The sequence below is a fragment of the Drosophila busckii genome, chromosome 3L, assembly GCF_011750605.1.
Source record: "Drosophila busckii strain San Diego stock center, stock number 13000-0081.31 chromosome 3L, ASM1175060v1, whole genome shotgun sequence".
In the NCBI taxonomy this organism is placed as follows: Eukaryota; Metazoa; Arthropoda; class Insecta; order Diptera; family Drosophilidae; genus Drosophila; species Drosophila busckii.
This window is the reverse complement of record NC_046606.1, coordinates 19,033,374-19,105,462: the sequence shown is the minus strand read 5'-3', so window position 1 is coordinate 19,105,462 and position 72,089 is coordinate 19,033,374. Positions and strand designations below refer to the sequence as shown.

The 72,089-nt window shown below is 38.6% G+C and overlaps 4 protein-coding genes and 1 long non-coding RNA gene across 6 annotated transcripts; all 5 read left to right on the top strand.

The window, feature by feature from the left end:
- The first annotated feature begins 4,192 nt into the window (after positions 1 to 4,192).
- LOC108599115 lies at positions 4,193 to 5,713 on the top strand. Its single transcript, XR_001915118.1, has 3 exons — positions 4,193 to 4,281; positions 4,343 to 5,004; positions 5,060 to 5,713. It is a non-coding gene; the product is annotated as an uncharacterized LOC108599115 (long non-coding RNA).
- Positions 5,714 to 7,840: 2,127 nt separating this feature from the next.
- LOC108598737 (L-lactate dehydrogenase) lies at positions 7,841 to 11,092 on the top strand. Its single transcript, XM_017985470.2, has 4 exons — positions 7,841 to 7,987; positions 9,773 to 10,152; positions 10,218 to 10,673; positions 10,730 to 11,092. The coding sequence occupies exons 2-4, from the start codon at positions 9,775 to 9,777 to the stop codon at positions 10,892 to 10,894; spliced, it is 999 nt and encodes a 332-aa protein (XP_017840959.1). The 5' UTR covers positions 7,841 to 7,987; positions 9,773 to 9,774; the 3' UTR covers positions 10,895 to 11,092.
- A 611-nt stretch (positions 11,093 to 11,703) lies between these two features.
- On the top strand, positions 11,704 to 12,885 carry LOC108598338 (lipase member H). The gene is made up of 2 exons (XM_017984956.1): positions 11,704 to 11,869; positions 11,927 to 12,885. The coding sequence occupies exons 1-2, from the start codon at positions 11,704 to 11,706 to the stop codon at positions 12,883 to 12,885; spliced, it is 1,125 nt and encodes a 374-aa protein (XP_017840445.1).
- A 9,612-nt stretch (positions 12,886 to 22,497) lies between these two features.
- LOC108600911 (prolactin-releasing peptide receptor) lies at positions 22,498 to 50,915 on the top strand. Of its 2 annotated transcripts, none has more exons than XM_017988744.2 (3): positions 22,498 to 22,919; positions 33,460 to 35,551; positions 49,823 to 50,915. In XM_017988744.2, the coding sequence occupies exon 2, from the start codon at positions 33,758 to 33,760 to the stop codon at positions 35,543 to 35,545; it is 1,788 nt and encodes a 595-aa protein (XP_017844233.1). In that variant the 5' UTR covers positions 22,498 to 22,919; positions 33,460 to 33,757; the 3' UTR covers positions 35,546 to 35,551; positions 49,823 to 50,915. The 2 variants fall into 2 exon arrangements, with proteins under 2 accessions (XP_017844233.1, XP_017844232.1); XM_017988743.2 differs by lacking the exon at positions 22,498 to 22,919 and adding an exon at positions 31,699 to 31,877.
- Positions 50,916 to 68,404: 17,489 nt separating this feature from the next.
- Positions 68,405 to 71,223, top strand: LOC117134803 (uncharacterized protein K02A2.6-like). Its single transcript, XM_033293750.1, has 2 exons — positions 68,405 to 70,761; positions 70,835 to 71,223. The coding sequence occupies exons 1-2, from the start codon at positions 69,073 to 69,075 to the stop codon at positions 70,913 to 70,915; spliced, it is 1,770 nt and encodes a 589-aa protein (XP_033149641.1). The 5' UTR covers positions 68,405 to 69,072; the 3' UTR covers positions 70,916 to 71,223.
- Positions 71,224 to 72,089: the final 866 nt, after the last annotated feature.

Below are 72,089 nucleotides of genomic sequence, written 5' to 3'. Positions count from 1 at the left end.
TTACAACTGAATAAACATTTTATTTTTAAATTTTTTAAAGAGATATCTTCATTTAAATTAATGAATGTGCCATCAGAATTATTCGACACTATTTGTTGTACTTCTTTCTGACAACAAAAGAGTTTACATTTAAAACTAAAAGCAGACCAACTCTATCCCTGCCAAAACTACATTTTCCTATAGGTAAACCTACCTATTTTTGAATAATAATAACTTTTAATAACTTTTTCGAACAATGCATTCCTCTATGGTTAGCTGGCTTAAAGAATATAAAATCGCGAAGTCTAATTTTAATTTACTAAACTTGCAACTTTACAACGATCAGTTTGCTCAGGATCCTAAACAGTTCTATAATTTTGTAAATTCCAAACATAAATCATCTTTAATATCTAATTCAGTTCCATATGAAAATACGACGTCAAATAATGATCAGGCATCTATTTGCTGACTTTTTTCAAACAACTTATTCTGTTACTAGCGACTCTTTAATTATACCCTACCCTTATAACGTACAAAAATTTAATTTTATTGCGGACCCTGTGATTACCGAAGATTCGATATTGCGTGAACTAAGTTTAATGAAACCTCTATTCACTCCAGGACCAGATGGCGTCCCAGGTTGCTTATTTAGATTTTGCGCCGGTTCCATATATTTAATTTGACATAAACTTTTTGCATTGTCCGTTAAATGTTGCTCATTGCCTTTAGTCTGGAAGGAATCATTCATTATTCCGTTACATAAGAATGGCTCTAAAAGTCACGTAAACAACTATAGAGGTATTTCAAAAGTGTCTGCTACATCTGAACTCTTTGAAAAATGCATTTCTGTAGTTCAGTTATTTCACCTTACCAGCACGGTTTTGTTAAACAAAAGTGTACCACCACCAATTTACTTGAGTTTTCTTCAAGGGTGGTTAAAGCTTTTCAAAACAAAATGTAGACTGATGTTATTTATACTGATTTTAGTAAAGCACTCGATTCCGTTAATCATCGTCTTTTAATAAATAAATTAAATACGATTGAATTTCCAAAGAATTTTTTGAAGTGGGTATCTAATTAACTAACTAACAGAATTCAAAAGGTAGTTTTAAGTCAGCGGTCTGTGACGTCTGGAAAATGCATAGATGTTGATTTCTCAAAGTTACTAGAAGTTTTCCAAAAAAATATAAAAAAAAACTAAGAAGTCAGTTTTAAAGAAAACGAAAAGTTCAGATTGGCAAAATTTTGCGTTTATTGATCATGGTAACCTTAAAAAGTAGCGGAATGGATGGAAATAAAACATAACAAAACATTGCGTGTATTTTGCGCCAGAATTTGTTATTTTATTGTTATTGTTGCGAATACACATTGGCTATGATACGATATTTTATATATATCGATATCATATATAAATGGTATTCATATATGTTGCAAAAATACTATATTAATTGTAGTAGCGATTGACAATATGTACACACTGATCTAATGTACGCACTGATCCTTTACTATTTTCGCCTCTTTGTTTCTAACCTTTGAAGTGAGTGGACGTGTTAATTAATAAGAAGACAAATCGGTGCATCGAAAAGTAATCAAATTGTAAAATAGAATATAAACATATTCTGATAAAACAACAGAAAACGCCTTATTAAGTGTGATAAATATTACTGGTTATAATCCTATAGTTATGTTTGAAATTTTTAAATGTTTGTGCGTGCCAAGGGCTGTGACCCGAACATTAGCATGTCCATGCCGGATTCCGACATAGCTACACTGTGTTCTGTCAACGTGGCGCCGAGACCGCCTGCACTTCGCTGGCTTACAACACGGAGATCACCCAGGCCAACTTTGATCTCGATGAAATGCTGCGGGGGAAAAACAATACGACGGAGAACGATACGGACTTCATGCGCGAGTATCTTGGTTCGCGAATGTCGCGACTCTCAATTTACTTAAAGCAAAGTCAGTTCATTACCTCCAAGCGCTCCGAAATTTATGGCATAACCGACTTTCTGGTCAACTGCGGTGGCATCTTTGGTCTCTTCAATGGCTTCTCCATACTCAGCCTGGTGGAGATCTTATATCACTTTACCTTGCGTTTTATTGCCAATCTGAAATAAGTGACTAAAGTTGATAATTAAAGCCACTAGCTCTTCTCATGTAAATTTCAAGTTACGTGGCCAAGCAGAAACTACGTTAGTCCTTATGCTTATTTTGTATGATAGCTGTATCTTATTGTTTGAATTGTGATTTAAATTTTGCATTTTTAAATTATTGATTTATATTCTAAGTTTATTTTAGCTTGAGCTATTGATTCATTTTTGTTATTTATGAACTGCTATGTTTTTTTACAGCGGCAATTATTTGTAAATAATTTTATTACAACACTCATGTGTGCTTATTTATAGTTTTGCATTATTGTTTCACTTAAAAGTCTAGTTTAACATTTAAATATAAATCAATTTTATTATATTGTAACGAAATCAGCTGGACCCACAGATCAGCTGGGCCGCTAAGCTGAGCTTTCGGTGGGATCAGCCTACCTACGAAAGCTCTGTATCGATCGGGCAATTAGGGACCTAGCCCTGGTTCTCCTTCGTCCCTGGGCGCTTTAAGCATCTATCGTACATGCTATTCATATGCACATTTTGCAAAGTGTTGCGTGATGGAAGCGTGTACAGCGGATCCAAACATTTTACGAATTTTTTAAATCCAACATCGTTTACAATGGAAAATGGTTGAACATCGGTTGCAATTAAGGCATTATCTAACTGTTGCTTCCGTGCACAATTTGTGGTATACTCACTAGAAGGCGTTTTAAAAAGCTTTACTGGAGGAGTATTCGTTTTTGACGATAGGGTGTGCAGTGTATGGACGCGTTTTAAATGATCGAAGAGATTTGACGTGTTGCCGCTCGTTTTTAAACAAAGACGACACTTAGCCAAATCTCCACCCACCTTCTCAAATTGATCCCATACTGAGCTTTTTAGTCCCCGTTTTCTAGATATATTGTCAGCTTTGTTTTCTGCGTTTTCCTTTGATTCTGAAATGGCACGTGTATAATAAGGCTCGTGGGTAAGTGTTCGTCTCTTTTAATTTTTCATGTTTTACTTACTTTTGGAGCTTTGCACGTATTTGTCCATCAACACGAACCACCAAAGCCTTTATTAAGTACTTATATTCTAAAAATAAAAGCTATTACTATAAAATTCTGCTTGAAAATATTCATACATACCTCTTTTCAACAAATAATACAGCAAAGTTATTATGTTAGTGAGTGATGTTTATGGTAGTTTCACAAAATTCAACGATACTATCGCGATTGTTAAATGACCATCGATGGTGTAGGGTGAATAAAACCATCGATGCTATCGAAAGTGCCATCGATGGTTTGACAGCTCTAGTACATTGTGTAATTTATCTGGACAATACTGTGTAATATACCTGCAAGTACAGAAACAGTTTGGCAACTAAGAATTTCTGAACTTGAAACTTTAATCTCTTGTTTTTACTTTTATTTCTAATTTTTTTTTGTTTAATTAATTCTCTTTAATTTAATTAAACAAATTTTGCTCTAATTTTAATGATGCATAAAGAACAGCCTAAAAAATAACTTCCGGGCATCTCCGAAAATAAAATACAAATTCATATTCGACATTCGACAGGGTTTTTTTGGATTTAGCTCGCTCTAATTGGATAAAGCGCCATCTCTTGTGTGCAGCTTTCATCATGAATAAATAGCAGCATACTTTTGTGGTGCGAAAGCGGAATTTTGTTTAGCCTTTAAGCCGCCAGATGGCAAGAGAACTTTATCCAAGACACAACCCTGAAAATTTCGCAGAATATGCCTACCGAGGAGAATATTAAAAAAAAATGCCTTTTTGCTTGGGTGTCTCGATGTGTTTTATGTTTTATTGCGAAAAAAGGACTGTTTTTGAGGAGGTGTGCGATAGGCTAACAGGCAATTCAACATAGATCGCTGGTTATAATCGCGTTTATTCTACAGACTTTTTAATTACAGGCTGATTTAATTTCAGGCCTCAAGATATTCTTAATATTCCCAGTGACGAAGAGCGAGACGCAACAAGCCAGGGCTATCTTCTATTTGGTAGACCGAGAAAAGGAGAGCTTTTTGTGGCGGTCGGGTGATCTCACCGAAAGCTTAGTTTGTCTGCTCAGCTGTAGATTTCGATATATTATTATTGCAACATTTAAACTAACGCTATTGGTTTTGTTTCTTTGTAGATGGACTTTGGTATTGTCACGAGCAGCCACCGTCTCTGAGCTTGAATTTTATGCACACAAGTAAGTTTCAGTTTGAATTTGTTTTTGAGCTTTTTTCACTCACTATTTTGTTTATACGCAGAGACGAGCTGCTACATCTCAACCCAAGCAGTTTATAATGGATCTGTTTCAGTACTTAAAGCATGCCTGTCAATATCTGCAACTCAGGTCAGGCAAACCAATTGCAGCGACGTCCAAAATGAGCACCGAAGCCGCTTCCTCTGACGCCGCCTAATCGTCCACAGCTGCAGAAACAACAGCAACGGCGGGGAAGCACCTCTGATGAAGTTCTCAACGTCTACAATCGCTCAAAAAGCCGCAAAAAGCTCCAGACAGATACACAGGCCGAACAGCAGCAGATAATATAACTTTTCCACCGATTTCTGGCCAACAATATTTTCCTGGATGAAAGAGCAACTTTTACATTTTGTCTATCTATTTTGTTGGAATTCCAGTGTTAAGGCTGTGGCTTTTGAAGTTGTCGCGTTGGTGTCCTTGCCGCCTGTGAAAATGAATGCTGTTCTGAGCCCTCGTCCACCATCATAGATTCACGCCCATCTAACCATGTCGTAAACAGCAAAGCCAGGCGCTCCAAAATGAGCATCAATACCTTGAGCACATCCAAATGCGAAGAGCCAAATTTGTCAAAAATTGAGCCGCAAGTATAGGACGGAGCACTAGTTCGATACCGATGAGTTTATATATGCTTGCTATGTCACAATCAAAGATTACATGATATTATTGGTGAGTAGTTAAACTTACAAGCAGTAGTTGTTAATAATTTCTTACGCTTTCATAGCTGATTGTCTGCATTGATTTTCTGCTGAAGCTGACAACATTCTTGGCACATATTTTAATCCACGCTAACGGGCAAAGGTATTAAATAGGCGTATACAATCATCTCAGGCAGTGTTCGGCTAATAAGCAGAGCACCTTCATACCCCTCTAAATAGTGCGCAACAAGTGCAGCTTTAACATAGAGTTGCAGGAGCATATGCGTCCTGGCTGCTGTTTGATCTGCAGCAGTGCGAGTCGCTTTGGCCCAAGTACGACTCATGGCACAAGTAGGTGGTGCGTGTGGATGAGAAGATACCCAACCATTTATGCCATGGCGGCGTTAATATAGATGTAGACTACTAATTATGACGTTTTATTGCGATCACCGATGTTCAGGCCACAGATGCGAAAAGATATTATTTAACATGAGAAGCACACAAGCACGAGCACATGCTGAAGCTCAAACAGCGTGACTTATTAGCCTGGAGCTATCCATCGGGCTCTAGAATCTTAGTCTTTGGCAAGGCAAGGAAACTGATTTAAGACGCAAGATGGCAAAATCTTCCCGTATTGTCTAGCGCTATGTTTGCTAATTGTTTGACATGACACAAAATTCAATCAATACATGGGAATTAACCGCTAAGAGACCACGTTTGTATTCTTGCTTGTTTTCATTTGCCAAAAATCTTGCTTTCTTGTTTTTCAATTATGGTTAAATTTAGATTAAAATTCATTAAAAATTATAAAAAATAGAAATATCAATAAACTTTAGTATTAAGATTAAAATCTTTAAAAAAAATTTGAAAAATATGAATATCAAATCTTAATACTGTAATAACTATATTAAATTTAATTTAAGTAACTTTTTAAATTTATATAAAAATTTTTTATATAAAGGGGTATCATCAAGTTGTGCAAATGTATGTAACAGGGAGAAGGAGGCTTGGCAGACCTAAAGTATATATATTCTTGATCAGAAAGACAACTTTGAGTGATTATGCCAGTCGTTGTTTGAGTGCGTGTTCTCAGAAACTATAAACTGAGACAACAAATTTGGTATGTAGGTGCTCCTATATCCAGGACATATCGCTTTTATTTTATTTTTTTATTTCCTCCCCCCTCCCCAGCAAAACGAAAAAAAAACGAGCCATTAAAAAATATTTTAAATTCTAAAATAAATCCCAAAAACGCCTGATCACGTTTTCGACCGATGCCGAAAATTTCTGAAAATTCGGATAAATAAATTAGGAATTGTTCACATTTTAATTTTCAATATAGACAGAGGGGTGCGCTTGCTGACGCACTGTATAAACGTCGCTGCCGACGCACGCGGCGGCTTCGCTGCTGACGCTACAGCGAAAACGAGCTGTGACGCGTTGGGTGTATGTGTGTATGTGTTTGTGAATGCATACGTGCATTTTCTGCGATGATCTAGTCAAAGTGTATTTGAAAGTTGGTTGCGCACAACTTTAATGCTTCCACTTGTTTTTCTTATGTGTGTATGGGTTTGTGAGTGTGCTTGTAGTAATACCCTAGAAAAAAAGTATCAAAAAAGTTGTCTGTGTTATGCGGAGAATTCACTTATTTTTATTATTATAAGCGTTATTTTTTACTTAAAAGTAAATATGAATAATACAAATATTTAAATTCATTATTATTAGTTATGTATTAAAATTACAAATTATTGATTGATATGAGTAACATTATAGCATGTATGTATATATCTTAAACAGATCTATACTAAGTATGGTGTCATAGTATTTAAATACTCTTCATGAATTGAAAAGATTTTCTAAGCATCAGCGCTTTTCAAATAATTACAAAAAAACAATTTAAGAAGTGTTTACTGATCACAGCTCCAATATATTTGTAGATAAACATATTATTATTTCCGTAATAACAAAACAAACAAATAAGTTTATTAACCTGAGCTATAAACAAGTTTCTACAATTACACCAGACAACGTCTAGATTTCATCAACAAAAACAACATTTCACGGGGTACAGCAGTGTGTCGTCATAGCCTCGTCTCGAGATAACTGAGAGATGTGAGAATGTTGGTCAAACACTTTCACAAGATGCGCTTCAATTGCGTTATGTTTGCCGGCAACGGATTCCCCGCACACAGTCGCACGTGCACACATGCATACAAACATAAATATGTAGACTCACACACGTGCGTTCTCTCGCTCAATAAATGCCTATTGTACAGTTGCAATTGTGAAATTCGAGAGCGAGAGCGGCAACGCCTCTGCTCTCTCCATACTTTGTTAACCAAGTGAGCTTGAATATAAAAGCAATAGTTGTTTACGAATATTGCTAATTTTGAGTTTCGAATGCCAAACATGTTTAAGGGGAGTGTGATCAAATGCACGTGTGCCCTGGCTGGTCCAGATATGTACAACCGATTCACTGAATATATGCTAGAATACCAAATCCAACTTTGAATTGTAAATAGTTGAATGCACCTCCCTCGTAACATGGGCGCACGCATTTATCAAATCATCGAGTAAACATGGCTAAAAATAGCAAAGCCCAAGAAGTAACACAGAGGTCACCTTGAGTGAAGCACAAAGTGGATAACCCAGTAAACGGGAAGTGGAGTCCAAAAAAACACTAAAGAGCCAGAGAACCGGCCTGAGCACTGAGCTCTCTTTCACAACGTTGTTTGGGCCATTTCATCATCCTTCCCATCGCTCCCGCTGTGCTTGCCGCTGCTGCTGCTGCTGCTGCCTATGCCAGCGGCGGCAGAGAGCGTGCTGCGTTAACTACAAAATCCAGCGGCAACGGAGAAATTCATATGAGTCTCTCAGGCACAAACAGTTCGTAAAGAGCGCGCAAACAGAACGGAACGTCGACGACCTCAACATACGAATAGAAGCGCCCAAAATTATATATCCAGTGAATTATATACATATAGTCCGCCAGCAAGTGAATATCATATAAAAAAGTAAGCAAACATTAAAAAAGTACAACTTACAACAAAAGCTGCCAATTATTAGTTAGGAGATGCTTTAAAGTGCATTCAACTTTACACACAGCTTAAGTGCTTGGTGGTGTTGGTGTATAAGTGTGAATAGCTCGCCCTTGGCCTTGCCCAAGTCGCTGCCGGGGTGAGGCGTGAGCTTAGGAAAATGCTTTCGCTTTCGTTTAAATTGGCGCATGCGTTGTATTTCCAGCTGTTCACAAATTTTGTACAATATTTGACTTTGAGAAAGGTCGTTCGCATTGAATGCTCTTTGCATTGCTTTTGGTTATACACTTGGCATACATTTTGGGCTAAAGCTGTATGCCGGCAACAAGTGGAATTGAGGTCATCGATTTGGGCTTGAAACGTTTATACAAATAGTTTACAATATATTAGTTATCATTCATACATTCAATTGTATAAGTTTACATCTAATTGCTTAATTGCTTCCACGCAACAACTCAACAGCTAACTAAATGAATAATCACAAAAAATATGAGCAAATACACTATATTTACAGTACAGTGAACAGTACAGATATGTATGACTTACATATATATTTTTAACTACAGCAAATCACAAAATTACAAACACACTTGTATTGAAAATGAATCCTAATTTCGCTTAACTTATTACGACTTATAAAGAATCTATACTGTATTTCTCATTTCTAAAGAATAGTCAGTTGTATTTGTATTATTAACCGCAGCTTTAGTTGAAATAACTCTTTTTAAAACTATTCACGCAAGCTCAACTGAGTAGTTGATTAACAGCTGTTGTACTGTTTTAATTAAAGCCAAGCGCATAATCAAATCCATAGTAAAAAGTCTAACTTTTGTCGAAACATAAATCAGAGCAGTGCGTCATTGAAAATAATATAAATAAAACAAATGGGTGATAAATTCAACAATACAAAATATTAACTCATTTCTTTTCAACCAAAGAATTAATATTATACATATTTTTAAAGCATGTTTGCATTTCCCATTGCATAATCTTATTATTTAATATAGCGTTTTATACAAATTGAGTCACTACACTGAGTTTACCAAAATGCATTAACCCGCAATGGAGTATAAACATTTCAATTCATAAATATTGACAGTCAACAATTTGCTATTTTGTTGATAAGATAGAAGAATAAACATTAAATTGCGAATTGTTTTACTTTATCTATATTCAACACGCAGATAAAAATTAATGTTTACTGTATGTAATATAGTTATATATATTTATCTTTTTCGCCAAACTGGAAAGCAAAAAGACCATAAATTTTTGTCGAAGGTTTAACTGATAAAAACGCTCATCAGAGGTTAATTAGGCTTGGAAGAACTGAAAACAGTGCCAAATTGAATTTGAATGACATGTGTAAATTGCGTGTAAATTACCTCACTCGGGGTCCGCTCATATAAATATATGGGACCAGTACTGCAAATGAAAACTATTTCCATTTTTTTCGGCAATGTTGCGTAGAAGTGTTTTTTCAGCATGCTGTGTGCTAAGCAGTAGTTGTGAGATTTTTATAAATATGACCTTCGTGAAGGTTAAGCAACGGCGGTCTATAGGTACACAGGGTCTGTGTATGTGAGTGTCCCACACAATTTCATCACTTCAGTTGACATTAAGTAATTAAGTCCCACTGTGCACAGCTGTTAGGCATTAATTAGCTTAGCACGTGCTACAACGATCAGCTCTTTACGTTTGTATTTATGTGTGTCACAGCTGATGATTAATTCAAAATCTCTCCCCATTTTCTTGCTCTTTTAGCAATGGCCACCATAAAAGACTCTCTATTGGCTCCAGTTGCCGAGGTGCTGCCAAGCTCTGGCAATAAGGTCACCATTGTGGGCATTGGTATGGTCGGCATGGCCAGCGCCTTCAGTATTCTGGCCCAGGGCATCACCAAAGAGGTATGCCTCATCGATGTCTGCGCCGACAAGCTGCAGGGCGAGCTCATGGATCTGCAGCATGGCTCCAGTTTCCTCAGGAATCCCCATATCACGGCCAGTACTGACTACGCCATCTCGGCCAATTCGCGCCTCTGCATTGTCACCGCCGGAGTGCGCCAGAAGGAGGGCGAGTCCCGCCTCTCGTTGGTGCAGCGCAACACTGACATTCTCAAGCACATCATCCCCAAGCTGGTGGAGGTAAGTTCAGATAATGGAGCTCTGCTTAGAAGAAAACTTTACATGCGAATTGTTTTGGAACACAGTACAGTCCCGATACCATTTTGATGATGGTCTCTAATCCAGTGGATATTATGACCTATGTGGCCTGGAAGCTGTCGGGCCTGCCCAAGAACCGCGTCATTGGCAGCGGCACCAACTTGGACTCCTCCCGCTTCCGCTTTGTCATGTCGCAGCGTCTTGGAGTTGCACCCACTTCCTGTCACGGCTGGATCATTGGCGAGCACGGCGACAGTTCGGTGCCCGTCTGGTCCGGCGTCAACATTGCCGGCGTGCGTCTGCGTGAGCTGAACCCCAAGCTGGGCACCAGCGAAGATCCCGAGAAGTGGAACGAGCTGCACAAGCAGGTCGTCGACTCGGCCTACGAAGTCATTAAGCTAAAGGGCTACACCTCCTGGGCTATTGGCCTCAGCACAGCCTCCTTGGCCGCTTCCATCTTGCGCAACACAAGCAGCGTAGCCGCCGTCTCCACATCCGTCATGGTAAGTTCACTACGATGCAAGCTTCTAAGGCGGCTAACGAGACATTTGATTTGCAGGGTGAACATGGAATTGATAAGGATGTGTTCTTGTCCCTGCCGTGTGTGCTGAACGCCAACGGCGTCACCTCGGTGGTCAAGCAGATTCTTACCGACACCGAAATCGAGCAGCTGCAGAAGTCTGCCAACATCATGGCCGAGGTACAGGAGGGCTTGAAGTTCTAAACACTAATTTGTTAGAGCAAAGCGAGCTAATCTTATTGTTAGTCCAATTGTAAGAGCAACAGGGGTGCATCAATATGCAGTGAGAGTATTTATCACAGATCCCAACGTTTTTATTAATAGTGCATTTCTCACAAGATTTTTATTTTAAAATATTTGTGTTCGTAAATAAATTGAAAGTGCTTAAGTTTTATTTTTAAACCAGAAGTTTTTGATTTATTTTCGTTTCAAGAAACTATTGTTAAAATTAAAGGAAACTCTGGATCCATAAACAAGAGTTCAAAAACAACGCTAGCTACCTCAGAGCGTAATTTATGAAATAATAAGGAAAGCACAGTAGTCGCTCGCTAAGCAGTTTCGAATCGAAGCAGTTTAGCAAATCGAGTGTCCACTGTACGTGTATGCTTAAGTAGTAGAATTTTGAGCATTTATTATATTACTAATGAACGAATATTCAATGCACACAGCTAAACATATGGCACACACAATTACCTGTATCGATATGTAATCAAATCACGAGTAAAAGAGACAAAAATCTTTACTGGCTTTTCTTATCATTGAGTGAGGCAAAAACGTCTGTAGATAGAGATGCTCTATCGTTAATTTCGGCGAAACGTGCAGTGCAGACGGCGAGCAGACTGACCAGACTGAGCTGCTGTAATCAAACCCCACTCGCATTGAGCCAAGACTCGAACGTGCTGTGGTCAAGCCAAGATAAGCGCTGGCGTTGGGGCTGCTATTGATAAGCAGCGCTGGCTTGGCCATAAAAGACACTCGACGCTGGCCAAAGATTGTCAAATAGTCAAGTAACCATGAAACGCGTAGGCGCCACAATCAGAATCAGCAGCTGGCCAAGCAATCTACTATTGCTGCTATGCCTGGCAGCTCCAACACTCGCAGCAACGGGCATCGATCGCATACAAGAGCACAATCTGCAGCTCTTGTCAGAGCAACTGAATCGCGGCTGGCGCGCCTTTTGTGAGTCGTTCCCTCAGCTAATTTTGATTCAGTCCTGATATTGGAATTTTCCTTTAGGCGATGCACCCGTTGATGAGGGCGTCATGTGTCTCTTTGAGGGCATCAGTCCGAGCGATGCGCGCTTGCATGTGATGACCATCACCAATCAGAGCGTGGAGCTGCCCATCAAGTCCATACCAGAGCTGCGCGACTTTGACATCGATCCTCTGCGCAAGACATTGCTCTATGTAAACGCCTTCCATTCAGCGGACAGCATCTTTAGTGTGCAGGAGCACCTGACGCTGTTGCGCACCACACGGCGCGATCTCAACATCATTGTCGTTGACTTTGCCAGCAATGTGGCGCAGCTCTACTATGCGGTGCGCCATCACCTCTCCGTGCATGGCTACTCCATCTACAAGTTGCTGAGCGCACTCACGGACGCCGGCATTGAAGCTGGAGATATTACGCTGGCGGGACACTCGGTGGGAGCCAATATAGCTGCCCTGGGCGCCGATTTGTTCTCCAAAAGCAGCAGACGACTGGTGGGTCAACTGATTGCCATTGATCCGGCCACTATGTGTCGCACCACAGATATTCTGGTCAGGCAGAGCGTCGCGGCTCGTGTTGTGGTGGTGCATGGCGAGGGTGATGTGTTTGGCGTGCGCGTGCCTTTGGGCCATGTCGACATCTATCCGAATGGGATTGGTTACTTCCCACGCAAGAAACTGCAACCGGGCTGTGAGACTAAGATCTGCAGTCACATGTATCCGTTTGTGCTGTTTATGGAAGCGCTTATCGAGGGAGTCATGATACCCGCCACCAAGTGTGAGAGCTGGGCCAAGTTCCGCCAGGGCGACTGCAGTTACCAGAACACCTTAAACATTGGTCTCATCTACCCGCCCGATGCCAAGGGATTGTACTTCTGCATGACTCAATCAAATCCACCATTTACATACATGGAGCACGGTCTCAGGTACAAGGCGAAGCGGCCTGAGCCCTCCAATTCGCTGGCGGAGCAACCGGCGAGAGATTAGTACAAATATTGTTTAGTTAGGAATATTGTTTAATTCTTGTTATTAGTTTTATTTAAATCAAATATAAATCAAAGTTATTTAATTGTAACCGCTTAACAATTAACGCTTAACGAAATTTAAAAAGAAATGCGGCAGTAAAAATCATTTTAGTATCATTGTTTTGGATATACATATGTATGTATGTATATATATTTATATATTATATTATACACAGAACACAGTATAAAAAAATGTTACTACATTCAGTCAAGAAAAAAAAAAAACAATTTAACATCACAAATACGAAACTGAATAAATTCTTCTCCGATTTAATTGCAAGGATCGCATTATATTTAATATTAGTTCTAAAGGCTCTTAATATTATATTCTTTATGTTTGCATGTTTTATGCTACTTTGCTGTTTTAGCAGTAAGTAGGATGTCCTGTTACTGCTGCTGCTGCTGCCCGCCCGCCCTCAGCTTGTCCTGCTCTCTGGCTTTTGTTTTTGCCTAAGTCGTTTGCATGTCCTGCAGATTGTGTCATACTCAGCTTAGACGATCTCTGTACATTGCGTTGCATTTCTCACGCCTTATACTTGTTTCTGATTTCATCTAACGATAGCTTAAATCTTACACCCAGAGCAACGTGTTTGGATTTTCACTTGCGATTGAAATCTAGTCCAAACAGCTTTCCAGCTAAAAGTGTTGTCAATGTTTAGTTTATGTTTGTCACACTCAGATCCTTTTTGCAGTTTGCAATTGATAATTATCAGTTGTATTTACAGCGGTAACTTGCTTTGATTAGATTAGCACTTCAGACCTGTTGAGCCGGAAGCAGCAGGAAGTCGGTAAAATGCATTGATAATTGACTAGCCAAGAATATAAAATTACAACCAACAGCAAATGAAGGCTGCTTAGTGTTAACTTAAATATTCAAAGGTAATGAATATAACACCTAATATAACATAAAATACCCAACACAAAAAAATTAAAATCTCTGAATTTATATTATTCATGTTTGGTTATTACCATTTTGAATTTGTCATTTAGACTCCAAGTATTAATAACAATTTTAGAAAATCCTTAATTGTAAGTGATTTTAATTTAGCAATTTTAATATTATCAAACAGGTTTTTTTTTTTAATTTTCAACCAGAGTTCAATAACCGATCCCCCCATCAATTGCTGATCACATCAAAAGGCTCTTTTAGCGTGGGAAGTGATAGGGAAAGGCAAGTACTTGTAGTTAGAGTTTCAAGGATACATGGCTGGTTGAAATTGAATACTCAATCCAAAAGCAATTCTAAGCATATTATATATGCTGTGACGGCACCTGATGCGCCAAGTCCACATAACAATTGATGCCACACTTGAACCTGTGCAAAATAGCAGTTATGAGGGCGCTAGACAAATGATTATACACTCTATCTAATCATGCGGGAAACTCTGAGGCTGAGGTTGAATAAATAGCAAAATATATTGAATTAACTTCCACGAAATGTTCTTTTCAGTGAAAAGAGAATTTAATGAACCGTTGGCAAATAGAAAGGGGTTTCGATTGAAACGAACAAGTGAAAGAGTTTTGCTATCAAGCCAAATCAACTAAATCTGGAATTTGTCTATGCAATACGCAATATGTTTTGTATTTCTATTTTTTTTTTTTTTAAACAGACCCTCATCAAGTGCTTTAAATGCCTGCTAAATGAATGAAAGCAGCTTGTCTTATCAATTTTTAGCATCAGGCGTAGGACACAATAGACAAAGATTCGGTCGAGCGACTACCAAAGAAGCGATCCAACTTGTCAACATTTATAAAATAGAAATGCTAACTCAATAAAGATTGCATTTGATAAGCAATTTATTCTAGCAGTGCTATGTGCTATGAATTAATTTAAGCTTTAACTTATAATTAATGCATAGCCATGACTTTGGCTGCACTTAACTGTTGAAAGAAACATTGATTGACGGCATTTTGATTTCAATTTCAATTTCAGTTTATTCGAATAAATGTATGTGCGGATCATATGACAGAAGATGAAAGATATGCGAGATCAACATGTAATCTTTGGCATAAATACGTATGAAACGCTTAACAAAATGACAACAGCGACATCAGCACAATAGACGCTGATGTAGATGAAGGCGAAGGAGCAGCAATGAACGCACGTTGAATGCACGCTATACAAAATTTCATGCTAATTGCTCTCTGCACAATTAGTTCTGCTCCATATATGAGCATAACTCTCTCTTTTACACTCATTGCAGTTGGATTTAGGTCTCTTTAGGGGCTTGACATGCAATGATTTGCATTTCCTTTTGTCGTCCTGTACGTCGAAGAATATAAAATGAATTAAACTCTGCAATTGGACTTCATTTGGCGCCATCTATTGTCTGGCAGCGTAAGTACAGCTTTTCTGTCGCTAACAGATTTCGAGCATGTAAACAGCAAAATAATAACATTTTCTGTTAAGACTGTGGTGCCACAGCGAAACACATTGTCTAACACTGTTATTGGGCGGCGGCATATTTTGAAATGAGATAACAGAGAATATATTTATTTCGTATACGTATGAGATTTTCGATTATAAATTGATTTGATAGTTGCATTGCCGCTAATTTAAATATGTTAAATGAAATATATCAAATGACAGCTGTGCGCGCTAAATTTAAGTTCGAAAAAGGTTTTTTTGTGTAAAGAAAGGCAATAAATTTATCAAAGATATAGTAAAATAAAATCTCATTACAAAACATAATTATTATAAGACACAATTTTAGAATGGCAACAACTACATGTTATTATGATATTGCAGATTATTTAAACATTATTAAATACATAATACTTAAGGTTAAGCCAAAAATGTTTCGTTTACGTTAAACAAAAACCCAGTTCGTTACCTTTAGATATGTAATTATATAATTTATGTAATGTAATTTTTGAAGTAAAGATTAGCCAATAAAATTAAATGACCGAATTACCAATCAACAACATTGCAATACCTTCAATAATAAAACAGGTAAGTGCGTGTCTGATCTTTACATATTACATTCTTGCACTGAGGAGCAAATAAACAAGCTTACACACACCCACACACAATTTTCCATTGTCCTTAGCAGCCATAAAAAGTTTTAATGAGGCGTTAAATGGCTGTGAAACAACAAACAAAGCAGTCAAAATGAGAAATACTCCACTCCGAGGTAAACGCATGTACTTTGTGTAAAAAAAAACGTATTTCCCAATTTAAAATTAAAAACAGTACTTAAGGTAATTTGAAATTCATTGGTTTTTTTTTTGTCGCTCTGAGCTATACATATCTCTCGGCATGCCGAACGTATACGCAATCTTTTGATGTGCAAATATGTCAAAAGAAAATAATATTAATTAGAAAAAAAATGTTACCACAATCTAATAATTCATATGCCTTCTAAATTTACATAAGTGTCTTGAAAGCAGTTTATTGTTTGTCCTTTTAACAGTTTCTGGGGCTTTTGAGCTGCGAAGGTGAAAGTTGTGCTCGGCATAACTTTTTAAGCTTTGTAAGTTAAATACTAAGCTGCATATCAGCAGGTAAACAACTAAGAAAGTAAAATTGGGCTTTTATAATCAGCAGATGTAAGTATTGTAAGTCATAAGTTAGAAACAGAAACTTTAAAATTGTAATTAGGAAATGAGTTCTCATTAAAAAAATAAAATATGTAGATTCCTAGTAAAACAATTGGATTGTTTCTGCGGAAAATGCAAATTGCGTTGTATAATTGCATAACATAATTCCCAAGTTTTTTCTTTAGCTTCATTAAGCGAGTCTGTCATCTTTATACAATTAAACATCCTAATGATGTTAAATCTAGACAACGTTAAGTCTTTCGCCACACGAGCAGCAATTAGAGGTTAAAAGTCAGCATCATCGTTGTTTTAGAAACTGTAACTAAAGTTGAAGCTCATGGTGAAGCTACTAAAAGCATTATCATTATCAACATTGAGGCACTTGCTGCAATTATGGCGCTAATTGAATTTCTAAATGAATATAATGAGTCAACAGAAACAACAACAAGAGCACTGGATGAAAGATGCCCTAGCGCACAACGTTGAGCGTTATAACAAATAAACAAAATGAGCTCCAATAGACGACTTTACATTGCTCTTTAATTCCAGTTCAGATCTTAGTTGCTTTTAAGATAAATCTGCAGTTGACAGCTTTTTTTTAGCTTATTTACAAATGTTGCTGAACTTCATATGAAAGCTAATATGCTCAACAAATCATATTCAGATTAAGGAATGCTCTGCAGTACGCTCATGAGGTAAAGCCGCGAATGAGAAGGACATAGTCTTGTGTAATTAGGTTAAACACACACGTGGCTCTTAACGTGCAGCTGTATGTGTGTATATGGCCAGACTCGAGATAAAACTGCGAAAGTGAGGTGAGAAAATGAAATAAAACATCCAGTGGTTGGCGGCTAAAATAAAAACGACACGTAATTTGCACATTTAGCCACACGACAGCGAGAAAAATTACACAACACAACTAAGTTACGTAGCCATATTCAGGCCCAGTGGTAGTCCCATACCCGTATCTACACTAAGCACTCAAGAGTCATACGCTGGCAACCGTTTGGCTGCTGTTTTTGCTCTAACCGGACATTCCAGCATATGGTCAGGATAATTATCCTGCTGCCTCACACACACATACACACACACACACACACACACATACACAAGTGGCTCAGCTTACACTCGCCCTCAATGTTTTACTAGAAGCTGATGTTTATCGATGTGCTTATGACGCCAGTTGCCAGAAACAGATGAACTCTTTATTTTCGCAGTTGCTTAATGGCCACAGGCAAAGTTGATTAAATAATAAAAGTCGTCGGGCTCATTAGCTCATTACTGAAATGTGAAATGTCAAGTTGATAAGCTAAACTTGTGCTGTGCAAATTCCTATTTGAGTATAAAACATAAATGTTAATCCTTTGCTATAGGGCATACAACTGCGAGCGCGAATAAAATATAAGCTGAAACTTTTAATTAAGAGAAGAGTTTTTGTGTGCTGTTCTAGCGCCCCGAGTGCGTACAAAATGAACAAATAAGCGTATAAATTATGCGACACACCAGTGACAAACAACAGCAGCAGAAGCAGCAGGAATAAGAGCGGACATATTGAGACTCTGGGGCAAGCAGCGCCAGTCAGTCAGTCAGTCAGCCAGCTAGCTAGCGGTAACGGCGGGCACCAAAGAAATATGAGCGCCAAACTACAACAATGTGCCACAATGGGAGCTCAGCAGCGAACGGCACCATTGCAGCTGCTGTCATTGTCATTGATGTTCCCGGCCAAGCCTCGAACACTAAGCGCGCTCCATACTCCGGAGACCGCAGACCGCAGTTCGTTGTCCACAATTCCTATGCTGTAGTCTGAGCTGAGCTGTGTTCAAATGGCTAGCTTCGGGTTACATTGCCTTTAAACTGCAGTGAGTGTTGTGAGGCAGTCGTTGGTCAAACACGACACTTGACAAAGGCACAGAAATCAGTGGCGCCAGCCTCTGTGGCGTACGCGTCGTATGCTTAATACTAAGAAGCCGGGCGGTCATTAGCCCAGTTACCTGTCTTGCCATAAAAGCCATTACGTTTGGGCCATGACTATCGGTGCGATAAGACGGCACTTTATGCTCGATACTCCCGTATTCCGCGAGAGTTTAACGAGAAGCGTTAATAAATGTGCAGACAGCTTCAGCTCTAGAAGCAGCTTTAGGTTGTTCTCGCTTTGCTTGCAGTAAGTGCAAAAGCTTTCTTGTTGCCTGCCCATAAAACTGTCTAAAGTATAAGGCAAGACCACAAGCACAGAAACCGCTGTCTAAAGACCAAATGCTATTGTTATTGTTGGCTTGGCTAATAAAAACAGCCACTTGCTTTACTGCAAATTGTTGGTCAAAAGAGCTGCACTTGCCACAAGGTATTTTATTATGATTTCCCTATTCGTTGCCCGAACTGCGCCCAACCATTTTTCAAGACTTTAAAACAATTCGTTCACCAAGTGCTCAGGGCTCACGTACCTTGTTAGAAACATTAATATCCGATTTGGCAGTATTGCGTATGGCCGTCAATAGTTTGCAGACTTTTCTCCATTTTTGGCAATTACGTGAGCTGTCGCACTCTAAGTTTATGCCACCGAGCCATTGCCATCCAATGCCTATGAACAAAAATACCAACGGACACATATGGAAAAAATAGCTAAAAAGTATTTCAGGAGAGTTCCTAAACACTAAGAGAATCAGAAGGGGTATCGCAGCTAACAGCTTACGTGTAACATAAGTATTGGCAAATTGGGATATTTCAGGCTAGGTTAACATATTTGGTATTGGAAGAGCTTATAACCATAAATCTAACATAAAGTTAAAGTTCATATACCATATTCTACCAATAAATGCATTCAAACAATAATATAATAATATTATAAAAATTTTTATTTATATATATACTTTGACTCGAGTCAACCAATCAATCGAGCTAAGATTTTAAGATATGTATACATTTTTGTCAGTAAAAAAAAGGAGAAAATTAAAATAAGTTGAAATTAAAATTAGCTTTTTTAATAATAACTCTAACATTTTAAAATTGATAACAAACTTTAATGAAAATATTAAAAAGTTGTTTGCCGTCATACTTGGAATGATTGCAAAGCTGTGTGACAAAGTCAAATTATTATTAATATACCACAGACTCCATACACCTAGCATCCAGAACACCGTGTTCCTTTTTATAAAGGGAATATGCATATTGTGTGCGTGGACCATGCTTTGCATATAAATGACCCACATATGTATGTATGAATGGTTGACGTTACCTTGGCCCACATCTACATATGCACCCACGCCTAGACACACACATACGAGCATATATATTTAGATATAGAGCAGCTGTCTTATTGCAAATTATTTTTTGTTCGCTGCTTTTGAGAATTTCAATTTGAGCGTTCCCTGATGTTGGGCCACTTTAAGTGTCATTTTTTCAGGTTTTAGTTACATTGAAAATTTAGCTGTCGCTGCTGAGATCCGCTTTGTATATGCCACACTTTGCTGCAGGCCCAGCCCTTGCCCCAGAGCGATATCGGGCACAGCTGCACTCTATCTTCATAAACGTCGTGGCAAATTTACATAAATTCGCTAAGATCCAGCAATCAATAAACGCACATAAATTCACCGCTATCCATTTTGTCAGGACCCAAACGAATTTCGCAAGGAAGTTTTCTTTGTTTGCACTTACCCCGTAGTCCTTTTGTCGTTCAACTTGTCGAGCATAATTTATTTGTCATTAAACAAGAAATGAAACATTTGGACTCGTAAATTATGAAAGAGCCGGGCCTGAAAGCACCGAAGCAGCTTATGCTTATTTGTATGTGGTATTCGTCTGAGTTTCGGGCAACAGTTGTGGTATTTTTTTCCAATTAACCAAGCTCCGTAACTCTCCGACCCCAAACGTCAGAAATGTCAGGCACAAGTTAAAATCAGCATTGCCTTTGTAACAAATCAAATCTGAGTGAATGCGAATGAGAATCAAAAGACTTGTGTGGCACACATGTCTATATATATATATATTCATGTATACGTCTGTCTGAACGGGACAAATGGGAGAGAGGAAGGTCGTCTGTATAGGCTTGGGCGTGAGCACAGCAAGATCAAGTAAAATTAAATGTTTCAATGAATAAATTAAGTACTAAAAATAAATCTCAGCACATCAGTGGAAAAATATGCGCCAAAGGTCAGTGTCGAGCTCATCAAAAATTTGAAATCTGAGAAATTAATTTTCATCAGTTTTTACATTTTTCAAAGCGAAGATGCCAATAATTTGGAATGCAAAACAACTTTACGAAATTCATTCATCTAATCATAAATCAATACGCTAACTTTCATATTAAAGCAGATATCTCATCAGCCAAAGTAAGAAAAAGTCGAAGTCATATTTCAGCCGCTTTAACTGCTTGAAACGTTGTGCAAATAGTCTTGGCTAAACAGTAACACATGTAAATTAGCGTTGATTTACCAGCAGCTACAAGCCAAAGCAATGAGTTTCTCCTAACTTGCCTTGCCTTTTTTGACGAAAGCCTCGCAGGCTCATGCGGCGTATGCGCAACTTGGATTTACTTTACAATGTCAACAGTGTTAGCGGCTGTACGCGTGGTTTGATTGGCTGCTCCTCATATGAAGCACTCACACTCACGCTCACCACATAACACAGAGACAACAATTCAGTCGCCATGAAACCGAGTTATGCCTGCAGAGTAAATAAAAACACGCAACAGCAGCATCGAGACGATGGTTAAACATTTTTTACACAATTCGTTGAAAGCTTGCTTTAAGGATGAACAGGTTCACTCAACCTAACAGCTACAGCCCAGGTGGCAAACGGCCTTTGTTTATGGCCGTATAAGAATATGCATACACGAATATGTAGCATACATATGCGTGAGTAAGAATCGCAAGCAGCCACTATTCACTTTACCTTGCGCCCCCCATAAAATGTGTCATGTGCTTAAAAAGTGAGGAAACGTGCGCACTTAAGCGGAGGACTACCAACGGCAACAGTACCAGGATCCGCCTGATAGCCTGACAAGAAGTTGGAAATGAGCTCAAGTGCCCTGGAGTAGAGTGGTGGAGTTAGGTAAAAGTGAGTGGGAAGAGTGTTGTGTCAACGAGCCTTAATAAATAAATCGCAGCTGCATCGCTTGAGAAAGTCGTTGCCGTTGGCCTTGTTGACAATGGCCCCCATCGTCATCTGATTTCCTATGGAGCCCAAAAATGTACATATAATAAAATCGGATAAGTTGCCAGAAAGTATAAGACATTCGACTAGCATATACCTTATGAACGGATATAGTTATAATCATATGACGAGCACATACCTTATTATCTCGAGGCAAGAAGTACAATTAAGTGGCAGCATTGCGAATGCCCGCGGCATGAAGCACATGTAAAGTGACAAGTGAATACATGAGAATCTTATTGTATTTTAAGCAGAACTAAACATTCATTTAAAGTCACAAATTAATTAAGCACTGCTAGTGGACAGGGTATATATTTTGACAACAAGAGTGACAGGGATTAACTCGAGTCGTTTGGCTAAAATAAAAACATGCTGAAAGCACTCAGATCGGAAAAACACTCAATTCAGTTGCTCAAAGTACTCAACTCAACTCAAATGGCGATGTTTTTGAAAGCGACTGAGTATGTGCTCATAGTATCTACGAAATATTTAATTCAATGTGTATTTAACAATATTGTCAAAGTTAACGAATGTTATTAAGTTGGTTGTCATAGTCATAAAGCAAACAATTGTATAAACTATTCTAATTGAATTACCAAATTATTAAGGATCTTAGCTGGCGGCAATAGCGCTGAGAGAGTAAAAGTAAGCATAGATTGCACATACTCTGCAATAGCAACAAGCGTATTTGTTAGGCACGAGCGCTTATCAGCAACTAACCTGTTGGTTGACGTTGATGTCGACGTCGTCGCGTTGATGGCACTTTCTCTGTCGCTGTCGCTGTTGCTGCCGCTGTCGTGTTAGCCGTGCCTTTCTTCGTTGCAGACAGCGCCTAAATCGTGAGCGAAGACGACGTGCCGATTCAGTTGCTTGTGTTCTTTCGTTGGCGCTGGACGTGTGGGCGGCTATATGAAAATCAAGTGAAAAGATATTCAAACATCTGTTTCATATTTTTAAATAAACAGCTAAATTAGACGCATTGCGTTCTCGCAACGTTTATAGCAGCGCATGATTTGTGCTAGTGGCAGTGACAGTGACAATAGAGACCGTGAACCGGCGCAAGAAAAAAAAAATATAAATATAAATAAAAACAAGCAAGTGCCGGAGCGTGCTCGAGTGGCGTCCATTACGCGCTCTGTCTGCGTTTCGGTCTACGGCTTCTTTGCGTTTCCGTCTTCATCTGTGCTGACAAACTTTTTGGCTTTTGGCAACAATAAAACGACAATTTTAAAAGTCAAAACTTTGAGTGCACGGTTAGCAGCCGGCAGCTTAAGTATAAACTGGAAATTAAATCAATTGTTAAAAAAGGTACGTAAGTTATGCTTGCTCAGCGAACGAATACTTGTTAATAAGTTCGAAGAATCGGAATACCGCTCCGACATATATTTATTACAAGTGCACAAATTGAATTTTCCAACAACTTTCGGCACAACCCGTAAAGCATAAAAACTTTTCGGGAGTCGCATTCACTCAAAGTAGCCCCAACAACAAGAAAAGGACTCTGCTTTTCGCTCTTCCTTTTAACTCACTTGTTTTGCGACATAACAAGTAAGTTAGAAGTCAGCACAACGATCAAATTATAATAAAAGCAGCCCAAACACATGCCGCCTACCCAAGCTAAATATTGTATACTTCAAACTGCATTTGTAAGAAATATTTATTTCTTGTCTGTTGCTTTTCTTGCCAAGTGAAAACAAAAAGGTTTTCCCAACACATGACAAGTGCGTGACTTTTGCTTAATTAAAATGCAAATGGAAATATCAAATTCTGAAGCTGGTTACTTATACAGTGACAGTTCGTTGGGCAAATTAATTTCGCTATTATATAGTGGACTTACTATCGATTTGCTTGACTGTTAAATCATTTGTTGGATTTTATTGGCCTTATCTGACAGGCGTTGACTTGTCATCAATTACGAGTTTGATAATTTGTCAAGAACATAGACACACACACACTGAGACAAAGCAAAGACACAGCTGCATTGATTGCTTTGTCTTTGGCTGAGTCTTAATGCCACACAGCTGGGCATCGGCTTGCCACAAATATATAAGCGCATGAGCTTAATTGCTCTTAATTCTCTAGCCACTCGAAGAGTTCAGTGAAATAACAAATTGAAAATAGTTTCTCAGAATTAAAATTGGAAGTTAGGTTAACCAATTATTACAGTGAAGTTCGCATGCTGCATGCAAAGCACTTCTTAGAATAATTTATATTTATTTTGCACTTAAGCTCATATGCAAGCACTGAAGTGCAGCTTATGCAATGCAAAGCGTTTAATGAAACTGTTCTGACTGCTTTGGGTGCATGCCAAGTGCCAATATAAGCGTAGCGTAAAGATGTTGCCAAAAACGCATTTCAATTTGCATATCAATACGCAGCAGGAAAATTGCAAATCGTCGCGCGTTTGCAAGCAAAAGACGCTAAGCGAATGACAGCGTTGATGCTTTGCTTAAAGCGAGACTGTACAGTGAACACGCAACTGTCCACTTGCAGATCCCACCTGACGTATATTTGCATTTCATTTATATTGACAGTCATCAAGGGGGCACGATAGCGACAATTTGCAAAAACTCTGTGGGTTGAAATTTAAGCAAGCTAACTTTAATGAAAGCTGTTTTGGATATTCGCTGGAGAGGACATTGCTTTTTAAAAATAATTTTAATGTGAAACCCATAAATTGGATTGAAATCTGCATAGTTATGTGTTTCTGAAGCGCACGCTTACTTTCTTATCTTTGACTTTATGGACCCTTAAAATGCTTCATAGTAAATGATTTATTGCCTGTCGGCCAGCACTACAGAGTTGGCTGGCGAGCACGTGTGCCCTTTGTTTGTTTGTAAGGCTTGCTCTTGGTCTTGCTCTTGTAGTGTATTTTTATAGCGCATTGTGTTTGCCTTCACATTTTATTGGCCACAGGGCTTTGCATAAATTATGCATAGCGTTCGCTTGCGTGCAACTGGATGGGATAAAGAAGCTGTTCGAATTCATTTAAGTTCTCGGCAGTCGGTCTGTCGGTTGGCAAGTCACAGGTGACATTTTTATAGCCAATCTGTGCTGGCCAAAGCAAAAGCTCCGCGAGCAGTTAAAGCAATAAAACGATTGCCACTTCCAAGGACAAGGCACTGGCCAACAGTCGCAACAATTTAATCTACTCGCCAGCAACATCTTTTGCCCGTCAGTCATACAAAACATACGCCCACAAACCGCCTGGCAGGATTCAAAAATTTCTCTAGAGACGCGCACATACGGAATGAGGCATGGGGATAGAAGTGTAGTCTATGTGTATTTCATACAAAGTGAACCATGACATTTGAAGGCTTATGTTGTTGCTGCCTTCTCCATTAACTTTGGTAAATAATTCATGCCCTTCATAGAGACAGCACGGAAGAGAGAAAGAAAGAGATAGAGAAACAGAGAGAGAGAGAGAGAGGGGTTGTAAGTTTAGCCTCAAATGCATCAAAAAATTAATTACATTTCAATTAAACCTCAGGTTGACGCCGGGCCGATGGCTGAAAAATTTCACGTAACCGAAATAATCACAAAACCGCGTCGAATATCCCAACAGAGCTTGTAACGACTAGTTGGATGCCCTACGCTTTAGATCAGATTTAAAATAACTATTGCTAAATTCCAAAGACTTAAAAAACTTTTTCTTATAACAATGCGATATTGTAGTTATATTAAATTAAAATATTTTAATGCAGCAACAGATTGTATTGTTGTCTGGTTTTTAGAGTACATTGAATTCGTTTGCTATTCAATATATCTCTCTTAGTTGAATATTTTGGTGTGCCTTAATTATCCTGCGCCACCCCGCTGTCGATAGCGTCCTGCTGGTTGTCGCATCGCGGCTCAAATATCATTAAAATGCAGAAATTGATGAGCGAGCAACTGATGTACGGACTACAACAACCATTACCACTACCGGAAAGCGGAGTAGCCATGGCTGGGTTTTTGCTGCGTCGAGTTAGGTCTGGGCGCTTGGAGCCAAGAGCACTTGGTTGGACCATGCTTGAAGTGAACATTTAATTAATTTCGCTTGTTGGCGTGGCTTGTTGCTGATTAAAACGCCATTTACAATATTTTGTGTGCATTCAAGTCAAGAAGGAGTCGGCTGCTCATTAGTTTGCCCGAACTAAGCCGGAAGGCAGCTCAGATGAATCCTGCCTGAATGATGAAGTCTCAGTAAATTATTCCCTGCAGTTATATCATGTCACTCCCACTTGTGCCTTGATTAGTGCACCAACTAGTATTCAAATTGCAGTCAGCTGCTGTTGCATAAAGATAAATCATTATGGAGCGCAGACAGTAGGACCAGCTGCGATCAGGGTCAGCCCGGCAGTAATTTGAAATTCAAAATAATCTGTATCAGTGACAATTTGTTCAACACACAAGAAATTTGTACTCAAGAGTAAAACGACACCGTTTATCTTAAGCTCTCAATTAAAGCTCATGCTTGTTGTTGTTGCTGTAACTATTTATGTTGCTGCTTGATTGCGCAAGCCCAAACCGTAGAGCGTCGCATTAGGTTAACCCAACCCAACCAAGAAAGCTGATGCTTGATTAAATTTAAACGCTTGACTGCCCAGCGGACACGAAGCTGTGACGCGACACGACATTTGCCGTCAAATAGCTGCTCATTATGACGGTCTCTTATCGCTCAACTCGTTCCCAAGAACATCTTTTTCTTTGATGATAAGCTAAAAGCGCAAAAAAAGGTTGCTGCACATACGACAAACACTTGCTTGATCAAGCTTTCACATAAATGTCTGCGTGTGGGTGCGCAAAAAATTTATGTTAGTCATTGTCTCATACTTAACCGCAGAATAGTTGCAATGTCTGCCAAGGCTGCTGCAGCAAATGGTCAATTAATAATGGTCACTGGCCCTTGAACCGCTGGCCATTGGCCAGGCAGGCAGACGACTGCAGCTTGCAGCGGAAAGTTGCTACAAGCCAGCACACAAAAGTAGGCAACACTAAAGCAGTTGCTATAAAATTCATTGATTTTCAGTCAGTAGCGACTGTATAAACTTTAGTTGTATTAATATTGCTCTAACACACGCTGCCAATGTGTGTCTTCTGTTAGGAAAAGGAAGCGTAGGGGCAAGCGTATGGGTGCGAAGGTTGTGCAAACAAATAGCGATAAAAGACAAAGAGGGCGGGACAGAAATCGCTTCAATGGCTCGACAGGAAGGTCCTTTCGGTGCCAGCCAGCGAAAAGGTTAAACGCCTAAACAAGTGAGCAATATAAACAATGAGAAGACACAAAAATCAAACAGATAAGAGCCCTCTTGGCTGAACAGTTCTAACAAATTCAAATCGTATGTATGTGTACGTATGTGCAGAGAAACGATTTGTATGGAAAATATTTGCTATGCCATCTACGCACAATTCTAAGAGTAATTTCCATAGAAAGCTAGAGCGTGGATCTGAAACAAATGATATTTAGTAGTGCGAAGCGGATGGCGTTTAGTATTAAAGTCAATTCAACAAAATTATAAATTAAATGCCTCATCATCTAAAGAGTTGCCCAATTAACTTTTTAGATGATGAGGCAAACCACAAATTTTGATTCTAGTTTTCCGAGTTTAGTCTGTAGATTACGATTTTAATATACCATTTTTGCAAACATAAGTCGACTCACCCAATGGGGTGCAATAGCGTATGCTAAGACTCTAAGAGCAGTCCCAGCTTAATGCTGCCTCGTTGGTTTTTTTTTTTTTTTTTATTTTTTTTAGCATTTATCAAGCTAAAGTAGAATTAAATTTCAAGCCTAAACAATACTCGAAAGGCTTATGGCATAAAAGAATGTTGCAATATAAATGCATAAATTTGTTAATAAATATCAATGCGGTTGTCAATTTAGACCAATAAATGAAATTGCTTAATTATTAAGCAAATTAAGTTTGGAATATTTATAAAACTGGAATAAATGCATAACAGCGCAGTTAGAGGTATAAATAAATATGTTTATTGACAGCAAGCCCAGCCGTCAAGTCGACTCGTTAGGCACTTTGACAGCCATTTGGAAATTTACTCACACTGCTACATAAAATGCTCGCAGTGAAGAAGCGCACACACACACACACACACACACACAGACACACACAGAGACACACCTAGAACATTGGCAATGGAAAGTTCAACAGTACCTTCATGTCCTTGGCATTTATTTGAGCTTCGGCTTTCAGTTTGGTTACTGTTTGCTCGACACAGTAGTATATGAGAGCCTGCTAAGCAATTTTCTATTTGAATGTAGCTGTGTGTGCGTAATTGTGAGCAAATTTTTGCTTACTCGTGCGAGCAAACGCAGAGCCTGCAGGCCGTAGTCTCAGATAGCTCAAGTCAAGTCCTGTACTTTGATTGGGAATTTATTAAAATTCATTTACTGTTTATATTAAAGTCTTTTGGCCTGACAGAATCAATTTAAAAGTTGTTTATTCAATTTGTTTTGTCATTGTCAGTGCTTTCTATATAAATTGAGGAAAAAGTTCTATCCCAGTATTGCACTCAATGTCAACAGTTGTTGTCGGATATTTTGTTGGTTTATTTTCCTAATTGCCACTGGTCACTTTCAGCTTGTAGCACACATAATTGCTTTCCTTATTCAAATTTTATTCGACCAGACTTTAGTCTCTTCTGCCAAAAATATTCACTCGCAGCAGTTCCAAAGCCACAAAACCACAATAACAGCGCAGCAGCAGCAGTACCACCGCCACCAGCAGCGGCAGTCGACAGCAACTTTGCTAAGCTATTGTGAGTTGTTGTAGTTAGGGTTTGCTGGCCGTAGTTCTGTCTCTGATTTCTCTCAGCCACGCCTCGTTGAACGTTGACTAAAAGTGGCCGTGTAAATTTGTACGAAATTCGTTTTTATTTTCCTTTATGCGAACTGCGAGCACGTTAAGTGCTCCGGTGATGGTAAACATTTCAATTTTCAAATGCTGCCAAGCAAAAACAACAACAGCAGCAGCAGCAGCAGCAGCGAGAGAGAAGCAACGAGGGCAAATAGAATATAATAGAATCTAAGAACGTCAGGCATTTGACTTCAGTTGGGGCAGGGGGAGAATGTAGTGAGTAGGTCACTCACTGGCATGTGCTTGGCCGTAAATTCATGCAAAAACAATCTTATTAATGGCTAAGGGGCACACTCACCACCCACAAATACTAACACAGCAGAGATTGTGTTAATAATGCTTAACTGCGATTTTTATACGCATTTTCTATGTTTTTGCTGTTTGCTGTTGTTGTTCTATTTTTTGTTTTCTGATATGACTATCCTGTTGCTCTCTTTGTTGTTTTGTTGCTTTGCCAATTTTAGCCATTTAGTTTGATTTCATTGTTATCTTTATGTGGCTGCCGCTTATCATTGTATCATTGACCATACAGCCGGTAATGGGCTTAGCCCATAAGGCCTCGCGGCATTTATCACAGTTTGCGAGAGGGCTCAAAGTGCTACTCACATGTCAAGGCACAAATGATATACTGCCAATATTTGAGTACACAAAGAGTAGTCAGACAACAGGCAACCATATGCCTAAAAATAACTGTAGATTGGGTTGCAAAAGTAATATAGATTTTTAAATATATCTAATGGTTTAATTTTATGTCAGGGCACATTTTAATGATTTAATTAATATTATATGGCCAGGCAAAGGTGTGAGTGCATTTGATTGCTTTCGTTGTACTTGGATGTCCGTCTGTCCAAAGTGAATGTACATACATATATTTAGCCATTGTGGGTGTGGCGAACTGTGCGGGGCGGATGGCGGTCGTAAAAATAAATGCAAATATTGAGTCACCCGCAATATTTAATGACTCGGTCGCGTTGCGAGTGCATTTGGCGCTTAAATGGGCATAAATTCTCTAATTAGTTGTTGAGCACATAAATCAGCAAATAAATAAAGTGCCATAGCCTTTTCACATGTATGTACATTCAGTATATATACATATAGAGATTTCAATTTATACACATTTAAGTTTTTACGCGTATATGAATAATGTTTGCGCATTTCAACAACTCTGACTAAGTGGTCAATATTTGGTGCTTGCTATAAGCCATGGGCAACAATTTCAATTTCCATTGATTTTAATTAAAAAATTGTTTTTTTGTCTATGGGATTTGGGATTTTTGATGCCCACGATACACTGAAATTAAACACATGTTCACAATTCAGTCTCTTAACTGTCTATCTGTGTGGGTCTGTCTGTCAATTGCTTGGCCAAGCGCTGAGTAATTTGCTTTGATGCGCTGCTAAAACTTTTCCCGCAAGCCCAACTATCGCAGAAGTTGCTGCGAAAACTTTGTAATTGATTATCATAAAAATAGAAATGTTAATTAGTAGCAATACTGAAAGGCATGTGCTGGCCATCAGCCATCAGCAGCATCATCATTATCATCAGCCAGCTGAGCTGACTGAGCTGAGCGTTGATCATTTGTTAGAGAGCTACTGCATGGCTTCGAGTTGGGACACTCTACTGGCATCATTAGTGAAATTTATGGCCAACTTAATGGCATAGTTTTCTCGACTGTTTATGCTGGCCGGCTGTTAGAAATATCTTAAAAAGTATTTAAGCCAGCAAGGGTTCTTAGCCCGGGCTAAGTGGACTTATTGCTTTATTTAATACAAACCAAGCACGCAAACTTTGTTCACCCCGCGGTGCACGAAATACATCAAAGCGAATACTCACTATAAGTATGTACGTAATGTGCGCAAAATTCGCAACCTTTAAGAGGACAGCAAAGTATTTATTTTTCTCTTTGAACGCACATGAAAGAAAACAATTTGAATGCGTTGCCAATACCGGGGGTATTCCCTAAGACTTGAATATTAAATTCATTACAAAGTACAAGGTTAACGCACTTAAACAAATAATTCTTGACATATAAGGGAACTACATGCTAAATTTATTATAGAATAAATTTAAAGCTGATGCACTAGTTGTGGTTGCAAATTTTTACGGGCTTTGGAATCCAATTACATAATTGCTTAGTCTGTGCTAGTCAAATGCAGCTTAACTAGTCGGCACTAACGATAAGCACTTGCTGCTGATAGATAAGTCGAAAGGTACGTTAAACAAAAGCAATAACAGCAAAAGCTAAACGAGGCACATGATGATGATAGGGCTCCCCTCCCCCTCAAATAATTTGTGGGGCAGCAGTCGTAGTTCAATAAAAGCGACATCAAATGTTGGCTAATGCTGGTCGTATGATCATGCTATATCCTATACTGCTATATACTATAAAGGAGAGTGCATTAAACGATTCACGTGCGCCGAAAAGTAGGCTATATATAATGTACTAGCGAGTTTGGAAAGGGGATACCAAGCTGACGGTATTGCTACTTTTAGGTTCATCTATAAAAACTTCAATAAAGAAAATCTCATTAATTTAAGCGTCTACCCAAATGACACCTCGCTCTACAGCAAGCGGGAAAATATGATAAAGAAAACAAAAATTGTTGACAAATGCATCAAAATTAAAATTACCAAGTGCCGCAGCACTTCCGGCAACATAGTGTGAGAGAGAACTGAAGCATGACAGGCACAGGCGACAGGATGACACACTCAAGCTGCTTTGTTCTGCCCTGTTAGTAATGATAATGTGGCGCGTGAGCCGCAGACAATAACGTACACTCAGATGGGTACTTGGGGACTAATAAGATGACGGCAGACGCCAACTCACTGCCTGCCTGCCTGCCAGACTGCCGATAATGATTTTGATGATGTTTATAGCTTGAGTAGTAAGCGCTCTTGTTGTGATTGGTGACTGGTGGCTGGTCGCCGCTCTTGTTTGTCAGCCGTCAAACGCGTTAATATAAAATTGTTAACTGTCATTTTTTACACAATTTCCGGCTGTCACAGTTTGTTTTACTTATTACCTGCCCTCTGGCAATGTTGTTCCTGAACAGTTAGCCAAACGCACTTCCCATTCATTTATCAAAATTTATCCAGAAATCATATATTTTGCCTTCGCCCGCAGCGTCAAAAGTATTTTAGACATTTCTGGCTCAACTGTCTACGAAAATGACAACTGTTTAATTTATTAAAATTTTGCCAAAGAATGTTTTATACAATGTACAAAGGGTCTTTTAATTTAAAAAAAAGAGATTTGTTTGTAACAAGTAGAAGGAGGTGTGACAGACCCCATAAAGTATATATATAGTCTGGATCAGGCGGCGAGCTGAGTCGATATATGTTCATAAGTCATGTCTGTCTGTATGAGCGAATATATTTAAGAAACCATAAAAGCTAGAGACCCCAAACTTGGTATGTATGTCGATCTATTTATATCCTAATCGAATCGAGTTATTTTAGAAATAGCATATACACTCTTACTTATAGCTATTGTATAGGAGATATCAACGATTTGGTATATGTACAGCTTATAATGTTTATTTATGCTGTTAATGTTGGCTCGATCAGATAATTATTACAGAAATCAATTAAAAAAACACATTATCTTGCAGTTGCTACAATTCTTAGCTCGTTGTACAAACTTTAAAAAGGTTCTAGCCTTGAAACCCACTGCTGGTCAGTCCAACCTTTATTTTATTTTTTTTAACTTTATTTCGTTCCAGTTCGAGTCCTGTTCAAATCCCGGCAATAACAAAACCATACTTTATTGTTTTTTTTTCTTTTTCGTAACTAGCTATATTAACTATAACTATATTACTCGTATGGAGTCTTGAAATGTCCACTACGCACGATTTGATGCATTTATATTTTAAAATAAAATCATTTTTATTTGTAATTGGATTTTATTATGAGTATCTGAGTATAGCACTTTAAATGACATTTGCAGAATGTGACAAACTGCAGAATGTGTCTTTATTCGGCATCTAATTGAACAGTAGCTAAAATGTATGAAAAGCGCATACGAATTTCTAATTAGATTAAATCCCTGAAAACTTTAGTACGTAGTTGTTAAACAAATCCAATTAAATTTACATCTATTCGGTAGCTGCACGTCGTGCTTGTTGCCAGCTTTATGCTACTGGTCGCCTATGAAGCACTTGCCACATGCCACATGCAAACTACATACAAAGTACGTAGATGGAATCTTTACCAAGCACACAGATTGCGGCAGGCTGGGTTTCCATTGTAAACATCGATGTAACTACAGGTTGGAATTAAAAGCGTATCGAATGTGCAACTGCGTAAACGGATAATTATTGAGTATGATTTTGAACATTTTTAAAATGCCATCAAATGGATATGCATGTGTGTGTGCGTGTGCGTTAGTCTTTTATTTTTTGTGTAGCATGTCGAACAATTATTGTCGGAGAGCTTCTGCATAGTTGGCAGGAAATGCAAAAATCTCAATTGAATGCATTTAAATGCGATTTTATAAAAACTCGATTTGAAATCAAAAATTTAAATTTAATTAAGGGCTGCAACTCTTGTGTCGTTTACAACCAACAGCAACAACTAAAGAGTGACTAGTTAGACGCGTAATGGCCACACTTGCACTTCCGCTTCGTTGCATTTTGTTGCACAGACTGCACATTTGTTTTAAAAGACAATCGCGCAGCCCCAGTTCCATCTTAAATTCGTACAACTCCCTTATGACAAGAGCTGCGCGCTCGTGTTTGTGTTTGTAGCTTGTCGCAGACGCGCCAATGGCAATGACAACTTAAATAAATGCCAGTCAAGGCAACAATTTAATCCATTGAGACAGTGGGGGGTGTGTCAAAAGGAATCGCAATGTGCGCAATGCTCAGCTTCAGCTTCAGCTCAGCAGTGCAAAAGTTACTTGAAATTCTGACTAAGAAGCAATTTTTGAGCAGAGAAACTTTTACATTTATACAAATCTAATGCGCGCTGTCTGATTTTACTTTTTTCTTTGCAGCTAGCAATTAGCAATGAGCCAAATATTAAGCGAAACTTTGTGAATAAATAACAACATTGAAGATAAAACTTAAGACGTGCCTGGGAGAGCACGACGGAAATGGCTGCTTAAGTGGCACACTTCCGGTTAAGCCGGACACTACTAAACAGCAGAGAGACCAAAGGCCACAGTTAAGCCAACCCAGACACAGACGCTTTTGACGTTTCTCACAGTCCGCCAGCCCAAATATTCAACTGGCAGCTTCCAGCTGCCATCTGGGAATCTTACATTAAGAGCGTACAAACAAAAACTGTTGAGCATGGCGAACTTCAGCAATGAAACGACTAATGCCTGGCTGGTCACGGTCAGCACACAGCTGCCTCAAGTGCTGGCAGTCAATTGGAACTTGAGTGGCAGCTCCACCACATTAGCCACGCCAAGCAGCAGCACCACCACCACCACCACCATGAGTAGTCCAACTGTCAGTGGCGCCGATGCAGTCGGCGATGCCTTGGACGCCGACAAATCGGGCATCATACACAATCAGTTCGTGCAGATCTTTTTCTATGTGCTCTACACCACTGTCTTTGTGCTTGGCGTCTTTGGCAACGTGCTCGTCTGCTATGTGGTGCTCAGGAATCGCGCCATGCAGACGGTCACCAACATATTCATCACCAATCTGGCGCTCTCGGACATTCTGCTCTGCGTCCTCGCCGTGCCATTCACGCCGCTCTACACCTTCATGGGTCGCTGGGCCTTTGGACGCACGCTCTGCCATCTAGTGTCCTTTGCCCAGGGCTGCAGCATCTATATATCCACGCTGACGCTGACATCGATAGCCATTGATCGCTACTTTGTGATCATCTACCCCTTTCATCCGCGCATGAAGCTCTCCACCTGCATTGGCATCATAGTTAGCATCTGGGTGATTTCCCTGCTAGCCACTCTGCCCTACGGCATGTATATGAAGATGAACGACGATGGCAATGCCACCCAGCTGGCCAATGAGACGCTCGCTAGCGTCAACGCTGCAGCAGATGCCAGCTCAGCTGCCCAGGCTTATATGCAGGTGATGACTGCGGGCGTTACGCTGGCCCCGGAGCTGACGGTGCATCCTGTGTACTGTGAGGAGAACTGGCCGTCGGAGGAGTACCGCAAGGTGTTTGGCGCCATCACCACAACGCTGCAGTTTGTGCTGCCCTTCATTATAATATCCATTTGCTATGTGTGGATATCGGTAAAGCTGAACCAGCGGGCTCGCGCCAAGCCGGGCTCGAAGTCGTCGCGACGCGAGGAGGCAGACCGGGATCGCAAGAAGCGCACGAATCGCATGCTGATTGCCATGGTGGCGGTCTTCGGACTCAGCTGGCTGCCAATCAATGTGGTGAACATCTTTGATGACTTTGACGACAAGTCAAATGAGTGGCGCTTCTACATACTCTTTTTCTTTGTGGCGCACTCGATTGCCATGAGCTCCACCTGCTACAATCCCTTTTTGTACGCTTGGCTCAATGAGAATTTTCGCAAGGAGTTCAAGCACGTGCTGCCCTGCTTCAATCCCTCGAACAACAACATTATCAACATTACTAGAGGCTACAATCGCAGCGATCGCAACACCTGCGGCCCGAGACTGCACCATGGCAATGGAGAGGGCGGTCCTGGCGGCAGTCTGGATGCGGATGATCAGGATGACAATGGCATCACGCAGGAGACCTGCCTGCCCAAAGAGAAGCTGCTCATCATACCTCGTGAGCCTACCTATGGCAATGGCAGTGGCGCCATTTCGCCCATACTCAGTGGTCGTGGCATCAATGCTGCACTCGTGCACAGTGGGCAGTCGCAGCTGCGGGAGCAGCAGCAACAACAGCAGCAGCAACTGGAGCTAATGCGACGTGGCGCACCACGGCGTGGCCTGGATGAGGATGCGGACTACATAGACTCCGGCGATGAGCAGACGGTGGAGGTGCGCTTCAGCGAGACTCCATTTGTCAGCTCGGACAATACAACGGGGACGAGCACGCTGGAGACGAGTGCCAGCCACTGTCAGGAGCTGAATGAGAAAGGCTTGACTGTTGGCCGTGGCGACAACAGCAGGCGGGGTAACTGAGATAGGGTGAGTACCATAGCCACACAGCATTTGCATTGCTCGCCATTCATTCCAAACCACTTTTAAAAATTACAAGCAAATCAAATTTTGTTCAGGTACGGCAACTCACTTTGAGTCACGGAATACTATAACCGGATCATAATATTCGGCCTTCACTCAAACAGAGCATGATAAATCACATTTCTTTTCTGGCAACTGCTGCTGCACTCAAACAGCAACCTACATGAATTCTATCAAATTTCGCAGTGTCATGCTGCACTTTGGCATGCAATGTTTACAAGCACTTAGATATGTATGTGTGTGTGTTCGTTTGTGGGAGTGGCCCGAACAGTGACTGGGTTGGCCAGGGAATAAACCAAAGTAACATATTGCGTGGGTTTCATAAGCTTTTCTTTTTACATGCATTCTGGTTAAGTTACATGCAATTCTGATTAGAAGCGAACTAACTCTTTCAACTATAAGGTTAACTATATATTGCTCACTTTTGTTTTTCTTAATTTTTTTCAAACGATTGAGCGTCGATTTAAAATTCAAGGCACACTTTTTCCCAGTATTACATTTTTGACTATCTTTAAGTATTGTTCAACAGCTGCCTTCTATACATCGTTTTATTTGTCGTCGACTTTGACATTTTCATAAAAAATTTAAAGAGCTAGAACACCCAAATGTACCTATAATTCGAATGGTTGAGTATCTTGTCTTTTATAATTAATGTTTTTGTTAATCTCTTAAGTTTATATATTATGTAGATTTCCTACATTTCTTCTACGAGCTTACTTAGAGTCCGTGATATGGTGTGTTTTAAAGTCGTCTTAACAAGTCCTCGATTGATATCTGGGTGTTGTAATCTTGACCGATATCTCTGCTGTTACTTGTCGTTAGATAATACTGTATTGCATACTTTGGTGTCGCTGGTTAGTTGTTGGGAATAGTTAAAGAATAAATTCGAGTCTCCATCAGATTTTCCTTCAAAACTTGATGTTTGATGAATTTAGGGCAGAGCTTGGCCTGGACCAAGCCAAGTAAAATAAATCATAATTCAACAAAAATAAAAGGTCAAAATAAAAATGGCACAGTTAATGAACAATTAGCTCTTTTATGATTTTATTTCTCTTGGTTTGTTGCATGGCTTACACTTTAATGTTGCGGATTAAATTTATTTAAGTTGAATTTTTAGCTATCAGTTCGGTTTCACTTGACCTGTCTTGTTTGCATTTAAATCACAACACTTTTTCTAAACCTAGCGGCTTCGCCAATTATGTGTTGCCAATAGTTAGTAAAAAAAAAGTGACAACAGCTCTTTACTTTAACCATTAGTTGGTCTTTATTGAAGAATGATATACAATTATTATTGTTGCTCATAAAATCAAAGCAATACTTCGCGTCTTATATTTTTGAGATACAGGATCAAGGCCCCAAATTCTGTTTGATCGCTTGGTTTTTTCGACTTTGGAGTCATGTATATATATATATATATATATATATAAATTGTTTAAACTATGAATTATTCTCTTGAACTGTACTGTATCATCCCAAAGCATCCACATATATATTTATGAATTTAATTCATATCTGGTACACGCTCATCAAAAGATTAATGGATATGCACGTGCTGCATCAAAATGCGAACGTCAATTGCGAGCCGGCTTGATAGCTGGCTTGACGTGTGTAAGTTAAAGGCCTTGTAAGCCAAAGGCTTTAAGTGGATTATGAAAAATGTGCAAAATATATGTCCAGCATTTACAAGCAGCTGTTGTGCACTACACGCCGCTTATCATAAATAACAGGGCAGCGAAGCAACATGGCCAACAACAACATTATATATTTATGCACACAAATTACTAAGTGGGGCAAGCAGAAGCAAAGCTGTAGCTGACTGCAGAGAAATAAGCAACATGCTGGCAACGATAAGGTGAACTGTGTCATAAACATGACGCCTTGCCGCTGAATAATTTACATTGGCTTATTTATTTATAATTTTTATGGGATCACGTTATGGTCTATCTGTCTACTTGGCCTGGTCGGCCTGGTCTGTAGAAATGGGCAGCCGTAAACTTTATAAATATCGCTCGACATTGGAATTTTATTAGATTAAAATAAGAATTTACGATTTTAAGCAAGCAGCGGACAATTTCGGTAGCAATATTATTAAATTGCGAGCATATTGTATGTTGTAAATAACAAATGTTTTGCAAGCAGTAATTTAATAATACTTATTGTATAAATAAATCATGTTTCCATCAACATAATTCGAATGTGACAGCGCACAAAGTCCTCTCAAAGTTATCACATAATAATCCAATAACAGTTAAGAATGTTTCTTAACTTTTAAATGCTCCAATGTTCATAAAGATGGAAAACAAACAGTTTTCTGGCTTTTTTTTTGTTCTTTCATAGCAATTTAAATATATATGGTTAATTTTTGTAGTGATTGCAAAATATAAATCCATTTATTTGTTTTGGTCTTGCAGTCAGGTACATCAAAAGCTTTAATTAAAAATAACATTCTCTTTAGTATAGAGAGGCTCTCAATAAGAGTAAATTTAGAATAAGTGAAATTAATGTAACGAACCCATCTATAGGCTCTATCACTAAGCATACTTAGTGGCTCTATATTGTTTTGTTCGTCAAAGGCACAGAATAATTCGAGTCTTTTCGCTGTCAATTTGTCTAATTCGAGACAAAAATCGAAAATAGTTTAGAGTTTTTTGCACAGCCCAAGTCGGGGCTGTTGTTAATGCATAAACTATTGTTAACTATTGAATAATAATAATAAATTTGACCAAGGAGGCAAATATAAACTAAAATTTGTGAAAGGTTTTTAATTTTCATAAAAATTACATCGCAAATGGATAAAGTACAGTTTTCGCAATTATATAATTTTTGTATAAGGTTCAGAAAAAATTTATTGAAAATGATAATTTATTTATTTATCATATTTATTTTGAATACGAAAAAATACCACTAAATAAATGAAATAAAAAAATATTATCTTTAAAGCTTTTTTCTTTACCTAAACTAAAATATACTTTCTTTTAAAGCTTTATTTTAAGGCTGCCCGAAATTATGGTTGCTACTTAGTTTATGTTAAAATATCCCTTTTAAAGTCTTCAAAAACAAACTTGCCTTTGCACACTTGTGTGTTGTTGTTATTTGCATTTTTACCATGTTTGCTTTTCGGCTTTGAAGACAAACAAACAAAACATGGTTGCGGCACAGGCACACATTTGAACTACGCTACAGCGTTGGGCAGGAGAGAGGCCTTTAATTTATGAAATATTCAGCAGAGTCGTTAGTGGCGTACACTATGTTGTCGGGCCTAATTACCCGTTGGCATATGGGCGGCCCTAATAGCGCCCCGCTCGGATGAGAGTAAATAAAGGCTCAGAGTGAGTGAGTGTGAGTGTGCGGACAGTGTCTCGCATAAAAAATGCAACATTTGCTTAACTAGTACATACGCTCTTATCTAGACTCCCAGCAGCTAGGAGGGAAGGGGGCGCGACTGCCAAATCAGGGCAGTGAGTGATAGTCCCTGTTCGACGCCAGCAAACTGAATGCATTATGCATAAGAGTTGCAAGTGATATTGCCAACGGCAATTGTCGGTCCGCCTGGCTGTCAGACAGTTTGTCGGGCAACATTCTGAAAGTTGGCAAAGTTGCCAGCGATTTATAGACGATGTGTGTGTGTGTGTGTTTGTGTGCATGTGTGTGTAAGTAAGCTGCCTCTTACCTTGTTGGCGTCTCTGTGTTAGACAGTTTTGCTCTGGCAAAAGATTTGAGATTAGTCTCTGCTGATAGAGGCGGCCACGAGTTCACCTAGAGAGCAGGTGCAGAGCCAGACGGATGCGGTGCTTATTGAACTTAGTGTTAGACACTGAAATGTCGGTATTTATGTTAATTGTTTTTTACGGGCCGCTCGTTTGGACAGGTGTCTTGGGAGAATCTATTGCTTTGAGTATTTAAGTGCACATGAGCAGGTTGCACAAAATTGTCTGAGATAGAATTGCATATGTGTCAAAAAAACAAAGCTCACAGTATCACAAACTAAAAAGCACTGTGCTGCTCTAGCAATTGCAGGGCCCAACTGAGCCATAGATGAGCAGATTACAAAGCGTGCGGTGAGTCATATACATCACAAAGTAGATAGAATTATCTTTGTGTGTGTTTACTTAGATATATAATCAAGAGAAAATATACTAGGATAGCGTGAATAGATATGACAAAATAATATATTCGGAATTAAGGAGCACCAAAGTAAATATCTGGCTAACCATAGATGCTTGATGTTATGTTAGGATAGTGTCGTCGCTCTCGCTATGGTGGTCACAACAACGTCGTAACGAAGACTCTCAAAAATAGATCGTCAAATGAGACATTCAGCGTCAGTCGTCGAGCAAAATTGTGTAGCTTGTTCTCGCTCAAATTTGCTCGAATTGTTAATATTTTAAACTCATATGTGCACTGCAAAGGACATTGGGAGCATGTTTTAAGTGAAAAGGAATATAGCAATACGTGTACGATAATATATAGACAGATAGTTAAATGCCTTGAGATGTGTGGTGAAAATGTCAATTTTGTTGAAGGGTTGTGAGCTGCTCATGGTTCGGAAGTAAAGTTATTGCGCAGAAGCAAGAGAAGACGTAATACCGCAGCAGACGCGGATAATACTAAGATAGTTGAGCTGCCAGTGCACTGTAGTGGAGCTCGCAAGGAGTCGAACAAACACCAAAAGTCTAGCTTCGATATATCGCATCGATATGTAAGTGTTGGTGAGGTTGGCTCAACATCAGAGGCCAGGTTGTTTGTAAAACTGAGTGGAATATGAGCCAATGTGGATCTCGGAATTAGTCTGATCTCATAACTAGAGAGTATCGCATAGAGCCACACACACCAAAAAATCAGAAGCCAATCTCAACACGCCAGAGCAGATCGCCATAACCATTAACAGGCCAGAGTACACTCAATGCAAGGGCTAGAAGCATATTAGTTATTTGGCTCGGTCATACGAGACTATACAGCTCGATGTCTGACACTACGAGCCAGATTTAAAGCTCCGTATCGTCCACTGTCACATCACTCGCTGAGCTCAGCGACACGACGCTCAGTAATGTCGATGTGTGATGGAGTATGTGTGGACAGTGATCTAGATAAATGAACTTGTGCACAAGTCAGATATACATAGTTAACTGTTGAGCTTGGTCATTGATTCTGATAAGTATAAGGCAGATTCACTATACAGCACAGCTCGCAAACAAACGACGAAGTGATTATTTTTGCTATGTGTCTTGCACCCGAGCGCTCTCACATATCGTTGAGAAATGAACTATTCGGTAGAGACAATTCTGGAGACACAGAGCGAAGCCAGTAAACAATATAAACTAACGGCACTGACGGGGTCAAGATAGGAACTAGATAATGTCAGTGCACTACAGAACCAGGCACTGAAACAGTACAATGTAGACGGATATTGATAGAAGTGTGAGCCGGATATACATGAGGAGTTGTTCGTAGTGCACTTAGACAGGGGTAGCACATGATGACACGCAACACTAACTCTCATATTTTTAATAGCCTTTGCGCGAGCTTGCTCACGTCAGTGCTGAGTAGAGTACAAGTATTTCATCGATAACAGGTGTGTACACATATAATTATCTATACATTTAGTATATATCCTTCCATGTACTGATAGATTTCCATAGATCGATTATAATCCAACTGAGCAACAACTATGATCTAGTTTGTTGATCTATGACAAGGAAGCTATAACAAAGTTACGTGATGTCGTCACTGAGCAAAAAGCAAAGCCACGCAGGCCCAAGAGAATATAAAGCGGACACGAGGGCTGTGTATACTGGAAGAATGAGTCGGACAGATAAGGAGTACAGATATTAGAAGTAACACACTAGTTGTGACCTTCTGATTACACATTGGATCATGAAAACCAATGTCAGAGTGACAATAGACTAATACGAATAACAGTGTACATGCATGTTTAGACCACTAAATATGCCGTTAGTTCTCAGACAGCACCTAATTATATAATGAAGTAGTGCATTTTATGATATTTTGGACCAAAGAATTTAATATGAAGTGTTTTATACATTATTCAGCAGCGATTGCGCCAGAAATAAAATTGGAGAAATGCTATCGCCCCGCGGAAAAAAGAGTGTGGTATATCTTTCTGTCACCCGCCTGTTGAATGTTGAGAACCGAACGAAGGAGACGAAGAAGTACTACGTATACCGAGTAATAGAAGAGATTTTGCGCAGTATGGACGACCGAAGATGGTAGTAATCACGAGCATCACAGTGAGAGATGACAGGCGACGAGTTATGAAAGAGAGAGACGCTATACAGATTTTTAAACTTTTTTTCATCCCGCCCTCCACTCTCAAAGTCCAATGATGAGCACACCTGTTAACTTTCACCAGAAACTCACACACAAAGCATTAAGCACATCTTTCTACAGTTCTGTTGTCTCAGAGATTGTATGACTGATGTATAGTGGCAGCTGTACCACGCAGTAGATGTCGCTGGCCATTGGCCTCATATAATTTAAGAATTACGTAAATACTACTACACATCTATTTATTAATGTTTGCTAATTGATAGCAACACGAGAAACGAGCCGTTTGCCACCAAGAATCGAGAGCCAATGCAATTGTCAAGTGCGCTTGCCAAGCAAGCACTCATAGGACAGCACCAACATTAGCATACGCAGACGACCAAGTAAGCTGCACAGGCTAGTACCGATTTCGGAGAGTGCCCACACCAAGTGTTAGATCAGCTTGGCTTGGAATCTCTGCAACAATACTGAGACGAACAGGAGCGCACGCGACGTAAGAGACACAGAGCGCGATGTCAGCTAGCGAGAGCAGACATTTATTACAAAACAGAAGCATCAGATATGTTCATGTATGACGAGACGCCAACGACAAGTGGCAAGCGTTCAAGCTAATAGTGACACAATAATATCTCAATTTGTGTCAGCGCTAACGCAATTTATTAGCTCAAACTTTTCAAAACAATTCCACGCAGAATTTATGAAGCGCCAAAGTCCAAAGGAAACGGAAAACTTTGGGCAAACATAGGACTTACATTGAGGGTCATAAATTTTATTGAGCTGCTATGGAGCGGTGGGTTGAGCTAAATGTTAAATAAGTAAACCATAAAAAGTATGCTTGAAAATTAGTAGATACTCTTGACGTCGTGTGCCAAGCGATTATAACAAGCTGGTTCGACATATTACGTATACGTATACGCACGAGGGTACGTTGCCTACGCAAATATTTAGAGCTGTTAACTCGCTCATCAAAGGCGCCTCACGCGCTGTCGTTACCATGGGCCGTAAGAAATTAGATGCGTCGCCATGCCAAGCACGTAGCACATAGATTTGCAAAAATTTTCATGCACACATTGAGCTGCAAGAAATGAAAATACTTGAGTGCCAACGCACTTTGTCAATTCAAAATTATATATGGTATTTGAAATTCCCACTGCGCCAAGTCTGTAATTGCAATTCTGGCTATTTTTATTGATGTTCATATGGACGAGGCGCCAATTAGTTGCGGTAACATTTGCAGCTGCAGACGTGACCCGCAGGTGTGAAACATGGGCCACCAGGTTGAGTCAGTTGGCAAGCACGTGCCAAGCTGTTGTGAAAGATTGCTTGGGTTAACCGGGATTAATCTAAATAGTTGCTGATCATATATAATTTATGTCTGACTGGCCACAGATTTGCCTGCAGATTTGGCAAGTATGTGTCGGAACCACAATCGCCCTTCCCACTTTTGCCCCTGAGCCGCTGATGCCGCCTAGCATCGGCGTTTGTGTTGACAGCATAGCTTAACGCCACTTAATGCAAGCCACAGGCCATGGGCCAACTTGACAAGCACCGAGTGTGGGCGCTGTGCTCTCTGGTATCTTTATTAGCAACTTTATGAACAGTTAATTAAATTTTTGTGTTTAATGATTCGACGAGCAGAAGTCAGACCAAGCCAAGTATGAGATGGCCAATATAAATACGCTTGCGGCTTGGCGTTTATTAAAGTTGAAAAGGCACTGCTTGTTATTGTTTTTGTTTGTTTGTTCGTTCGTTCATACGTTCGTTCGTTTGTTCGTTGCTAGGCAGCCTAGCTCCAACAATTACAAGTTAAATGAAACGTTAAATGCCTTTAATAATTGCCAAAAGCAGAGAAAACTTTCCGCACTCTTGGACAAATTTCTCAACTAACAGCAGATAGCATTTTATTGGCAAGAGAAAGGCCACAGCTATTTTAGTGATTAGAATCTTGAAAATCATTACCAGTGTCCTTAGACGACTTAATAACAGTTCCACTTACAGTTACACTTTACTCATGGACAGTGGGATTAAAGTGTAAGTATTAGTTGGGTTAGAAATCCCTTGATTCCTTTACAATTCTCAGTTTCGAAAGATGGCGACGCATGTGTCTGTTATGCTTAACTCTGAGTAAAGTTTATATTTCAGTCTTACTTTAGTAATTATTTAAAAGCAGTGTCCAGTGTCTTCTTCAAATGTCACAGACTCCTTCAGGGTTATTCATTTGTTATGATGTTGTTCGAATAATTATGCTGTGGCGACTAAGAAAAGAAGCAAGAGATGAAAACATAAACAAATTCATGGAGTTCTCCGACAGTTGGACAGACTGAACATTTACATTTAATGTATAGAATTATTTTTTCATTATTTTAAGTCGAGAAATGTATGCTCATTTCTTTCGCTGAGTGCAGCCCTCGCTGGAGGACATAGCCCAGCGAGGCGTCGTAATTGTGTTGGAGCTCACAACACCTGTCAGCAGGTGGTTCTCCAGCTCTGCAGCACTCCAGGCACCAGATTTTGCTCCGACTACGCCAATGTCTGTCTGAAACGTGGTTCAGACCGTCAAAGTTGGCTAGCCGTAGCTCTGCTCTTGAGATGCTGACAGGCCTCGTGGTGGTAACAACAACAACAATAACAACAGCGAGCATTTTATTGTTTATTCTTTCAACGTCATTTCTTAATTTATGTGCTGAAAGCAAAGAAAGCGCAAAAATATGAATGGGGAAAAATAAACAAAGACATCTCGCAACACGGCCGCCATGATTTTGATGTGCAACAAAGCGATAGAAACAAACAACAGCAAGGTCTGTGGAAAAGCACTCGACTCGACTCGACTCGACTCGACTCGTATATACACTTTAAAGCAAATGTTGGCAAAAGTTAAAGCAATGTGAATTTATTACGACAAACTTGCGATAGTTAGCAAAGCTTTATGTGTAAAGTGTTGAGCCAACAGTTGGAATCTTGGCAAAGAACATTACAAAAGCTGCCCGAAAATTATTTCCATAAATATAAAGTGTTGGCAGCTGTGCGGGTTACCTTTGAGGTTGACTAGTTGTGTGGGCGTGACGCTGCCGAAAAATAAGAAAAACTGAAAAACACTGACAGCTGCTAGGCTCATAATTTATGGCTCACACACACGCACAGACATCAAGCTATGAAAGCAGAAACTTTTACCATAAACGAAAAAAAAAGTTGAGTGCAATTCGGTTTTTCCTAGTAGTCTTAGCCATATTGAGAAGGACACGCTCGCATATTGAACGCGAAGGTAACTTAAAGCCGCTTCTGATGCTGCTTAATGATATCCTGATTTATATATAGTATATATGCCCAGGCTGTCATTAAAGCCACGTCACTTCTTAACCAAAATCAATCACATTAAATCAACAAGAGAGCGAGAGCGAGAGCAAGAGCGACACAAAAAAAAATGTCATCAAAATCAAGACAAAGTCAACAGAGCACCCGCAATACAAAGGGATGAATACAGCAAAACAAGAACAACAAAAAAACGTGCACATTATCATTATTTTAATCAGAGCTGGCTACACTACGCGTCGCTCAATTGCGATTGATATCGGCGCCAGACGAAGACCCCAGCCAACCCACTCTATCCCGTGTCCTTTTTAGATGTGCTTTGCACACAAGTACTAAATATACGTTTTTTTTTATTTTTTTTTTATTTTACAAGTGACAGCTCGTCAGCCAACGTCAGACAACCTGCGTGTCATTAAGGCACAATACAAGACCGGGGCTGAAAACACGAGCATGAAATAATCATTCACTTTGCCCAGGCATTTTGGTTTTTTATGTTTTAACAACTTCTTTTGACTCGAGCTTATAATCAGCTTAGGGAGTCCTTACAGTGGATCGCATATACTTTTAAATTTAATCAAATTTCAAGCTGCGGCAGCTTTAAGTACGCAGCGTACCTAAGCGGCTACATAAATATTGTTATAAGACAGGCTCCGCCTGCCGTTAGCCTATTGCGATTTGTCATTTTGGCCTGCCGTATGGTCGTCGTATCAATCAAATCTCTACACAAATCCCTAGCCAGATAACTAATACATTATTTAATCGCTCTCTGAGTGAATTAAAATAAAAACTCACCTACCCTGTCCAGGGTGCATACTTATTAGGCGCACTATGCCTTGTTTGCCGCAAGCAAATTAATTTTATAAACTCTCAACGGCAAAATGGTCCTACAGATGGCCAGGCACAGTGGTGCGAATCAGTCCCAAAAGTTAAATGTGCGCCCGTGCGTGTGCTTTCCTGCAAGTGTGTGTGTGTGTGTGTGAGTTGTGTTTGCTGAAATAAGGCAAGCGGCAAAAATATTACAAAAGAAATAAAAAGTGAAAAAGGACGAAAGATAAGTATAAAATTTAATGTCGACTAAAGTAGAGAGCAAGCCAACAAACAGGGCGAGTGCCACTTGAAATCGATGCACAAGCTGCTGAGGTCAGCAAACATAGATGAGTGCACATTTTGTACTACGATTTCAGGTTTATATTGTTAGGCCCAGCATACAAAAATGATAGAGTCTTATGACGAGTTGATTCGATGAGTCGAGTCCATGTTTGAACAACTGAAAGGGATAGAGAATCTAAGCTAACGTATCTCCGTGCATATCCGAAGAAAGCCGAGTTGATTTTAGAGCTTGATATTTGACCTCCATTAAACACAAATCAATAAAAACTGTAGGTGACTCAGCTTTGAAGATGAGTACTTGTGTTTTAGCATATGCAAAAATCATAAATGTGAAACTTTCTCACATTCACGCTTGGTACTAGGTCTCGTAATATCGGCTACGCAGGACTTTCCGCATTTTTTAATAATGTGTAAAAGTCGTAACACTCGAATTTATGTTTACTTTCATGAGATGTATGGCTGAATAACATTTTTGATTTGCTGCAGAGAGAAAGAGAGAGCCGGAAAGATACATGAGTGCTCGTGTAGAAATTTAAATTTAAATGGATGCAGCAATTAAAAGAACATTAGTTACAAGCTCATGCATGTATGTATAAGCATTCATGGAAATATTTTTTAACACATTAAGCTTTATTGCCATGTCGTTACACTTCCTATCTCTCTTTCTCTCTCTCTCTCTCTCTCTCTCTTCTCTCTCTCTCTCGCTCTATCTGTGCGTGTCTCTGTGAAATTTTATATGCTTGTGCAGCTCACTTGGGTACATAATTTTCATTGGTTGCGCATAATTAAAGCATTAGGAATTATGCAAAATTTGTGCTTTTTGGCACTTCATTATTACGGACGATGTCACAAAGTTAAGTGCGCAGCAGTGCGCCTGCTTCACTTGGTCAGGAGTCCAGCAGGTCCATTTTGACATTCGGTTTGTGTTGCCTGTCAAATTACTCAGGCATTCCCTTTGGCATTTGCAGAACTCTGACATGAACGCCTTGTTTGGTTGACTGAGCTTAGCCCACATATAATTCATCAGCACGTCCTCAGGTTGTCTGCGTGTATGACATGCTCATAAAGCCTGAGGGCTTTGCTCACACAGACACACGTGCGTACAAGGGTTCGCCCCTCTCACTCTCATTAATTGCAATCACTTAAAGCCCACTCAAGCCTCGAAACGCGTTGCAGCAAAATTAGCTGAGCTTGTTATTCAGGCTACAAACAAAGGCTGACACTCACACACAGGCAACGCTGAGAGGATATAAATAATTGCTAATATTTTAAAACGTTCTTGATATTTTGATATCAATTTTTATGCATTGTTTTGTGTTCCTTGCTAATTACACATACGCTGCGTAAGCCCAAGAGCTATTGATTTTGCTTTCCTGCGCCATTAAGCCCTATAAACTTTTCCCTCTAATAAAGAAAACTTTGGACACGGATGCCGTAAGACGCAACCATTAAAATTAATTACATAAACATCAATGTGCCGCTAGCAATTAATGTTTCACCTAGCAGCTGTGGTCTTTAACAAAACACGCTCCTCCGCAACTCAGCTTTAAGCAATTTAACGCTGACTCAGTCTGTAGTTTGGCCCTAGCAAAACAACAAGCAAGTTGACAATAATGAATACTTAATAAAGTGGCCTGAAAGGTGGTTGCCCTTACCCTTAGTCTCCATCTCAGTCTCCACCCCAGTCTCAGTCGTGCTCGTCCTCGACCACACTTAGTTGCAAGTTTCATTCACCTTGTGTTAGGGGGTAGTGTCAAAAAGAGAGACTCTGGCAAAAGTTTACCTTTGTCTCCAGGCCTAAGTTTTGCTGTTTGTGCTTTATTGTTGTTTTGGGGCAGAAAATTTCATTTCAATTATCAACACCAATGTGGACAAAAGCATTTAAGTAAGCATGAGTAGGCTGTCTTAATTTCGTTGGCAGGCTGTCATTAAAGAATCTAAGGACCCCCTCTAGCTTAAGGCCATTTTAATTTATACTTCCTCTTTTTTTTTTTTTTTATTATATTTTACCTCTCTTTCCAAGAACTGTGGCGCCAGTGTCGTGGCGTGTTAATAAACACACAGCTGCGTGGTTCTTGTTTGCTCAACTGAGACTTTTTCATTTGCTTGGAAATTTCAACCAGCTTTATACTTTATACTGAAATGTATTTCCCACAGGAGTATTATAGCCTGCAAACTGTCTAAACATATGACGATTATTTTAGCCGTTGAGTTTACTGTATATGCAAAAGAATTCTATATTTATATAATTGATACACACACACACACACACGAAGAGCCGATTTTATGACGCATTGGAACTTGAGCAATTTCATGAATTTTAATTGAAGAGCCCGAAAGCCCGCAAGGCTAAAAAAATAACTTAATAGCCTATTGAAAAAAAAAATTGTTACGGAAGCGATTGCATAGGCGGGAAGCGCAAAAATGCAAAAGTGCGTACTTCTTTTCAGTAAAAATACAAATAAAATCACGACAGTATTCTCCGAATTTTTATTTGAAGTGAGGTTCCGCATAAATCTAACGACACTTGGATACGCATGCCCAAGACATTTAATAAAGAGTTGTAATGAAACGATATGAATACTTTTTGATTTAAGTTGTTAGGAGTTGTGTAATCGGAAACCTATGAATGAGACCTATGAAGTGCAATATACATAGCGCCATATGAAGGGCATGTACAGTTCGCATTATTGTTACAAGCTCTATACTTATTTTGTAATTACAGATTTTACGTAAATTCAAATTTGAGCTTATTTATGAAATTCCGCTCGATGGCTTTCAAATTGTTGATATGCTAATCAACAAGCTACACAGCTATGCATGAAACTATGCGTATTAATTTGATGATATAATAAATGTAATTAAAATTTCAATAAGCTTGGCTGCTGTATGCACGATGTGTCCGATGCGTATACGTAGTTCAACAAAAAGTAAACTAAAATGACATTAAAATAAAACAGGAGTGTATTCACACATGCAGCGCATTTGCGCTTAACGCTAGACTTGGCTGCAACAAGTAGCTAATGCTAATGGCCAACAGCGGGTAGAAGAATGTGTAACGAGGACTTCGACATGGGTGTGACGAGAGTGCTCGCTTTTGTTACTTGTTGACCTTGTGCCAAGAGTGGCGATTAGCACGCTATGCACTGGGTCATCAAGTCAACGCTAGCACAAATTATGCAGAGCAATGTCTGACTATTTGTTGCTTGTCTCTGAGCTTAACATTATTTAAATGACAGTTTGCTTAATATTCTGTATTTATAAACTGTATTTATGTTTATTTACGGCCATTAGTAAGCAGCAACGACTCGCCTGCTAAATTGCCTGCTAGACCGTTTCGACATAAGTCAGCCCTAATAAGTATTAACAAGACATAAGTAGACACACACTGACAGGCTTCAGAACATAAGTTTGCCTGCTAGTTTTTGCAAGTTGAAAATAAAGCTAATTAAAGCCATCCCATCGATGAATTGCATAAGCTAAAAGTGAAATTTCTGCTTCTTCTCTTTGCAGATTTTTGAAACGCATTTCTAGACACTGGTGCAGGTCGTCGAGCGGCACGAGCATAGCAGCGACGACGACGACGACTCAGCGTCGGGGAATGCGACATAAGCTACATCAAGAGCAGTAAGGAGATGTGGCTTACACCCCGCTCGGTGACAAGGTGTAGCAAGTCGGGTAGACTGCGGACTGTGTGTGTGTGTGTGTGTGTGTGTGTGTGTCTGAGTGTGGACAAAAAAGTGCTGATAAATGCCAAATAAAGTGACTACGATGTGAAAAGTGCTGCGCTGTGTCGCCATAGGCAACAGAGCCCCTAAGCAATTGGCCAAAGCAGCTTCACTCAAATGGATGTGGTATATATGTATGTTTGTGTGTATGTATGTGTGTGTGTGTGTGGGTGTGACTAAGCCGCATCTAGCTAGGTTGTCAAAGGCGTTGGCAACAATTGTATGAATATACATTTGGTTTGGTATTTTTCTATTTTTTTCTTTTTGACATGTGATGTTTTACATTCAGCGCAATTGCTGCGCCATTTCACATGCTACATATTTACAGTTGCTTGCTGGGAGTCAAGTGAATCCGTTTAAGCTCTGCCTCAAGGCCATCAGCGTACCCACATGCGTTTCAATTTGCGTTCAACTGTCACACATTTCTCTTTCGCATTCGCAGTCGCATACGCTTTCGATTTGGATTTCTCAGTGCCTGTTATCGCGGGAGTTAAATTCCGTGTGCCAATTTTGGGCTCAATTGTCTGGAAATATGTCAACGTATATATTTGAAAAACAAAACCACAACAAAGCCAAAACGAAAAGTCTTATAATTTGCACAACTTAAAATAAACACACACACACACACAGGTCACAGAGTAAAAAGAGCAGATATCAAGAGTGGCTTGTGGGTGGGCGTACGCACATAAGCCTTAGCTGACATTGATGGGATTTGCACAGGCCATAACAAAACGACAAAAATATGTTGTGGCCAACTGACAGCTGGTGGAATACAAATTGAATTGGCATCTCCTCTAGGCATTCAGCTCTTCGGCTGATGGTTTTATGGCTATAAACTCAAGTTTATCAGCCAAGCAAAGTGTTTGTCTTTAATTTAAAAAACAAAAACTAAACTATTTATGTATATTACTATAACTATTTATGTATGTATGTATGTATGTTATGTATAGAGAGTACTTGCTATAAGTTAGAACTTCTATAAGTGTTTGTAGTCTATTGACAATGTTGTTTTGTATCGGTGTTAGCACTCTGTTTGTAAGTCTGGATTCCAAGTTATTTGATAAACATATTTATTCTATGCATAGGTGATTGAATCGGGGGTCTAATATCATAGCAGGCTCCCTAATTTAGGCTTAGGCGCCACAAAGGCGAAAAAGCAATGCAACTGAAATATGTGTAAAATAAATATGAAAATTGTTTGATCATTTAAACTGAGCATTCAACAATATTTTACTAGCATCTATGCATAAGGATTAAGCAGCTTAAAGTGTATAAGACATGAGCACATAAGTAGTGTATGTACAGCATTATTTTGTGTCAACAACTATGATAGACTATGGTTATGATTTTGACAACCATTTTAAATTGTGGCAGCTTAACTAGATTTTCTATGGAATTAACTATGATAAACCACAAGTGCGCAGAGTTGTGTTGACCATGAGCCCCACTTTTGAAAGTTTATATCAAACGCTGCCACATGGAAGTTGACATGCCATTATTCCCACTCATCATATTCAAACGTACAGCATAATTCAAACACGTGCAGCATTGCAAATTAAACTTTCAAAAACAAACAAAAAATGTCACAGAACTCTGTGCACTTTTGGTAAACCTTGTGTAAAAGTTTCACAACGTATACGTAATAACAATAAAAATATATTAAATGTTTATCGTGCTTCACATGCATGTGTAATTCATAAGAATATAATTAAAAAAATACTCATAAGCAAAATGCTGTGTGAAGTTCCAGCTGATAACGCGAAGCGCAATTATAAATTGCTTTCCTCTTAGTCAAGTAGGAGTTTCAACTTAACTAAAACAGGAAAAAGCCACATTTTCGAAATGCAAATCGTTGAATGTTAATATGCCAAAGACAAATTACTATACTTGGTTATTATTGTTGTATGACCAATTTTAAGTGGCATAAAATTTAAGAACTAAGCAAAATAATAAACCTTTGTTTATACTATATACCTATACATACGCCAAATGAATATAAGATATTAAGTTAACTTAAGTGAATTTGTCTAGCTAACGATTCATAAGCACACACAAGTTCTTTCAATTAAAAAATGTTAAAGAATGTTGTATGAATTTTAAATTAAATAAGTAACTTCACTGCTAAACTCTTGGCAGACTTTAAAGCAGGTAATCATAAACATTATACAAAACAAGAAAACTTCTATAAATGTGCATAACAATTAACTTATGAATAATGTATTTTTAAGTAGAAAAAACATAATATAACCGACAAAAAAAAATGAAATTGCATGCATAATTAGAAAATTTACAATGTTGAGATTATATGTATGTATATCATTGCCGTCTCATCTGAGTGTAACCATAATTCGACTCTAACTTACTTATGGGCAAGAACTCAATGCAATTTGAAGCTAATAGCATTAGTATAAACATACAATAAACTATAAATGTTATTAAATCCGTGTCTGAATTTTTGGTGGGAAATTATTATAATTATATTTCAGTCGGTCGAATAATTCTTGGCTGTAGCCCGATTAAAGTCCTTTTTGAGTAGCGAGTGATTTGTCAGCTTGATAATATGGTTATATTTTGTGTCATTAGACACTATGAAATAAGAATTATCATTTTTATTTTATCCTACAGCCGATCCATATAACCATGCCCGCCTGTTTCTATAAACGAGAAACAAGAACTCAGAGATTATAAGAGTTGGAGCAATCAAATTTATATTTCTGATCATAATTTGCCATATAGACAGCGTGGTGCACTTTCTGACGCGGAAACGTCGTTGCCGTCTATGGAAATGCGTGCTGTGATGCGTTAGCTGTCATATTTGTTTGTGAGCTCGTGCGTCTATTTGCTGCGAGGCTCTAGTCTATATAGTGAATATCTATATAGTATTTATAAAAGTGAGCTTTAACTTACTCAAATATTAAAAAAAACTCATAATAGTATTATAGCAAATGGGATTTGTATGTGTTTCAGGGTTTGTTTTGGTGGTGCGTTTGTCTGCGGTATGGCCACAAAGCAATTTATCGCAGACAGCTCGGTTGCCATCTCAGTTGCTGTTTGCGTTGTGACGGTGCTCTTCTCTCCTTAGCTTCGTCATGATTATTATCCCAGTTGCTCAACGACTCTAGCATACAAGCACCAAATTTTCAGTTGAGACTAATTTTTTAATTAAGAAAGTCAATAAACATATTTTATCAGAAAAATAAATTGTTTTTCGAATTTCCTTAGTCTGAATCGGAAAGATAAATTTGCTTTATAAATCGCAAGCTCATGGGTCCTAAGTATACTTAGTATGTATTAATTTAACAGTACTAAATGTATAAATTTCTTTGAAGAGAAACTTCTTTCTAAGGATTACTTTGTTTTGTACGCACAATTCCACTTCAATAAACAATTTTATCCAGACTGCAATAATTTGAACATTTAAGGTACTATTATCTCCACTAGACAAAAGCTAGAAAAGGTTTTTTCAAATATATATATATATATATTAATATCCCGATATATATCCAAAGCATTTCATTTGCTATGAAATAGCTTTGTGCGTATAAATGCATAATATGTACCCTAACTAATTGTCTTCTTTCACACTTGCAATTCGCCTAAACAAATAGTCCAGGTATAAGCACAACAAGGTGGAAGAGATAGAGAAAACGAATTGTAAATCTTACATAACTAGAAATATTTGAAATATATATGACCTGAACCCAAAGTTGCAAAAGTTGTTTTCGAATTAGCCGAATAAACTATTACATGTGTTTTTTTTTCCATTTTTCTTAAAGGCTCTTAATTGTTTTAAATGGTTCCTAGTAGTTTTTAATAAGTAAGCAAATTTTAAATATCTTTACAAGGGATAGCCACGGGGCCGAGCTTCTGTATAGCCAGCTCGTAAAAAAAAAACTACCGGGGTAATTCAAAATAATAAACCCTGTGACATTATCGAATGTCCGCCAATTTGTTAAAATAGTACAAGTCTACATTTTTGTAAAAAAAGAATAACCCAGAGATAAAAAAAAACTAATTACTTTTTTGCACTCTTTTACTCTTATTATTACTGGGAGTTAACAGTTCTCGACTAAGAAACAAAATATGGATTCAATTAAGCTACATCGTGGCTCGTCTTAATGAAGTTAGTCCTAAATACCTCAGGGTCTTCCACAGTCAAGAAATCTATTTAAATCATAAAGTTCGTAGGGCGAGAACATGCTCAAGCATCTGACAAAACAAAAAGGATAATTTGTCGCAACTGTCGAAATTGCTAACAAGGCCAACAAGTCGTCGGCCTTGTTGAGATTTTTGGGCCACAATCAGACAGCTGATTGTCTTTTGTATGATTGTGGCGGAGACGCAGCTTGGGAACTCTGGTGTACCAGTGTTGGTCCATCATAAGAGCGCTCTATGCAATCAGCTTGTCAAAAAATTTCCATAGCAACTGCTGTGAGTAATGGGACTGTTGAAATATTAAAGTCAAATTAATAAGCAGTTCTGGGCAGGTTAAGCCCACTGGCACTGAGCTTGCTAATTGAAATGCTACTTGCTGGCTGGCTCATGCACTGCCACACAACACAGTGTTGAGTCTGAAATGCTCTCATGTGAATGTCCAGGTAATAGGACTATCTTTACTTGCCAGATGCTGCAACATAATCGTTACAAATATGCGGCCGTAATTCATGTGGAAACCTTTGCGTCTACCTCTCGACTGTCTATGTAGCTGTGGCCCAGCCTGGACTGCGAGTACATTCCAATTTTTCTTAAGAGTAGAAGCCTTTACAGCATTATACGCTCAAAATTCAAGCAGAGCGCACTTGCTGAAGAAATATTCTTTCACACGCTTCGTTTGCTTCGCAATATTTTTCTGTCCAATGTGTTGTTTTTTTTTTTTTTTGACTACATTGTAACCACAAACCTGGGTAAGGCCACGTCAGCACAGAAACAAATTGTCATTATATATGTATGTATGAGTAACTGTGCAGCAGACAGATGCCCACAGATGCTGCAGAATGTCTCTATTTGCTTTTGGCTGCATTTACTGTCCCTAAAAAGGGCAGAAAGCGAAGACTACAAAACGATATAAGTTTCAAAATTTAAAGTTATACGCCATGATATCGCTTTCGATAGTTTAGCTTATCTATTGAGTATTTGTATACTTGACATATTCTGGCTACACTGAATATAACAATTAGTAATAAAAAATGAAAAGGGGGCACAGAAATGTTGTTATTGTTGCTGTAGCGATAGGGAATGCCAAAATTAGAAAACTGATTATGCATTAAGAAAGTATTAAAAAGATTTTGTGGCATGGGTAATTACATTTTTGCGAGTTTCACCAGCCACGGGATTTCAAGAGCAAATTCAATTAATTCCAACTTAATGACAAATCGTTACAGGCAAGCGAATAGGCTGCCATGGCTTGGCAAGCTGCTGCTGAATTGTTTCCAAAGTGCGATAGACGCCTTAAACCACTTAACTCAAACGACCAAAAACACAAAGCGCAACTACTTGTGTAGACATTAAGTATACAAGTTGCTCTACTACAACTTTCTGTTCGAAAAGTGTCACTCACGAACAGAAAACAAAGCTAACACTAATAAAACACAAAAAGTGGCAAATGAAGCGACATTGTCCGTACTCTGCAGTCTTTATATTGCGCATACGCATGTGTGTACGCTACTGCAGGTAAACTGTTACTGTGGACCTCAAACGATACTTACAGTAGATAAGCAGCAATTACATGTGAGTGGTGCAGGCACTTAAAATCCAACAGCTAATTAGCTTTGATCAAAGAACTAAATTTGTACAAAACGCTTACAAAGTGAATGTTCCTTTTATTTAAAATCAATTAGCTGCATTTCTCCTGCATGCGTTGCCAGTGTGCTAGCTCGTGTGGCATGTGTGTGTGTGCCACGCGGCGCATTAGAAAATTAAATGGAAGGAAAAATGCTACAGAGTTGAGCGTCAGCATCAGTTGAAGCTGTTGTCCTCTCTTCGCTTATGGCTGCTTTTGGGGCAACCAACGTCCTGTTTACGTTTAGCGCAACTAATGACTTTTAGCTGCAGGCTGCCACGCGGCTGCTCTGTCAACCATCACACAATGACATACAAAGCGACGGAGCACTTAAGTGCACTGTGTCTCTCCCATTCCCCGAGCACAATGGCGCTCAATGTCAGCCAAATGAAATCGGCATACCGTGCAAATGATGGCTGAGCCAAAGATAGATTTAGCCACATGTGGTCAAGCAACCCGCTACTTTGCTTTACTACGAGGTATGTCCTTTAAATAGAGCCTCGGACTTGTACGCTCTTATTTCCGCGTTTGTATGCAAATGCCAAAACCTCACCACCAGCTGCTCGCCTTTGTATGCTGCATACAAATACAGCTCTATTTACACACAAACACACACGAGACCCACACTCAAAAGCAAGCACACATAGGAGTATAAGTAATTGCATCTTTTGCTGAATAAAACACTTCCGGTTCATTTAACTGGCGGCAAATGGCAACATACATGTGGCACATGGCGCCAGTTGATTCCGCTGGCCTCTATTTGAAATTGATTTTAATGCATCCAGATATTTGCATATGCAGTAACCGCCAGTGGGTTTCGCTTTGGCGCAGGTAACAGCTGCGCTGCTCTATTTTGCGTGTTTTACTGCAAAATTTTATTTGATTTTATTAAAGTGAGTATGACTCAATTTATACAAGTTATCAATGTGATTTACAGTATTTTACTTTTATCACCATTAAACCAACATGATCTGTACCATTTGTTATTTTAACTTCCACTTCTACTGGAAACTTTCATTGTCATTCTTGAAATTCATTCGAATTTGGCTTTCGTTCGTACAAGAGTTTCCTTGACTTGGTCGTTGCTCATTTCTTGCTACGAAGAGAAAAAATGAGAAAACACGAAAAGCTACTAAGTCGATTGCCATATGGAAATTAAAGAGATTTGTACATGGCGAGCATATGCTTAATGTTGATTTTTCATTTGCCTCAACGAGCGTACGATTGTGCAAGGGTCGGAGCAAGGGTCGCGTTGTGTCCTGCCTGTCTGCTGGGCTGACAAGCGTAAGACAAATACATACACAGTAAAAGCATGCACACGTACTACATACACGTATACAAGTACAAGTAGGACAAGTGCAACAGGCGGTGAAACCAGAAAAATGGCAAACCTAACCAAATCAAATGAAACCCTTCATCAACTGCAAACATTTTTGGGCGACGAACTTGAACAAAAACGAAATCACCAGATTTGCTATGCGGCGTAGAGGCATTTGGCTTGTCCCAACTGGGTTTACACAGTCGCTTGACAACAATGATGGCGACAATCAGGCCCAGGCCTTGTGGTCTGTGGGCGGAAGGCTAAAGCGAATGCCTTTCCAATTTTAGGCCGTCTCATGGCGTATTGTGGCAGACTGTGTCTCATTCAGTGTCCTTCGACGTATGTGTGGAATATATGGCTTTGTTTTTCTACCTCGTTCTGCTTTTGTTTTTCTACTACGAGTCTGGCTTTGCTCACCCACAGAGTCCTAAGGCCGGAAATGCAAATAGCTCCTGCGTTATGACCGATATATTGGACAAAATTCCAATTCTTTCGTTGTTTTCTAGTCTAGAGTCATGCTTTGTTTCTAATCTACATTTTAGTTGTTTTACTCAATCAACCAATCTGTCATTGCCGCCACGCTTGATTCGTTTTGACAGCTCACCATCACCGCAACACTCAAAGCACATACAGCATACACTAAGCGTATCGAAAATACAGTGTCAACTGTTACTATGTATACGAAATGTGGGTATAGTTAACCGTTTATATCGTGTATAAAAATATTGAGCATGCGGCATGACTAAATTTACTTCTTTCCAGATCTTTTTGTAATGCAATTTTTACGATGTACTTAGCTTTCGCTGTGAACGGACGTATTTTTTGTTACTCTCATTTAATTGATTGATCTGTGCGTTTTAGTGTATTTAAACTAGCTTATTAGTAGTGAAAGAGTGCACATTAAGATTGGTAAAAGTATTCTATTGTTTAGTTGTTTCAGTGGCATAAATAAACTAACAATTGTTTTCGCGGTTTTATTGCTGTGTTGTTTTTGTTGGTTTGAGCATCTCTTGTATACGCTCTCTCCAGCTTACTCTCTGTTTCTTGTGCTTTCTATTTTTAGAACGGTGCTTGCAATAGTGTGTGTGTTTTCTTGTTGCATTTTTCGTAATTGCGCTCACACAAAACTAACTAACGCTCTCATTTAACGTACTCTCTTAGTTGTGCGCTCTTAGTCGTTGCATTATCTGTTAATATTTTTGTTACTTACATACCCTTTCGTAGAGCATATACATTTAGTTAAAATGTTCGCTTGCTGCATTAAAAATTGCAAATGCCAAAGCGATGCTACTGCTGAGTCCATCGGATGCTGGCTGTGCGATAAATTTATACATGTGAAGTGTGCAGGCTTCACGATTAAAGTTAAAGATTCCATTATGAACAAGACCGGCTTAAAATGGTCATGTGAATCTTGTCGTGAAGCTGAGGCCGACAAGTCTAGGTTTATGCGACATACTAAGCTTAATTTTTATGCTCTGCGAAAGAGTTTTAATAAACTCAATGATGAGTTTATAAGTATGGAGACTCAGTTTAAAGCTCCTAAAGTTTTAGACGAATCCCAGTTGGCACCAGCAGTAACACCTAAAAAAAACTAATGATGTAACATTGGTAAACTGTCCAGTAACACCTGTTACTGCAGTTTGCCCTAGTATTGTTATAAATGATGATGAGGCTGGTCCGTCATCTAAAATTGTTAAAAAGAGTGTTAGATCGCCTGGTGATAGTTTCCATACTCCGCGCCCTGCTCCTAAGCCCTTATTAGCTGTTCCTTTACGGAAACAAGTTTTTGTTTCTAGGCTTCACCCGGATACTTTGGCTGAAGATGTAATTGCTTACATTCAATCAAAGATTCCTAACTCTATAATCACGTAGAAAAATTTAAATATTCTAGAGAGATATCTTCATTTGAATGTGCCACCAGAATTATTCGACACCATTTGTTGATTCTTTCTGGCCACAAGACTTGCTTGTTAAAGAATTTCCATTTAAAACTAAAAGCAGACCAACTGTGTCGCTACCAATTAAATTTTCTAACAGGGTGAAACCTAACTTAACCTTCTAATGATTGCAAAAAACACTTCTTCATTTGTTTGCGTTATAAAATGTTAGAGCATTAAAGCTTCTAAATTAGCTTAAATATATATAGATCAGTTACTTTTTGATTATAATGTTCTTGCTTTGTGAAACCTGTTTAAAGCCTGAAATTTCTAGTTCAACAATCATTCACAATAAAGTATTCATTATAGATGATGGACCGTCTGTCACCGGGTGGTGGTGGCGTATTTGATTTGCCGCTTTGATCCGGACCTTTTATCGGAATTAATTTGTTCTTTATCTAATATTGAATTTGTTGCAGTTAAACTGACTGTTTGTCAAATTCTTCTATATAACCTGCTCCTATATTCCACCTCAATCGGATGTTACAATTTATAATGAACACCTATCTAATAGTTTACAATTAATATCTTGTAAGCTATGTGAAATGATTATTTATGTATTGTATTAGGAGACTTGTTAATTTACAGAAATATCTGTTCCACTATGGATACTTGGTAGTTCTACTTAGCTCAACGAGTCATAAATAATTTACTGGATCTTTCACTTTATGAAATAAATAATGTTACTAATTGTAACAACCGATTTCTTGAACTTATATATTTTTATCGGATCATTCAGCTAGCGCAGTTAGCAGAATATATCCGATTGTGCTTCCCGAAGATGTTTCACCCACTTTTAGAATTACTTATAGAGTACCGGCTCTGAGCAAACGTGCAGCCTACAGCAGCGCCTAAGCCTCGTTGTTTTAGAAAGGCAGACTTTAATAAATTAAATAATCTTTTATAAATCATGACTGGTCTAACTTTTTTGCCAGCAATAACTTAGAAAATTTTTGTCTCTTTTTTATAACGCCTTAAATAGCTTTTTTGAACAATCCGTTCCTCGTAGGCAACCTGGTAGGTTTAAAAAGCCTTTATGGTTTACTAGAGAGTTAGCGTGCTTAAAAAATATAAAATCGCGTTATTTTAAAAGATACAAACGTACAGGGGATAGTATTGATTTTTTGCGCTATTCTACTGCTAAATCCAATTTTAACTTGTTATTCTCACTTTACAACAATTATTTATGTCGCTGTCGGCTTCAGTTTGCTCAGGATTCTAAACAGTTTTATAATTTTGTAAATTCTAAACGTAAATCGTCTCAATACCTAACTATGTTTCTTATGAAAATACTACTGCAAATGATGATCAGGCATCAGCCGATCTATTTGCAGACTTTTTTCAAACAACCTATTCAGTCATTAACAACTTTTCCTACACACACTACCCTTAACATCAACAAATCTAATTTTGTTGCGGAGCCTGTGATTAACGAAGACTCAGTATTGCGTGAACTAAATGTAATGAAACCTACGTTCTCTCCAGGACCAGATGGTGTACCAGGTTCCGTACTTAATATTTGCGCTGGTTCACCTATATTTACTTTACATAGAATTATTTGCCCTGTCGTAAATGTTCCTATTTCCTCAATCTGAAGGAATCTTTTATTATTCCGTTACATAAAAATGGCCCTAGAAATTATGTAAATAACTATAGGGGTATATCAAAATGTCTGCTACGCCTAAACTTTTTTTGAAAATCTTACTTCTCTTAATGCATATTCAGCAGCTCATTGTTCTCACCTTACCACATGGTTTTGTGAAACTAGTTCTACTAGCAATTACTTGAGTTTTCGTCAATGAGTAATCAAAGGTTTTCACAACAAAATGAAGACTGATGTTATTTATACTGATTTTAGTAAATTTGACTCTGTTAATCACCGTCTTCTAGTTAATAAATTAAGCTTGATTGGACTTCCAAAATTTTCTGAAATGGATTTCCAATTACTTAACTAACAGAACTCAGAGGGTGATTTTCAAGTCGGCTGTTTCCAAGCCAGTATTCGTAACGTCTGGTGTCCCTCAAGGTAGTCATCTTGGTCCTTTGCTCTTTAGCCTATTTATTAACGATCTTCCCTCTGTCATTATGCATTCCAATATTTTGATGTATGCTGGTGATGTGAAGCTGTGTCTATCATTTAGAGACATGTCATGCAGTACTTTATTGCAGACCGATCTTGATTGCTTTTTTAATTGGTGCAAAAATATTTATTAAAACTTAATTGCTCTAAATGGAAAGTTATGTCATTCCATAGACACTCGCCTCACATCGTCAACTACTACATGGATCAATTGCATCTCAACAGATTATCGGAGGTTAATGACCTGGATATTCTCCTTGATAGTAAGCTGAAGTTTGACAAACATGTTTCGTTAACTGTCAGTAAGGCAATTCAAGTTCTGGGCTTTATCAAACGATGGGCTAAAGAATTTGATGACCCTTACACAACTAAACTACTTTATTTATCTCTTGTTCGACCGATTCTGGAATATGGATCTTGTATTTGCAAAGGACTCGAACCACCAGCATTATGTAATTAATCTGTTAAAAAAATTTGTATTATTTGCTTTACGTGGCTTTAACTGGGTTCCAGGTGTTGATCTCCTCTTACTCTAGTAGACTACTTTTAATTAATCTTCCATCTGTTAACTTATCGACGAACATGCTTGTTCATGTTCATGATTAAATTAATTAAAGGGGAAATTGATTCTTCATATTTGTTGGGTCATCTTAATTTCTCGGTTCCTGTTAGGTATACTCGAAATTTTGTTCCCTTAACTCTTAACTTTTGCACAACTAACTATTTACTGCATGAGCCTCTTCGAGTTCTCTGTGCTGATTATAATAAACTTCATTCTGTTATCAACACAGAGACCTCAGAGTTTATTACTACTAACTTACTTAAATATTAACAATTAACTTTTAATCCGATCTGGATTGGGTTTTGTCTCGTTTTTCCCCAATCCTTGCACAAATGTTGGGGTCTAGTTACACTCCCAAATTAAGGTTTTTAAAAAAATAAAGATATAATTATAAATTACTTAAATTTAATTTTACCTATTTTGTATATAAATACTATAATGTAATTTTTTTTTGATATAAACAAATTTCTTTAGTTGACATTAAATAAATAAATAAATAAAATAAAATAAAATTACTAGTTCCTCTATATGTGGACTCGAGCGTGCTGCGGCAGGGCAAACAACGAAACCCAATCTCTTTTGTCACCTACGGCACTGCACTCCGCTTTTATCAAAGTCATTGGCGCTTGATGTTCTAGGTCTTTAAAGAAATGGAAAAAGGCGGTTAAACCAAAATTTTGTACTTTGTATTTAAAGAATTACATTGTCTTACAAAGAAAAATGCTGTACTCAACCAAACTTTTAATAAAACAAATTTATTTTGCAAATGTAATATAAATAGTCCCCAAATCAAGGACCAGTCTCAACAAGAACCCAATAAAATTGAGCGCAGCCAGCTTTTGTGTGAAATGTTAAACATTTTCTCGATTTTCATACAGGTTTTGTGAGCTGTTGTTGTTCATACATGTCTATTTTCAGCACATTTTGAAAATTTACTGTACATTAATTGGTTTCCTATACACATTTGACATGAAAAAAAATCACAATTTTGGTACCGATAGAAGTCGTCTATTAGTCATTATATATTTTTGTATATGTGATAGGTCTTGTAGGTCTCTCCCCTCCAAGTTGAGTGGTCCTGGGTGCTTTGGGTATCAACATTAAACTATAGTATTTACACTTAATTTTTTGACATTCTTGGGGCCAATAACAGCAAGGAGGTTGTCCACGATAAGCTGGCAATAAAAATAGAAAATAGATTTATTCTTGGTCATATAATAGTAAGGACTTATGGAAACAAACGTAATATTGTTGTCAAGCACAGTGACAATGCCAAGCTTGCACTCAATACCACAGCTCCCAGTAACATTCTAAGCTTTTCAGATGAATTCAGCAATGAAGAGGTCAGCCAAGCCGTTTACTAAACAGGCCAAGTATATATTTTCATAATACCCAAAGCAAATCGGCAAATCATAATAAATTAATAATAAATCGTAAAAAAAAGGTGTAACAGCTTTGAAACGAATTTGACGATAGAGAACTTAACATGAAGCTACTATGTAGTATATTTTGTCTGATTGATTCGCTCGGACCAGGCTGGAAAATCTTCAAGTCAATGCTTGTTAAAAAGCTCAAAGGTTAGTATCTAATTTCTGCATCTGATAAATGAAATTTTTAGTTTCTTCGCATTATTATAATATACATAAGCAATTCATAACAATTTCAACAACCAGCGTTACAAAATATATTTCAAAAATAAATCAAAACACTTTATCACAATTGTCCTATCTATTGGGAAAAATGAGCTCAACTCCATTGCTGCGGTGCTTCTACTTCTATGTATTGTGTATCAGTCCCTTGCTTGGTTTGCCCCATATCACATCTAGCTCCCTTCAGTTATTTGTTGGTGTATCGCAGTGTGGCCCGCATGTGGCATAAGCAAATATTTGTATTTGTATATGTGTGAAATGTGTTGGCATTGGTGGCTGTGGGAATTGCTTCGCATTTTTCAGTCTTTGTCATTGTCGTTTTGCATTGCCTCCTGTTTGTGGCTTTTGAGCGTAGAAAGCAACAATTGCAACAGCAACGACAGCAACAACAACAGCACTTAGCCATGAAATGCATAAATTGAAAATTAAATTTCTCCCTCGAGGCATTTGTCACACATTTTTTCACCAATTTTTTTTTTTGTTGTTGCTGACAGTGTTGATTTCTTTTTTGCATGCCATATAAATACAATGACATACTTGTGTAAATATTTAAAAAATTATATTAAAATACTTACAATAACTTTCGCGATAGCTGCACATAATTCAGGGAAAAGCTAATTAAGCCAAACGGGCTTTAAAAATGCATTATAAATGTAAATTACTTTACTGATTAAACATTATACGCACACATACGAAATTAAATTAACGCCTGATTGAGCAGACGTGAATAATTGTGACAACAAATTTCTCATTACCACCATCTTTGACGCTCTTGATGCAGACACAACATGAAGGAGCGAAAAGCGAGAAGAGATTGAAGGAATGTCATCATACGCTTTTAAGCGTGAACAAGTCCACAGACAGCGGTTTCAATCAGACTGGTAATTGATCACCTCAATTTGCAACTGATTTAATAAAGTTAATCTTCTATGCTTGAATACCAAGAAATAATTATATGTTGTGTACATTTTAAAGGCGATTTTCTCGACATAAATCCGTTATAAAACCACAAAATCTAAATTCATGCTTTGTGGCTCTCAGTTAAGTTTTTTTTTTTATTCAATCTACAGCAGCAGAAAAAATGAAATATGTTCATTTATTTTCACTTGAAGCTGCAAAGTTAGCTTGATGTCAAACTAGTGGAAAATATATTTGCCTGCTGTCAAACTGGCGGCAGCATGACTTTGGCTTTTATCCATCGCTTGCGGGCTGTCATTGTGGCAAATACCAATTCGGATTATGCCTCAATAATTTATATTTTAATTTTCCGAAGTGACTTTTCCCCGAGCATAATAGGCAAAAACTATGAGCATGTGTCCCTAAATAAATGTTGCCTACTTTTATGCGCAAATTGTGTTTTTCTTTACAATTTCACAGCTAGTAATGGTCAGATAAATTGTGACTGGGAGAGAGATGTAACTCAATTCATGTCTAAGTTTAAAACCAATTTCTTTGAGTGTTTTTCTGGCAGCCTTCTCTTGTTAATTAGCCCAAGCAACAGTATGAACAAATTTTATTTGAAAGGCAGTGCCCACAGCTCTTTTTGTCGCTTCAAATTATTCGTTTTGTCAGTCGCAAAAGTTTTTGTTGGCCCAACTTTTGGGCCTAAATGCTTGTGCAATACTTTGAAGCTATCTACACTTAGATTCAAGCTTTAGCTGGTATGCAAACATAAAGGGCTTAGCACTGGCCGCAAGCTCCCAAGCCCCAAACCCATTAATTACACGCCCAATTTTATTAACGGCTTTACAGCGCATTATTAATGAACACAAATTGCGCAGCGTGCACTTAAAATTTAAGACAAATTGGTTATATGTTTAATTGAGCTGTGCACAAAAGTTAAATACACACGCACAAATATTAACAGACGGACAATCGACGGACGCACAGTGGCTGTAAAAAACTAAAGCAATAAAAAACACAATTCATAATAAAAACTTTCAAATGGAATTTTAATTAAAACGCATAATAGTATTTACTATTGTGGGACAATAAATATATGAATTTTGTACTACAATAAACAATTTTAATTTATTCTCAAAGTGTGCATAAAACAATTGCAGCTAAAACAGCTCTGCGCATTTCCCCTATATGTTAAAACAATCAGCGTTGTTTTTCTGCAGCTGTTTATTGAAAAGTATGAAGGATATGCTAACAGCTATGTTAGGTATGCGTTGGCCCGTTCAGCAGCTTTTTTGTTCGAATGAAAACGTGCACTTGTAAATAATTGAGCACTTGCTAGTGCCACAAAAGTTTTCGAATACATGCACCTGAATGCAAATTGTTTACACATGAGTGATCCAATGCGCAACGATAATTTGTGTGCAAGATTAGCACTTTTATGAAATGGATAAACATTGCGCATGAGTAATATTCACCATGTTGTCGTATTCGTAATGTTCATCTGTTTTGTATGGCAGTTAGCCAAGCAGCCAGTCAGCCAGCCAAAAAATAAGCAGCCAGATATCAAAATAAATATTTGAAATTTATGTGCGCACACGCCAGATACATGTAAAAAAGCAGCGGAAAGACACATGATACAGTTGCTATGTGTGTATCTGTGTGTGCTTATGTATCTTTCCATTAAGGCATAACGCTGTCTGCATTTGAATTGCATTGCACATCAGACTGTTACTGTTGGCTTGGGTAAAGTTGACGTAAATCTTCATCACATCGAAATAAACACGTTTCGTTTTTAATTTCATGACAGGTGCTAAATTTCTTTAGTGACTGCATCTACAATAACTTAAAACTTAAAAGTATTTTTTGTCACCAAAAATAATGAATAAGAGGGCCGATATAGAAAATTAAATAGCGCAAACTAAGACTGAATTTTTTTTTGTTAATTTCAGCTTAACTTTGTTTAAGAGTACAGCCGTAAGCTATTACTTTCATTTTATGTTTTCTACAAACCTTAGGTTAGCATTGCAACGCACGTATACTGCATTGGTATGGAATACTATGGAAATTCAGAAAGGAGCTAACAGGAATAACAAGGTCCTTAGCTCCCATAACCGTCAGCTTGCAAGCCGCACAACCAAATCGAGAACGCAAATGTTAACACCACAAAGCCAAGTTGACGCATTCAGCGAACACTAATTAAACTCAAAACCCACAAAAGCGCATAATGTTCACTGAAACCAACGCAGCATATTTAAATAATAACGGCTGCACTTATGTTAAAAGTTAACAGCCACTACTCATAATGTAAACTAACATACATACATAGCGATAACCGCCAAATACATGCAGTTCGAATTAAGCTCTCAAACAGAGATCACTGGACTCATTAATTTTTATGTTAACCCAAACATAACAACTGGCGACGAGGAAAAAAGACTATAAAACGTGCAGTCGTAGACAAGAACTAGTAAACATATTCTGTGACGAGGCATTGTGCTACAAAATAAGAACAATTTTGTGTAATTTCGTGTTGACAGTCAAAAGATGTCAAACGAACAAATAAATTTTCAAACGTTGTTGGCTCAACAGCAACAATTTGCAAAAAACATAATAGAGCAACAACAACAGTGGATGCAGTCTTTCTTAAATCAAAATAGTGCTGGTTCAAGCCATTCGGGTGAATCAACCACATGCCCTCCATTTCCGGGTTTTCAAAAAGATGTGCAAAATTGGGAGACATACCTCCAACAGTTAACACAACATTTCAACGCGTATTCAGTTGTCAACGCAGACAAGCAAAAATCCTATTTTCTATCGTGGATAGGTACAGACGTGTTCGAATTGCTAAAAAATCTTTTTGGTGTATACAATGTAAACGACAAAACGTATAAAGAAATAACGGAAAAACTAACGGAGCATTTCCAGAAAAAACGCCAAATTATTGCCGCGCAGTACGAATTTTTTAAGCGAGAGATGCGGGACTCACACACACATAAAGAATGGGTAGCCGATCTTCGTGGAATAGCGCGCGAGTGTCAGTTTGTATGCAAAGCCGAAGGTTGTCAATGCAACTTCGTAGACGATATGATTCGCGACCAAATCATAGTAAAAACGCCTTTTGATGCTATCAGATCAGCAGCATTACAAAAGTTACAGCCGTCTCTAGATGACGTATTATTAATTGCAGAAACATATGAAACAACAACAAAAACAGTGGCAGTTTTAAAAGAACAAAACGAAAACCAGTTTCCAGTGCACGCAATGTACAGCAAAAATCAAAATCAAAAGAGAGGTGAAGCAAAAGCAGAGAAGACGCTTGCGTTAAAATCGTGCTCGGGTTGCGGTCACTCTCACACAAGAGAACAATGCAAATTTCGCGATGCGGTATGCAACAAATGCGGTAGAAAGGGACACATAGCTGTTGTGTGCATGTCCAAACAAAGCAAAAGCAAATACAGTGCACATTACAATAACAAAAACTCGAAAATCGTACAAACAGTGCAAAGTGTTAGTGTTAGTGTATGTAGCAAATGCGATAGAAAGGGACACATAGATGCTGTTTGCAAAACCAAGCAAAGCAAAAGCAAATATAATGCGCATAACAAAAACGCGGACAACTTACAAACACTACACAGTGTCACAAATTTGGTTAAAATAGAAGATAATAAAAACTTTATTGATCTTGCTATTTCAAATAAAATTATCAAATTTGAAATGGATTCAGGTGCAGCAGTGTCCGTAATTAATGCAAAAACGTACAAACAATTAAACAGTCCAAAATTGGTAAAATCAAACAGGATTTTACAGGCATACGGGCAAAAGCCAATTCCAATATTAGGCGAATTGTACACTAACGCAAAGTGCGGCAATAAGGAAGCAAATGTAGTGCTTATAGTCGCAAACGTAAATAATTCAAGCAATCTGTTCGGGTTAGATTTATTTAAAACATTTAAATTTGAAATTACGCAAATTTCAGTTGTGAATGAACATAACATTGAGAAAATATCTAGTCTTTGTAACAGGTACAAAGAAGTATTTTCGCCAGCTTTCGGTATAATAAAAAAACTTCCAAACAAGTATTTATTTAAAGCCAAACGCTATACCAAAATTTTTCAAAAGCCGACAAATACCTTTCTCGCAAATGACAAAATTCAAAGAGGAAGCAGAGCGACTCACTCAAGCAGGTATTTGGAAACCAATTAAGTTCAGCAATTGGGCATCTCCAATAGTTCTGGCCCCGAAGCCGGGTGGAGCAATTCGCATATGTGGAGATTTTAAGCAAGGCGTCAACTCACAACTCGACATCGAGCAATACCCATTGCCAACACGCGAGTCACTTTTGCATGTCATTCGACAAGGTCAACATTTCACAAAGATTGACCTTAAAGACGCATATTTACAAATGGAACTAGACGAAGCAGCCAAGCAAATTATGGTTGTCAACACGCCGTTGGGTCTTTTTCAGTACCAACGTTTGCCTTATGGAATAGCTAGCGCTCCCGCTATATTCCAGCGTTACCTTGAACAACTCATCAGCGGCATTCCAGGCTGTGGTAACTATTTAGACGACATAATTATAACTGCACCAACAAGCGAGCAACACTTTTCTAGGATAGAACAAATTTTAACCATTTTACACAACAATGGCATAAAATGTAAAAAAGAAAAATGTAAATTTTTTCAATAGGAAATCGAATATTTAGGGAGAAGAGTAAGTGCAAAGGGTATCCTGCCTGATGCCTCGGGCCTGCAAGCTGTCAAAGAATTGAAGCCGCCCACAAATCTACAGCAACTAGATGCGTTCATGGGAAAAGTGAACTATTATTGTAATTTCATACCAAATTACTCTCAGTTAGCTTCTCCATTAAATCAACTTCGCCGAAAGAACACGCCGTTCAGGTTCGGGTCGCAGCAGCAACAAGCTTTCTCAGAATTAAAAAGTCACATTCTTAACGCTACTCAGTTAGCGCATTTCAAAGAAGATCAACAGCTCATCTTAGCAACAGATGCATCGTCTTTTGGCATCGGGGTAGTGTTATCACAAAAACAACCAGATAAAAAAGAACGGCCGATAGCATTTGCATCAAAAACGTTGGACAAACACCAGGTCAGGTACAGCCAAATTGAGAAGGAAGCACTCTCAATCATTTTTGGGGTACAAAAGTTTCATCAGTATCTGTATGGAAGAAAATTCATATTGATCACCGACCACAAGCCTTTGGTCACAATCTTCAGTCCAAGCAAGCATCTTCCTACTATGACTTCAAACAGGCTTCAACGGTGGGCTATAATTCTTATGGCCTATGACTTCGAGATCAGGTACCGTTCAACCACCGCACACGGCAACGCTGATGCTCTTTCACGCTTACCATTGCCAACAGATGAGGAGTTCGACAAAGCAGAAGCGTGCAACAACATCGTCGAAATATCTCCTCCAATCAACGCTGATGTTATCTTAAAGCATCTAAGGAAGGACAAAACATTGAAAAAAGTTCTCAACTTTGTTTCAAACGGATGGCCAGACAAGCAGTGCGAATCTGAAATATCTCCATATTTCAATCGGAGATTCGCCATAACAGTGAACAACCAACTGTTATGTCTACATACGGATACAAATCGTATTGTTATACCTCGCACGCTAAGGAACGACATTCTCAAGCTTTTGCATGATGGTCATTGGGGCATCGCAAGAATGAAACAGTTGGCAAGGCAACATGTCTGGTGGCCGGGCATAGACGAAGATATTTCAAATTTAACCAAGTCTTGCAATATTTGTAAAACTAATAATCCGTCTCCAGTTAAACATTTTCAGAGTTGGCCAAACGCAACTTCCGCATGGGAGAGGATTCACATCGATTTTGCTGGGCCCATATTCAACTCCATGTGGCTCATTTGTGTAGATGCATTCTCACAGTTTCCGTTTGTAACTCAAATGACGTCTACTACAACTGCGAACACAATTGCAGCGTTGTCAGCAATTTTCGCAATCGAAGGTTATCCAAAAACATTAGTCAGCGACAATGGCCCTCAACTAACAGCAGACGCATTTAAACAGTTTTGCGCTCTTAACGGTATAACGCACATCACAACAGCACCGTTTCATCCAGCATCGAATGGACTTGCAGAACGCTTTGTACAGACGTTCAAAACCTCAGTCTCAAAAAATATCAGAGAGGGATTGACACCGACATTAGCAGTCACGAAGTACCTTGCTTCGTATCGTTTTACTCCAAATGCCGAGGGTAAAACACCAGCAGAGCTCATTCACGGTCGCCCCGTTCGCACCATTCTCAGTCAGCTTTTCGAGCAACCCGCTACAACAGCTTACAAAGCAACGAAGTATCTACCACAGCAACCAGTTTTTGCTCGAAACTACGCAAAGGGAGAAAAGTGGATTGAAGCCATCATTGACCGCCCAGTTGGTCTAATGCTTTACATAGTAAAAAACAAATATGGATACTACAAACGCCATGTAAATCAACTGAAGCCAAGGGTAAATGTTAGCGAACAACATACAAACGCCGATCGCCTCGACAACAGTTTTGCTCAATTTTCGTTAAATACGGAGTTGCCAAACAGCACGCCACTACAAAATGCCGAGGATCTGCAGAGCCAATCCCCAAGCTTACCGCAATCTGCGCCCCTAGTTGATGTTTCTAGCGCAGACCCGGCTGGTAGCCAAAACGACGCTCCATCACAGCAGCGTCAACGCCCTTCTAGTATTCCAGTCCGCAGAAGCACTAGAACTCGCAACAACGTAAACCGTTATACGCCTCCGGATTTTAGAAAGCATAAGATCTAATTAAGGGAGGAGATGTGTTATAAATGTATTAGCATATTTAAATAATAACGGCTGCACTTATGTTAAAAGTTAACAGCCACTACTCATAATGTAAACTAACATACATACATAGCGATAACCGCCAAATACATGCAGTTCGAATTAAGCTCTCAAACAGAAATCACTGGACTCATTAATCACTAATTAAACTCAAAACCCACAAAAGCGCATAATGTTCACTGAAACCAACGCACGGCATCTTTATCCCGACTTAATCACACATTGAGTGTTTGATGTTGGTATTTGCATACACATGCATACCCCTCCATCGATAGTGGAGACGCAGTCATTCCCATTCAGCAATATGCATACATATGTAAATGTAGTTGAGTTCTTAGGTGGTATTAAAGTCACATATGTATATTGAGCTTAGGCTTGGAAAGCGACTGCAATTATCGTTACAGGGTGTCCTCAGAGTCGTGTACAGTTGCCGCTTAGAATTGTTTTTGCTGTTTGGTTGCACAAATGAGGGCCACTTGGTGTTTGCTTTGCAATGGTTGAGACTTCGCTGTTTGTCATATCACCACTAATATACCCAAGTCAACAGCTGTGTCTTAGTAACGATGTGTGCGAATGTTTGTGTGTGTGTGTGTTGTCAAATGTCAAATGAAAATGTCGGGTTGGAGATGGCAGCTTGAACTTAATTGCCATACGAGCACAAGCCGTGCACAATTTCCAATATCAGATGAAACATCGAAATGTTATTGCATAAATTCCAATTACAAATTCATGTTGCACGAGTTGTTGTCAACAACGAACATGGTTATATATGCCTGTGCCTGTGAGTGTTATTAGAGTAATGCACTAATTGGTGTTAATCCAAAAAGCGCATTATGAAATGCAATGTAAATGTTGAGTGCTAACTGGTTACAAGCAAGCGCCAAAGACAAACTGCCATATAATACTATTAGGACAAAGCTACTAGAGCTGGTCTGCTGACATCCGTACAGCACTACAAGCTTAAATTACATTCTTATTAT

Bases quoted from the DNA above. Each gene is read 5' to 3' on its own strand.
- LOC108598737 (XM_017985470.2), top strand. From the start codon at position 9,775: ATGGCCACCATAAAAGACTCTCTATTGGCTCCAGTTGCCGAGGTGCTG. The intron at 10,153-10,217 runs GTAAGTTCAGAT...TTTGGAACACAG, and splicing joins TCATCCCCAAGCTGGTGGAG to TACAGTCCCGATACCATTTT. The intron at 10,674-10,729 runs GTAAGTTCACTA...TTTGATTTGCAG, and splicing joins CCGTCTCCACATCCGTCATG to GGTGAACATGGAATTGATAA.
- LOC108598338 (XM_017984956.1), top strand. From the start codon at position 11,704: ATGAAACGCGTAGGCGCCACAATCAGAATCAGCAGCTGGCCAAGCAAT. The intron at 11,870-11,926 runs GTGAGTCGTTCC...ATTTTCCTTTAG, and splicing joins TCGCGGCTGGCGCGCCTTTT to GCGATGCACCCGTTGATGAG.
- LOC108600911 (XM_017988744.2), top strand. From the start codon at position 33,758: ATGGCGAACTTCAGCAATGAAACGACTAATGCCTGGCTGGTCACGGTC.
- LOC117134803 (XM_033293750.1), top strand. From the start codon at position 69,073: ATGGGAAAAGTGAACTATTATTGTAATTTCATACCAAATTACTCTCAG. The intron at 70,762-70,834 runs GTAAATGTTAGC...CGTTAAATACGG, and splicing joins TAAATCAACTGAAGCCAAGG to AGTTGCCAAACAGCACGCCA.